The sequence below is a fragment of the Protopterus annectens genome, chromosome 13.part0 (genome assembly GCF_019279795.1).
Source record: "Protopterus annectens isolate FY-2018-M chromosome 13.part0, PAN1.0, whole genome shotgun sequence".
Classification (NCBI taxonomy): Eukaryota; Metazoa; Chordata; order Ceratodontiformes; family Protopteridae; genus Protopterus; species Protopterus annectens.
The window spans coordinates 199,804,731-199,876,819 of NC_056747.1; positions in this window are offsets into that span (position 1 = coordinate 199,804,731).

Here is a 72,089-nt window from a genome sequence, read left to right on the forward strand (position 1 = left end):
CAGGCAAATATGAAGATGTCCAAGTGGCAGTCAATGTGGGTATGAATGTCTTTACATGCTCAACTCTGAGGGACATGAATACATACATACTTGGATCTCCTTTGTTCAGTGTAGACAAGACTATGGTCCCATGGGGAATCCAGCCTTCACCAGAGTAATGCATAAATGCAAACATAACATGATTAGCTTTAACACTAGCCTGAATAGTTGATGTCATTTTAGGGAGGGGTCCAGTACGTGTCAGCCTGGGATGAGTTGGAAACAGGTCAACTTGTTTCACAGGAGATAGACTGTACCTCCCTTTCCATGGTTTTCACATACTGGCTGATATCTTTGCTGACCTCCATCCATTCATCTATCCATCCACAACCCATTTTCCAATTTTTGCACATGGGGTTGGGTGTCACTTCAATGGTAATAATCATCTAGAGCCAAGGTTTGCACTGCTGGGTGGCTATCCCTGCCACAGTATTTCTTCCACACTGTGCACTCACTTGCACACTGACACCTATGGCAAATCTAGAGTGTATAATCCACCTACTGCATGCCTTTGAAATGTGGGAAGAAGCTGGAGCACCCACAGGAAACAAATACAAACACAGGGACAATATGCAGACTCCACACAGAAGGCACCCCAGCTGAGAATCAAACTGGGTATCCTCTTGCTGTGAGGTGACAATGTTACTGACTGTACCGTTGTGCCCCCTCCCCTCTTTTTGCTGACCTATTGTCTTTTTGGGGGCCAAGTCCAGCTGTTTGACATTCTAACATAGCAGACACAATTGAAGCAAATTTTAATTCTGACCACATCAAATCTGCTCTTCCCAATGTCAAAAACCTTAATAATAAAGTATCTGCTCTTGAGGCTCTACTACAACTTGAACAGGCCAATGTCTTCATCATGAATGGGACGTGGGTCCATGGTAAGATAGCATTCCTTTATTACCTGGTAAAGTGTTCACCATTCATTCAGACCTATGGACAACTACTGGAGCATTTCTACATTTGCCTGAGATTGTATCACCTGTAGGCATATTCTCCAAGGTCCATAAACTGAAATTATTGAACTCCAACTTAGTCTTAAGAATAAATTATTATTAATTTATACCCAGGTTTAGTTCTTTGATGTCTTTTGGGTTTCTAATACTACGACAGGAATGGGCCCATTCCTAATTCAGGGTATGATTAAAGTTCATGAAATTAGTTTTGGTTTAGTCTTTGATGTTAGCCAAAAGTACCCTTCTCAGCACCCACATTGTACCCAGAAATGACTCCTTCTGTAATTCTTATGGAGTTACATTTATTGTTAGAATATCTAAGTCATCATCATCATCATCTTCTTCTTTCGGCTGTTCCCGTTAGGGGTCACCACAGTGGATCACCTGTTTCCATTTCTTCCTGTCCTCTGCATCTTTCTCTGTCACACCAACCACCTGCATGTCCTCTCTTACCACATCTATAAACCTTATCTTAGGCCTTCCTCTTTTCCTGTTACCTGGTAGCTTCATCCTTAGAATCTTTTTCCCAATATACTCAACATCCCTCCTCAGCACATGTCCAAACCAACGTAATCTTGCCTCTCTGACTTTGTCTCCAAACCTGCCAACCTGGGCTGACCCTCTAATATACTTATTCCTAATCCTGTCCAACCTCATCACACCCAGTGCAAATCTTAACATCTTCAACTCTGCCACATCCAGCTCAAACTCCTGCCTTTTTGTCAATGCCACTATCTCCAACCCATATAACATAGCTGGTCTCACTACCCTCTTGTAGACCTTCCCGTTCACTCTTACAGGTACTCGTCTGTCACAAATCACTCCTGACACTCTTCTCCACCCACTCCATCCTGCCTGTACTCTCTTCTTCATCTTTCTTCCACACTCACCGTTACTCTGAACTATTGACCCCAAGTATTTAAGCTCATCCACCTTCGCCACCTCTACTCCCTGCATCCTCACCATTCCTCTATCCTCCCTCTCATTCACACACATATATTCTGTCTTAGTCCTGCTGACCTTCATTCCTCTTCTCTCTAGAGCATATCTCCATCTCTCCAGGGTCTCCTCCACCTGTTCCCTACTCTCACTACAGGTCGCAATGTCATCTGCAAACATCATAGCCCATGGCGACTCCTGTCTGATCTCATCTGTCAACCTGTCCTTCACCATTGCAAATAAGAAAGGGCTCAGAGCTGATCCTTGATGTGACCCCACCTCCACCTTAAACACATCCATCACTCCCACCGCAGACCTCACCGCTGTCACACTACCCTCGTACATATCCTGTACCACTCTTACATACTTCTCTGACACTCCTAACGTCCTCATACAATACCACAATTCCTCTCTAGGCACCCTGTCATATGCTTTCTCTAAGTCTACAAAAACACAATGCAACTCCTTCTGACATTCTCTGTACTTCTCCATCAACACTCTCAGAGCAAACTTGGCATCTGCAGTGCTCTTTCCTGGTATGAAACCATACTGGTGATCACTAATCATCACGTCCCTTCTTAACCTAGCTTCCACTACTCTTTCCCATAACTTCATGCTGTGACTAATCAATTTAATCCCTCTGTAGTTACTACAGCTCTACACATCACCCTTATTCTTAAAAATCAGTACCAAAACACATTTTCTCCATTCCTCAGGCATCCTCTCACTTTCTAAGATTTCATTAAACAATCTGGCTAAAAAATCTACTGCCATTTCACCTAAACGCCTCCATGCTTCCACAAGTATGTCATCTGGGCCAACAGCCTTTCCATTCTTCATTCTCTTCATAGCGATCCTTACTTCCTCCTTGCTAATCCATTGTACTTCATGATTCACTATCCCTACATCATCCAACCATCTCTCCCTCTCATTCTCTTCATTCATCAACCCCTCAAAGTACTCTTTCCATCTCCTCAACACACTCTCCTCACTTGTGAGTATGTTTCCCTCATTATCCTTTATCACCTTTACCTGCTGCACATCTTTCCTAGCTCGGTCCCTCTGTCTAGCCAATCAGTACAGGTCCTTTTCTCCCTCCTTAGTGTCCAACCTTTCATTCAATTCTTCATATGCCTTATCCTTAGCCTTCGCCACCTCTGTCTTTGCCATGCACCTCATCTCCTTATAGTCCTGTCTACTTTCTTCATCTCTCTGACAATCCCACTTCTTCTTTGCCAACCACTTTGCCTGTATACTCTTCTGTACTTCCTCATTCCACCACTATGTCTCCATGTCAACCTTCCTCTGTCCTGATGTGATACCAAGCACTTTTCTAGCCGTCTACCTTACTAACTCTGCTGTAGTTACCCAGCTATTTGGTAACTCTTCATTGCCACCCAGTGCCTGTCTTAACTCATTCCTGAACTCCACCTCACAATTACCCTTTTTCAGTTTCCATCATTTGATCCTTAGTGCTGCCCTCACACTACTCCTCTTCTTCTTGATCACCAACGTCATCCTACAAACCACCATCCTATGCTGCCTAACTACACTTTCTCCGGTCACCACTTTACAGTCTCCAATCTCCTTCAGACTGGCCCTCCTACATAAGATATAATCCACCTGTGTGCATCTTCCTCCACTCTTGTATGTCATCCTTTGCTCCTCCTTCTTGTTAAAATACGTATTCACCACAGCCATGCCCATCCTTTTCACAAAATCCACTATCATCTGACCTTCTGCATTCCTTTGTTTAACACCATACCTACCCATCACTTCCTCATCCCCTCTGTTCCCTTCACCAACATGCCCATTGAAATCTGCTCCAATCACCACTCTCTCACCCTTGGGTATAGTCATCACCAATTAATCCATTTCACTCCAAAATTTTTCTTTCTCATCTATTGCACACCCAACTTGTGGAGTATATGCACTAACAACATTCATCATTGCACCATCAATTTCTAGCTTCATAAACATCACTCTATCCGACACTCTTTTCACCTCCAAAACACTCTTCGCATACTGTTCCTTCAGAATAGCTTCTATGCCATTTCTCCTCCCATCCACACCATGATAAAACTATTTGAACCCACCTCCGATGCACCTAGCCTTACTCCCCTTCCATCTGGTCTCTTGCACACACAATATACCAACCTTCCTTCTGTCCATCATATCAGCTAGCTCTCTCCCAATACCAGTCATACTGCCAACATTCAAAGTTCCGACCCTCACTATCACAGTCCTAGCCTTTCTCCTCTCTTCTTCCCTTCGGCCATGACTTCTGCCTATTCTCCTCCTTCAGCCAACAGTTGCCCAATTTCCACCAGCACCCTGTGGGCTAACAGTACTGGTGGCAGTCGTTGTTAACCCGGGCCTCGACCGATCCAGTATGGAAATATTTACTGGTGACTGCATGAAATGATTTGGCAAAGTTTTACACCGGATGCCCTTCCTGATGCAACCCTCCCCATTTATCCGGGCTTGGGACGGGCACAAAGAAATGCACTGGCTTATGCATCCCCAGTGGCTGGGTTATCTAAGTATGAACATAAAATCTTTTTTTTATTAGACCGATTGTCTTACAACTGTTGGGCTGCTCTGTGTATAATTCTTCTTGTTTTTGCCTGCAAATCTTGATATTTTATGACTGTATCTCCTTATATTTAAGACACTTTAATCACTGGTTACAGCAATTTAAATGATCAATGCTACTTTTGTCTTTTTTTTTCCTACTATAAGTGGTTTTCTCACATCTATTTTTTGGACAATTGGTAGTGGGTGATCCCATGTGATATGCACTTCATCATTTTCTATAATGCTTTGTGGTTCATTTTACTAAAGCTTCTCAGTTAGTTCTATATTGTGGTGTTTGCACAATCCCCCTATGCACGCATCTCGCCACATTATCGTGCCTTCCAGTAAACAGGCTTGCTGCCATGAGCATGTTGCACCCAGCTTATAAGATGTGTAAGTGTTTCCGTTTTTTTTTTTTTTTTACATAACCTGCTTTTATCTGTTTCTCCTATGTTTTCTATCCATTTTGTAAACCAGCATGTACATAGTAATCTATCCTGGGCAGCCGTTATTAACCTTTCATCTTCTGATTTCAGTTCACCTCTCCTTAACCATTCTTGAGTCAAATATACACTACAAATACTTTTACTAACTTAATATAGTTGCAATGTACACTGCCTGTCTTCGTATACAGTCTCCCTTGCTTTCTTTATTTCTGTGGCTGAATAAACAGAATTGATTAAACAGTCTCCTTACTTATGAGAATAAACAAACAGAGTTACTAAAAATCTAACACACTGTGTTTATTTTCTTGTATTGTATACCTCTATAATATGTATTTGTCTTGTATATCTACTTCAGTTTGTATTGTGTAAAAACTTTCTTGACTTTCAAAGTTACGCTGATGTTATGTAAACATTTCTGTGATTGTTTGGAGCTTTTCTCCCCGGGCCTCTACTGAAAATGGATCATTGGCCCAGTGGACTTTCCAGATCAACAAATGTCAAAAAATAAATAAATAAATAATAATAATAAATACATTTTGGTCAGCATGAGGTCCTTCCAGGAGATCTTTGTACTTGTCTCTATATTTCTGAATTCTCCACATTTATTTCCTTTTCATCTGATCCTTCACCTTATATATATATATATATATATATATATATATATATATATATATATATATTTTTTTTTTTTAGCACAGTCAATTGCCGTCTGATTTTTGTTTACTTCTGGTTTGATTTCCATTCTGACTTGACACCAAAATGCTTCTGATAATCTAGGTAAAGGTGTCATCTTACACTTCTCATGTTTGAAATTTGGATCTGATGAGGTCTGCAGATACGTATGCAGTCCCATGAAGGCATATCTATACATAGATTCAGTTTTGAGGATGCCCATACCTCCTTCAAAATAAGGAATATACAATCTTGGTATTCACTGATTTTTTCATATATCATTTGATTAGCATGAAACATTTTTCTTGTTTCTGTGTCTAATCACTACAATAATTTCTGGGGCCAGTCGATCACCTCAAAATTGTACGACAGAGCAGGAAGAGTAAATTGCTTTACAGCTTGGACACTGCAACAGATACATAGAGGCACTCACTTTACTACACAGAAAAGAAAATTATCTTTATTTTAGTAGATTTCAGTTATTCTTCAGTTAACTGAAAAGCTGAGTATTGCCAAAGATTCTTGGACCTAATAAATGACAATTTGCCTAAAACAAATAATAAGTCATTCCCTAGCAGTCAGAGAATTCTGGGCCTAGTTTCTTATCAACTTTCCCACAGGTGCACCACATCTAAAGTATGACTACTAGTCAAGTCAGAGTGCAAATAAGCAACCTTCTATTTTAAATTTGCAAACTTCACTATTGTAAACAATTCTGAATTTACAGACATTAAACATACAAACTTAATTAAATTCTGTGATTTGCTAAGTTTAACTGCAGTTTTGCCAGCTCCTACTGCTACCTACATAAGTCTGTAGATCAAGCAGGTCTTACTAAAACCAAAACTAGTGGGAAGTGTAAAACTTAACCACCACTGTGGTGCACCACTATAAATAAATTAAGAAAACTCTCAAGCCCAATAGTGAATTAAATGTTACCCACATTAAATGTCAAAAATGTCAGCAAGAAATTACAAATGATCATCTAGAAGGCAAAAGCATAACATGAATGTAAACTAGCAGCAAAAGCCAAGGATAACTACAAATCTTTTTTTAGATACTTCAGAAATTTGAGAAGTGACACACAACAATGTTTTGAAGTAATCCTAACTAGAGATAGCTTAATTTAACTTATTGATAGCTTAACCCCAGAAGTACTCATTCAAATTCTGCAAATCCCTAAGTTCAATGAACCCCCTAAGTTTATCATGGAGCAGGTATAGGTCCTGACAATGCTTTTAAAAACTAAAACACCTCGTCCATGGGCCCAGACAATTTACCTCTATGCCTAATAAACTGAATCAAACATGCCCTCACTGGATCCATCCTGCACATGTTAAACTTATGCCTAGCCACAGTGTAAGCCCCTGACTTATGGAAAACATGTAGTGCCCCTTTATAAAGGTAGGCCTTACCACAGATCTTGGAACTATTGACCTATTAGACTACTAGCCTAATTTGCAATGTCACAGAATCAATTATCTCTGACTTAAACTATAGTAGCAAATACAGTTGGACCCATAATGGTTTGTTTTTTGTCAATGACAGGTTTGGTCTACTCACAGAAATTGCAGTCATTCAGTCAATAAGGGATATCTCCATCTGGTCAATGCTTTTAACACTATATCCCACATTGCCATTATAAATAAGCTAAAACCTCATGAAACACAGAGATAAACCCTGGTCTCAATACCAAGCAAGCAAGAACCAAATCTCTATGTTAAATTACCAGCAGCTAAGAAACACAGTCAAAAAACAAATCAAAAATGACAAAAAAACTAATACACAATAATCCAACAAAACACAATAACAAACCCCAAAAATTCTGGAGATCCACAAAACAACTTTTAAATCCCAGGCAATCTACCACCCCAACTTAACTGATAACATAGCCACCCAATTTAACCATTGTTTCATAAATTCAATATGATCCCTACAAAAAACAACACTCCATTAACCATTCTTCCTACCACACATTCCCTACTAACTCTTTAACTATTAATCCTATCCAGACTAGCTACATAAAAATACTCATCAACAAACTAAACCCATCATTACTTACAGCTGACCTCCAACCCAACGAATTTCTCAAAACAGCAGTCAACATCATAGCTTGCCCTGTCTCTATAGTAATACACTTTTCCATCTCTGAACAATACATCTACAAACTTTGAAAAATCTCTCTCATTATACCCTTACACAAAGGCGGAACTTCTAGTCACTTATCTAACTATAGACCCATCACTATGTCTCACCTCTGGCCAAAATCCTCAAAAAATGCATCGCTACTAAATAATAACCTTCTGCCTAATGCACAACATGGTTTTAGACATAAAAACAAATCACAACTGTTCTTATGAGCTTCACAAACACATTCAATCAATTCAGAAATGAGGGCTAAATTGTAACATTCATCTTCCTTGACACAGTTTTCCATCAAAAATTTCTCAGTGTACTTGTCTCCCCCAACCTGTCCCTAACAGCCATCTCATGGTTCCAAAGTTATTTGTCTGAAAGACCCGAAGCAATCAGATGGCGACCCAAATCTCATCCCTCCTGCCAGTCTCAGTCGGAGTACCACAATGCTCTGTTCTTGGACCACTTATTTTCACCATCATTACTAATAACTGCATTAAAGCTACAAACTCAGCAACTGCTACACAACATGCAGATGACTCATCACTCATCTGTGAGGTCACTTCCTTCCCCAAGCTCTTACAAACTACACAACATGCAGATGACTCATCACTCATCTGTGAGGTCACTTCCTTCCCCAAACTCTTACAAACTACACAACATGCAGATGACTCATCACTCAACTGTGAGGTCACTTCCTTCCCCAAACTCTTACAAACTACACAACATGCAGATGACTCATCATTCATCTGTGAGGTCACTTCCTTCCCCAAACTCTTACAAACTGCACAACATGCAGATGACTCATCACTCATCTGTGACGTCACTTCCTTCCCCAAACTCTTACAAACTACACAACATGCAGATGACTCATCACTCATCTGTGAGGTCACTTCCTTCCCCAAACTCTTACAAACTACACAACATGCAGATGACTCATCATTCATCTGTGAGGTCACTTCCTTCCCCAAACTCTTACAAACTACACAACATGCAGATGACTCATCACTCATCTGTGAGGTCACTTCCTTCCCCAAACTCTTACAAACTACACAACATGCAGATGACACAACACTCATCTGTGAGGTCACTTCCTTCCCCGAGTTCTTACAAACTACTCAAAAATCTCTCACCGACATAGAACAATAACTATCAACCAATCAACTAATACTTAATCCCAACAAGACCAATTTAATGCTATTTACAAACCACAAAACAGCTCATCCGTCCACCCTGTTCATTATCTGTTCCCACAACAACACCGTAATCGAACCAGTAGACCACATAAAACTACTCGGAGTAACAATTGATAAAGCACTCAAATTTGCCAAAGACATAACCCCAATCAATCAAAAAGTTCACATCAAACTTGGGTCACTCTACAGAGCCAACTCATACCTTACCCAAACCTCCAAACATGCCATAGCTAAAAACACATCTATTATCTACCCTGTTATATGCTTCCCCATTTCTTATAAAAATAAGAAAAACTGACATGCAGAAATGACAGCCCTGTTACAATAAAATAGCCAGATTTGCCACAAACCACACAAACACATCACACCACTGCATAGGTCTCCAGCAACTAAACTGTCTCATACTCCCTAACCTCTTAACTCTTAACCAGCTTACCATCACCCACACCATCATACACCAACCCAACAATTGTCCTGCCTTCAAAAACTTAGTACAACAGCAGATCCTTCTGATCATTAGATAAACTTTTACTTGAGCTTACTAGAGCAAACAATAGGTTCATAGGTGTTTAATAGGCTAAGCACCACAAGGGTATTTTTAAGCCTAGCCATGCATCCCCAAATCTCTGACAAGTTCTGATACCCTTGATAAGTGTAAGCAGGGGCCTGGGAGATGAACCATTTATAGTTTACCTGTGTCCATTAGAGACATAGGTGCCAAGCCAGGAATGAATTTCTTGTTCCCCATCCAATTGTCCAAGTTGCACTTGAATTGGGTTAGGGAGGAACTCTGCTTCACATGGATGGGGGAGCCTGTTCCATAGACAAGGTAGTCTCTGGGATACACACCTATCTCTCCAGCAGGTCCTATTTATATCACAGGCAAGGTTTAAGTCTTTACTGTAAACAGAACCAAACTCTCTTATAGACTAGTATGTCTGGTATTGCTGACTATCTCATTTGCTAGAGTTACAAAAATAGTATCTGTAAACCTACCAGCTAACCAAAGATTGCAGAGTTCAGAGTATGTGAAATGAGTCTAATTTTGAACATGTTCCAGTCACAGAGCTCTAACTAGACAGAAGACTAACCTTTTGCATTTCATGTTATTCCATTTTTCTGAGAAAAGTTTCAGGTGTTTAAAATAAAACATAAAAAGGGTGAAAAGAAACAACTGTGACTGTTATGCCCTTTTCAACAAGGAGATAAAGTTCTTTCTGTAAAAGAAATATCAGTCAGGGCAATAGTTGAACAAACCTTAATAAATGAGGTGCAGCTTGTGGCAATAAATGGCACTGTGGAAGTGCGGTTCCACTCAATAAACAGGAAGGTATAACTAAGCAGACAGTAACTTTAGCGATTTTACATTCCACTGAGAAAACTGTCAAGCTATATTCAAAGCTGAAAAACAAAACTGCAAAGCTGAACCCTAAACCATAGAATGGAGTATGGAGCAACATGATATTTAATCCTCAGTTTATTCTAGAACAGTCATAGGATCATAGGAAGTTAATAGGCATAAATGATATCTGTGTCACAAAAGCTAGAGAAATGTCTGAGGAAGTGAAGAATTATAATTTAAGGCATGGCACAGATAGTGGTCTTTATAACCAAGAAAAATCAAATCCAGAAGATTCTGAGCTTTACATGATGAAGTAAAATGTGTAATAGCAGGTTAATAAAGGTAAAACCCAGATTAACAACATTGTGAATGAGCTACTCCAAGTTAAACTTCCTCAAAGAGAATCACTTTTTAGACAATGTTCAAGGGATGTTAGAGCATGTCAATCTTAAGTTAATTGAGCAGAAAATATATTGCAACCAGACAAAGACACAGTCTGTAAATACATATATCAGCCATATCATTGATGCAAACTTTGTTATGTTTTAGAATGAAAACTTATCACTGCTCAGCGTACTGGGAAAATTCAGGATGAATGAGTTATGAAAAGGCAAACCAGAACAGTGAGGTTACTAAAGAATTTTCTGATGATGTAGAGACATTCTTAATGTCTGAAACTTCACTGGACGTGGTCATAAAGAATCATAAGAACCTAATGGAACAAAGTACACACCTGCTATTAAAAAGAAATGCAACTGAAGAATCAACAGTCTGACAAAAGTTAAAGAATATGACAAGAAGCTGTTACTTATTCTCAGGAAATAATACCTTAAGACAGATAAAGAACAATTAATGAATCTTATGAAAAGGAAAGAAGTTGAAATCAACCGGAAAGTTGAGTAAAGTTATCACTTGCAGACTGTGAAAAGATCACAAACATGAACGTTATTATTGTGAAGCTCTCTGGAGAGTACAGTGGAGACAAAGAAAATTAGTTTCAAGTATTTAATGAACATCAGAGTCAGAAAGAAAATGAGTTCCAAATATGAAGTAAACAAATCAAGAATCATTAAATAAAACATGCTCCACTGAGTGTCATTTTCCAACCCAATGGAGAAGGAGAAGAAATCTTTCTTATCATGGCAAGTTCATGCCTGGACATCTTGAGTTTGAGGGAGCCTACGCAGAAGTTAAGGTGAACTGGTTTAGTTTCAAGGAAATAAAATACACAGGAAACAGCATGTGGCATATTACTATTAATCAAGAAAATTACAGTTTTATTACAAATGCACATAATTTGGCTTCTAGATGCACATTGCATGGCTTAATGAACATGTGTTCAAACAGGCATGTTGTGGTAGTTTTTACTTTAGGGTGCTTCCCCGTTTGTTATCCTAATGGCATGCTACTATATAAAAATTAAATGTTCAGGACTACTAAAAGCAGAGTCTTTTAACCCTTTTGAAACAGATTGTTAATATGAAAATGGTGGGGATTTTGTAGTTGCGTTCCTGCTGCAAGCCGTGTCTCCTCTTGAAGCATTACATCCACATAAACTCAACAGTATCCATTAAGCAATGATTTCCAAGTTCCCTTATTATCAGTAAATCATATTAATCTTTCATTGAGTTGCATAATGACCTGTCACTGCTACTGTATGCGTAAACTGGTGTGCTAGACTTGCATATGCTTGCAAGTCAACATAAAAAAAATCAGATCTACTCTTACCCTTAGTCTGTGTCAGACACACAGATATTTTAACTTCCCTGTGCACGATATTGCCTTGTAAAAAAATTAAAGACTGCTTGTACCTTGCAACCCTCAGGTTATAAAATATGTTCTTCAGTAAAGATGAGAAGAAAACTGTGATCTAGAAATACAGTCCTGGTTAGGCTATCTTACAGGTGATTGCAGCATTACTGATTGAGTGGCATCTGTTCGAAAATGTAATATCTCAGTGAGTTTCACCAACATATGTTGTACTATGTGATCAGCTAATGAAGAAGGTACGTGGAGAAGGTATGTATATGTAAAAAAAAAAAACAAAAAAAAAATGTATGTATATATATATATAAATATATATATATATATATATATATATATATATATATATATATATATATATATATATATTATATATATGGAATCCGGGCACATGCTCGACTAGCATATGTCTGAATCAAAAAACACCGAACGCACATACATGAAAGCGCTTAACATCGACAAGCACTTCCGTGTATGTGTGCCTGTCAGACTACAGTGCAGGTAAGGGAAAATTCCCTTTTCCCCACTGTGGTGCGATCTCGGAGTGAGAATATTAAAGTAGGGGGGTGTGGGGGGTGCAGGGGCCCCCCTGCAGAAAAGTAGCTTTTTTTTTTTTTGAACTACATATACACGGAAGAGCTTTTCAATGTTAAGCGCTTTCGTGTACGTGTGTTAGATGTTTTGTGATTCGGACAAATGCTAGTCGAGCATGTGTCCTAGACCCATATATATATCTATCTATGTACATATATATATATATATATATATATATATATATATATATATCTAGGTTCATAGGTGATTACCCGGATAATGGCACAAGAGCCTTTGCAAGCCTAGCCAATAATATCCAGGATATGGCAATATTATAATTATTATAACATTAATTCCCCAGACATTGGACGAAGTAGCATCAGGGTAGTGGGTCTTTGGGTGTTGGAGCCCTGAGTCATAAGAGACATGGGCAGTACCCCAGAAGTGAACTTATGGTTCCCTATTTATTCCAAATTCATTTTGAAGATAGTGAGGGACAGACTTTGTTTTATGAAGATGGGAAGTGTATTCCCTACATGAGGTAGCCTTGTGGATATGGATCTGTCTCTCCAGCAAGTTCTGTTAGGGTCACAGATAAGGTTCAGATCCACTGAATTCATAACCCTTGTATAATTTTCTTGTGAATATACAGCATTTTCATAGTAATCAAACAAGTTTTATAGATTTTCAAAAAAGACATTTTAATTTCTAAGCAAGTTATAACTGCTTAATTACTCTGAAGTCTCATCTGAGCTTGTCTACAGTTCATGGTTCTTTTTTCCTGATTTTTTAGTATTCTCAGGCACTAGCTTTGTTGTTTACATGTACCAGTTTTCCATATGGTCTATTGCTCTTCCTTATGGGAGGGAGACATTTTACCCCACTACGGCTGGAAAAAATGCTATGCCTCACTTGGGCATTGTTGACAAACTCATGAGGTTAGGTACAAGCCTGTATGTCACAAGGCGGATAGCCAGCTGGCTCACAGACAAGACCCAGGAAGTTAGAATTGGGGAATTCACTTCTACAAAGATGCCAGCCACAAGTGAGGTCCTCAGGGTTCAGCCCTTGGAATGCTCCTTTTTGACATTTCCTTCTCTAAGGTCAATGCCAATGCGAATGGTCACAGGCTCAATAAACTTGCAGATGAATGCAAATTAGTAGCTGTCATTGAATCCCACACTGACACAAATGTTCTACAGGAAGGGATGACACAGACAAACAACTGGTGTCAGAGCCATAGACTAAAATTAAATACCAAGAAATGCATAGTAGTATGCTTCAGGATGTCATCCACCCCTGGTAACTATCATATGGAAAATACAACCCTTAGAGCTGACCCAGTAGTCAGGGACTTAGGGAAACACGTAGACAGTACTATAGCCATTGACCATAATGTGTCTACAGTAATGAGGACATCATTCTATGTTGTTCAACTTATAAACAAAGGTATGGCATCTAGGTGCAAGAAAGTAATTGTTCCACTGTATTCAGCATTCATTAAACCTATCATTGAGTACAATGCCCCTTTGGTATGTACTCAAAAGGCATATCCAACAAATGGAATATCCACAGAGGTTTCTCATTAAAAGAATATAGGGTGTAACTTAAATGTCCTGTGCAGATTGCCTCAAGGCTCTATCACTGTATTCTATCTCCTACAGGCTGTTGAGGGGATGATCTATGCCTGGCATACAGTGCATTGACAGGCCCAAATTTGATGGACCTCCTGCATATCCATGGGAAATGGGCGGCACAGTGGTGCAGCGGTTAACTTGTTGCCTCACAGCAAGAGGTTCTCCGGTTCGATTCTCGGCTGGGGTGCCTTCTGTGTGGAGTTTGCATGTTCTCCCTGTGTTTGCATGGGTTTCCTCCGGGTACTCCGGTTTCCTCCCACATTCCAAAGACATGCATCTGGAGCATTTCTCCCCGGGCCTCCGCTGAAAACAGGCTCTGTGGAACCTAGTCGGACATTCCCGGTCAACAAATGTTAAATAAAAATAAAATAAAAATAAAATAAAAATATCTACAAAACAAATAGCACCAGAATTACCCATTCTAAAGACTTAAATCTTGCCTGCGATATAAATAGGACCTGCTGGAGAGACAGGTATGTATCCAAGAGATTACCCCATCTATGGAACAGGTTCCCCATCCACGTGAAGGAAAGCTCCTCTCTAACCCAATTCAAATGTAATTTGGACAACTGGATGGGGAACAGGAAATTCATGGACACAGTCAACCTGTAAATGGTTCATCTCCCAGGACACAGCCTGTAAATGGTTCATCTCCCAGGACACAGCCTGTAAATGTTTCATCTCCCAAGCCCCTGCTTACACTTAACAAGAGTACCAGAACTTGTCAGAGACTTGGGATGCATGACTAGGGTTAAAAAGGCCCTTGTGATCATTAGCCTAGTAAATACTTAGGGTCTATATTAGAACACCGAATATTTGAAATGTCGTGTGTTCTAATATTGACCTGTTTTCAGTGAATGCTGAAAATATTGAAGTAACAGGAAACAGAATTCTTTCCTAGGGAAAGAATTTTGTTGTCCTTTTCTGTTGCTTCGGTAGTTTCAGCGCTCTAGTGGAAAGTTACGGGTCGGGTTCAGGTAAGTGTGTGATTGTGTTGACATGTGGGTTAGGGTGGGTTAGGTGAGTTAGGGTTAGGATGTGGGTCAGGTAAGTGTGCGATTGTGTGGACGTGTGGGTTAGGGCAGGTTAGGTGAGTTAGGGTTAGGGCATGGGTGAGGTGACTGTGCGATAGTGACAAACCTTAGGGTTAGGGTTTGGGTTAAGGTAAGGGGATAGCTAGTGGTGTATGCATAGTTAAGTGTAGGGTTAGATGTACACATTTAGGTGCATGTGTGTGGATTGCTGTATGTTTGGTGTGCTTGTGTTGTGTGTATGTTTTGGAACAGCAAATTTTTTCCCTAGGAAAAAGTTCGCTGTTCCGAATATTCGATATTTTTTTTTTTGATTGCTAGGGTTCAATATTAGAACACTCGACATTTTGAATGTTCGGTGTTCTAATATAGACCCAATACTTATGAACCTATAAACTTATAAAAGGATCTGTGCTGTGTATTTATATATATCTATCCGTATCTATGTAACATATATATATATATATATATATATATATATATATATATATATATATATATATATATATATGTCCACTTTTAAATACTGAAATACCAAAATCTTGAGTTTGAGATACTGAACTCGTAACATCGAGATTTTGGTATCTCGAAATTTAAAAGTGGGAAAAAAAAACATTAACTAAAATAAAGTGCACCCCCCCCCCCACTTAAATATACCAACTCCAAGATGGAGCTACTGTGAAGAGAACGGTAAGTGCAATCTTGGAGTTGGTATATTTAAATAGGGTGGTGTGGGGGGTGCAGGGGGGCTTGCCCCCCCACAAACACATTATTTTAGCTGTGTTTATTTATTTTTTTTTGTCCACTTTTAAATTTCGAGATACCAAAATCTTGATGTTTTGGGTTCGGTATTTCAAAACCCCCACTTAATTTCATATTATATTGTTTGGCTGTGGCCCCCACAACCCCTCTAACTATATATTCTAACTTCAGGGTCGCACTACTGTGGGGAAGGGGACATATTCTATTTACTTGCCTTACAGTGCTCTGGAGACTGCCAATAATACTTGTCAGCCAAATGGGGTCAGTCAAATGGGTGTCAGTCAATTGGAAGTTAGGGCAAATGAAGTAGACCCATAGATATATATATATGTATATATATATATATATATATATATATATATATATATATATATATATATGATAATAGGGGTGGGAACCCCCCCTCATGGAGGTGCAGGGTGGATGGCCCCTACAGCAAAAGTTATTGTGTGTTTTATTTTCAATATTCATCTTCTGGAAAGCAGGGAGTCAGACAAGAGTGCTTTATTGCTCATAGGTAAACCTTCTGATAATGTGTGGTTTACGTGCCATGCATTTCTTTCCTTGTTATTTATTACTAAGAACTGCAAACTAAGGTGGTATTAGCATAATGGTTAGAATCTTTATTTCCTAGAGGCAAGATACAGGGTTTGATTCTGACCGCTGGTTATTGGCTTGGTTTGTAATAGTCTGCAAACTGATAGCCTAGTATTTACCTCACATCATGGTACAGTTTCTTTCTGGCATCTACTCTATTATATCCCACATAGAATTTCACAGCATTCTGAAATGGGAATTAGATTGATTTAGCAAAGGTAAGTATGCTGAATCTGTAAAAAAACAAAAAAAGCCCTATAAACCAGATGATATCTCTCACTAAAGTTATTGCATCTCCTTGACCAATTTCAAAATATGTGCTATTTGTTAGGAAACGTTCCAGCAAAAACAGAAATTTTGCACAACCACGTCAGGCCTTGATTTCTCAGAGGATCTACACTTTGAATTTCTTATCTCTTAGCCAAATGCACAACTGTATACACTTGGATGGTCAGCATTTATAAGCTTATCAGCATTGTTTTCTTGATTTATTTTTTATAATCCTGTTCCTTTTGTAAATCTTGTTTGGCAGTAAATGCATTTTAGTTACATTTTCATCTGATCTTGTCATTTACTTGTGTAAAAATCATTAAAATATCTTATTTTAAAATATATAAAACATTCCCAACATTCTGGCTTTCAAGCAGGACTTAAGTACATCAAATAATACTTATAAAGGCAGCACAGTGGCTTAGTGGTTACGTTTTCTATCATACAGCTCCAAGGTGGAAGGATTCTACAATTGTCCACATGGAGTTTTCATCATCTTTCCAAGTCTTTGTTGGTTTCCTTCTGGTTGGCTAGAGTCTCCCACCTTCCAGATATATGCAGATCAAATTGTTGTTGTTAGCTACACACACACACACACACACACACACACACATATATATATATATATATATATATATATATACACACACACACGCAGACACGCACACACGCAGACACGCACACACACACACACACACACACACACACACACACACACACACACACACACACACACACACACACACACACACAACACACACTTTAATTTAGGGTTTGATTCCCTTAACCTCCTTTACCAGCACTTATATTATATATATGTTTACTACTGAAACCTGGAAACATGGTCGACTTGAAATCCTGAATCCAGAACCATGAAGTTCTGGCCAGGTCAAAACTGAAGACACCGACATCCATAGTTTGATGTATTTGACATAGCAGGAGGTGACATCAGTCACCCATACTACGCATCTTCACGTAGTCTGAAATTCCATAGTCAAATGTACATATATTTTACTATTTTGTAGGGGGGGGAAGCCCCTTGCACCCCCCACACCTCCTGAAACTTATATATACCAACTCCAAAATTGCACTATAATAAGTAAATGGGACAATTCCCTGTTCCTCAATGAACCTCGATCTTGGTGCACAATGCCAAACTCAGATAATTGAACTACACTAGCCATTCACTGTAGTGTAGTTGATGTATTTTGAGTCGGCATGCTGCCCATTGGAAAACTGCTTTTGACCACATGCCGGTTAACAGCAGTGACTTTGAGTATTCAATAGTAAACCCATATATATATATATATATATATATATATATATATATATATATATATATATATATATATATATATATATATATATATATATATATATATATATATATATATATATAGGTGTACCTGAAAACACTGAACGCTGACAACGCCGACAATGAGATAACTGAACTGGAAGATCGACAACGGAGATGACCGACGATTGAAATCCCGACACTGAGAGGTCGTGGGTTAGGTGAGTGTGTGATAGTGACGGACCTTACGGTTAGGGTTTGGGTTAAGGTTAGTGCATAGATAGTTGTGTATGTAAGGTTTAGTGTATGTTTGTAAGATTTTTGGTGTGCTTGTGCTGTGTGTGTGGTTTACAGAAAAGGTATTTGCTTTGTTTTGTTGATTGTCGGGATTGTGGTTTGTCGGGCATGTGAAGTTTCGTGTTTGTGAACTTTCTGTTTTGTGGTGTTGGTTAGTGTCGGTTATCTCGTTGTCGGTGTTTTTGCGTGTCGGTGTTTTCAGGTAGACCCATATATATATATATATATATATATATATATATATATATATATATATATATATATATATCTATACATATTTTTTTTCGTTTTAACCTTGCTCATCTGGCCTTGCTCATAGTTAAAAATAGCTTGTGATTGACTAATGAGAAAACAAAATCGCCTACCGTTTTATGGTAGCTTTGTTCTGCCATTGCTACATTTTATTTTGCTGGCCATTTGCAAGAGTAGAAGGCAGAGAATGGGATTTCTGTATTACACTGCTAGCATGACAGATAACTGAAAAAGTAATGATTTTAAAATGAATCAAAAACCCAGGAAGATGACAAAAGGAAAGGAAACAAAAGTGCAGAAGCTGCAAATTATATATTGTCAGGATCAGCAGTATTTTGAAGGAGAGCAGTTTCTAGCTCTGTGCAACAACAGGCCTTTTAAAGAAAACATTATAACCAATGCTTAGGCAGATGTTCCAGCTCTAAGCAAAACATAATTGCAAATGGCACCTACAGAAATGAGTCGTATACCATTACATAAAATTTGTTTCAGTTAAAGTTTCAGGGCTTTTGTGTTTGCTGTGCTAAAGTTAGCAATATGGCAAAAGTACAGTAAAATCATCCACAGCATAGGTTTTGTAAAGATGATTGAAAAGACATACTAGCATCGTTTAACTTATAGTGTCTATGTTCACAGTGTTTAATACATTTTATAACTATTTCCCAAGTTAAAAAAGTGAGAGACACGGAATACGATGGAGAGAGAGATAGACTGACAGACAGACAGACAGAGAGAGAGCGAGAGAGAGAGATGATGATGATCTAAGCACTGAATTTGGAAACCTCATTTTTGTTTTGTAAGAATAAAATGTTAGGCCGTACAATGGAAAGAGACACTGAAAAGTAAACATGACAGCCATACTAAAGCATATTATAACTGCTGAAGGAGCTATGATGAAAACAACAGGCTTGCAACTTTGGATGAAACTTTGTCAGTAAGAAATGATCTTCCTCTCTTAGACATTGTCTGTTTTTGTGCCTTATTCTAGGCACAAAGAAATTTAGCCTTTTGTTCAAGACATAATATTAGTTTTTAGTCAGAAAAATATAGTTTTCTAAACTGTGAATCACAATGCAGCTTAGTGAATCTTAGCAATAAAGAATGTATACCCGCAATTAGTCACTAACAGCACAATGTCAAATATAATATACATTTAAGAAATGATATAAGGTCTTAGTAATGATAATTTATGCAAATTGCTTCCATTCAGTTACCAAAAATTAGAAAAAAAAATGATACCTCTCAGCTGTCCAAAATGTCTGCGTTTTTGCCTCATATTTTTTGTGTCAGTCATAAACATTGTAGTTTTCTGGTAAATCATTAACAATCAAAGTCAGTAGATAAAGGCAGACATTTGAATTTCAAACTTCATATCCTTCTGAAAATGCATACCAAGCCTGTTAATCTAGCAGTGTTCTAGTTTTATAAGAGCAACCTAATGTAAACCTGCTTCTTTATTATAAATGTATTATAAATTTATAATAACTGTATAACATTCTACATTATAGAAATGACTTAATAACAGAACATTCTAAAGTTTTGCACTGATTTCAACCCAACAATCTATCATAATTGAAGTATATAGCTGAAGTTTGCCTGCACTGTTTAATGTCTCTGTGTTTGGGTCATGGCTGCAAATGGTCTCCGGACTAGTCCACCTACCCAGCTGCTAAATAGTAACTAAATAAAAATAAATATTTAAAATCTGTTTCTGATTTTGGACTTTTGTCTCCCTATTATTTTGGTCATTTCTAGAATTCTTGCACTAAGGAATTGAGAGCAATGGCCACAGTGAAAGAAGAAGTCTCAAACAACTGTGGCTAAGACTGATGCGATGTTGTTGGTTCAAGCCTAGATGTTTGCACATGCATTGCATTGTAATACTACAGGAAAGGTAACAAGTCACACTAAAGGCTTTGCAGCGACATGTCAGTCTGATTATTGGTGGATATGGGTATATCAAACAGTAAGAAAAGGGGGCCTGGAGGCAAAGGAACACATTCAAGAGACACCGAAGTTAAAAATGGGAAGAATGAAGAAGGGTAGGGGAAAACGGGTACATTTTATTTTGTAGGAACAGGCCCTTTTGAAAAGACAAGGGGATGGAATGTGGAGTGAGGTCTGAAAGCAAGGGTACACAAACATAAAACAGAGACAAAGGCTGACAGCGGAGATGCTGACATAATTTGGCATGGGAGGGCAGTGGAATTCTAGTCAGGCAAAGAAAGGCACCAGTGATGGCTACAACTGGACAACAAATAGTGGATGATGGTGATACACAAGGAAGGGGAGCAACTGAATGAGGGATGGGTGTGTGTGCCCTTCTGTATCACACTGCCTGTACAACACTCAGTAATTCAGTACCCTGACCGATCTACCCACTGTCCCCATTCTAGGGTGGTGTTGATGATATGGACAGGCAGCATTATGACCGATAACTGCAACAGGACCTTTTTAGGTGGTGGCTTTTGGCTTCCAGCTACTGTTCTACAACTCCTACACCAGTTATTTGCAGATGATATATTGTGAGCCTCAGGCAGTACTGTTAGAAGGAACAATGGCATTTACTGTTGGTGAGGAACCACAAGAAGCTACAGGGGGGCCAGTTATCTGCTTTCTGCTTCACCCAATGGGGAGTCAGCCCTGGAGTCACATGGAGTAGATACAGGAAAAGGCTGAAACTGGTGGGGCAAGTATCCTGTGCCAAGCCTCTCTACTGGCATAGACAGGGCAGATGGTGAAAATGCAGACATGAATAAAGAAAAATAAAACAGGAAAAGGAGATAAAAAATTAAGTTAAACAAATAAATAAGACTCCAAGAGAACAAGAAATGCAGCCCAAGACAGGACCTCAAAAGGAAGCAGTTCTCTTTATTGGATAGAACCACAAGAAACGTTAAGTGCTTTCATCCCCCATAAAATTACATGGGACTTCTTCAGAACAAAAAACATCTGGATAAGCCAGGTTTACATATTACTATTCAGACACATGCTCAACCAATCAAAGTTAGAAAAACAATAAACCAATTAAAAAGGATAATTAACCCTCAAAGTGTTTGAGTTTTAGCAAACAGTTTATGCTAGTATATTCATTCAGGCCAGGATTCTCAAATGTAGGTCAGGATATTCAGATCCTTCCTGATCTACCATCAACTCAAGCAGACAGGACCTTAGTTTCATGTCTAATTTATAAAATAAATAAAAATGAATAAATAGATTTCAGTGGTGTTGTACTCAGGAATTCAGCATCCCCTACTGCTACAGTGCAGTGTCATTAATCCAATCACCTGGAGTGAGAAAGGAACCCACAGAATGCCAATTTTCCAACACCAAAGACAAGTGTGCTTCCTGTTGTGCCACTGACATTAGCGATGATCAGACCATCTCTGTGCCACAGTTTCTTCATGCTCAGCCACTACTGGGGCAATCCACCAGAGGTGATGATCTTGGCCATAGACCACTTGTGTTCCCCCTGCAGTTTTTACATAGCAGCCAAAACCTAAACTACTTCAAAATCCTTCCACACCCTGCTTTTATTGTGTTATAAATGCATCTCTTTGTAAAAAAAAAAATATATATATATATATATATATATATATATATATATATATATATATATATATATATTATTGCATTGCAGCTTTGTCATACATGTTTAGAAGGCATCTAAATGAAATGGTTTATCACCAATGCATGAAAGAGGAGAGGGATTTTTTTTTATGCAGAAGACAGAATTTGACACCCGTTAAATACTCTCCTTATCAACCCTGTTAGAATGCTTGCAGTTTTTTTTTGATTAAACGCTAAAAGACAAACCTTGTTCATCAGTACTCCAAGAAACAACAGTGTGACCGTGATACATGTACAAAGAATGGACATCAATGCAAATGGAAAACTTCTCACTTAATAAGACCAGGATACTGTTAAAAAGTACAAACCAGCAGAATCTATGCTTGCAATTTTCAGACAACTATACATTTGAATAATAATAATAATAATCATACAAAAACATCAGTTGTAAATGTCAAGACAGCTTTTTTCATGAAGCACATTTATCATTTTGTCACACGGATGATGCTGTTATCCCCCAGGCAGATGGCTTCAGGTTTTGGTTCTTTGAGCTTTATTAAAATGATCATGTTTAGAAAATACTGTTTTAAATTTGGTGAATTGTTCCATGTACAAATTAAACTGGCTGATGAATCAGTATACATTTTTGGAGCATTTATTTTCAAATGTCTTTTCCTGAGGTATATAGATATCTGAAATCTTCATTCTTTGTTAGGTGGTTTGAGTGATCACTAAAGGAAATTGATATGTATTTATTTATTCATTTTTATTGTATATTTATTTGATTGATTGCAAAATGAAGCTGTTTTTCTTTTGCAAATTGTTCATTGTGGGGTGTGGATGGTATGTGATACTTTGGGTGTTATGAGGTTCAGGGATTTTTTTTTTTTATTTTATTAGGGAAGGTTTCAGTAGGTGTTTAATGGGCTGTCAATGTTGCAAAAGCAGTTATGTATTTGTGGTGTGTGTGTGTGTGTGTGTGTGTGTGTGTGTGTGTGCATGTCTGTGTGCGTGTGTGTGTGTGTGTGTGTGTGTGTGTGTGTATCTATAGACAAATAAATATAAAATGCAAATAATACATTATTCATATCAATATTTGTATAGAAATGCATAACAAAGCTAAACTGCAGAACTGAAAAAATTTTGCAAATTACAGTAACAATTGGTACTTTTCAAAACCAGAAAAAAATCATCATATTTTAATAAGCATACCCTATTTATTAAAGCTTTGTTAACATAGTAAATGCAGTTATCCATTTTAAAATATTTTAGCCACAAAAGGCATTTGAACCTTCATGATTTGGTAAAGTGGCATCAGAACAGAGTAGCTGAAAGAATGTGTAGAAGCAAAAACAACTTGTAGTCTGCTCGCGGGCATGAAGCAGAGGCCAGAACCATTCCCAAGAATTGTGAGACAAAAGTCTTAAACACATAGTCACTGTGTGCCCACCCTTTGAAGGACAATAAAGAAGGCTGGGGGCACTTGTGAAAGAAAATAAAAAGCATCTAAATAATTCAAAAGAATAAACACAGTACATGAGAAACACATGTTCAGTTGCCCTAGACTACAGTTAAAGTGATAAAGTAGCTACGTTTTCCTGACGAACACTCATGTAGTGGAGGATGCAAGTAATGAATAAAGCCTTTTCTTTCTTTTCCTTCTCCCACTATTATGCCAAAAGAGTTTCAGCAGATTATTTTTTTCTTGTACAGGCAACATATACTGCAGTTAATTTTATAATTTGTACGAAACAGTAGCAAACAAAATAACTTGATGGATGATAAAAAAGTTACATTTTTGTAAATGTAATAAATCTTGCCACTTAATAGACCACAGGAAAGTCAAAGCAAAGAGTCAGATGGCAGAAAATAGCCTCACTCAGACAGCACTGGCAAATTGTTATTAGTTAAAATATTAGTATTACACCAGGATTCAATAAGCTGTTTATTTCGTGCAGGAAATGTGCAGCAGCTCCTGCACGGAATATGGCTGCTGAGCAATCCAGTAAACAAGGCTGGGAGCGTGCACAAGCCTGCTAGCACCATTCTTGCATGGACACCACTGAATTATGCTAATTACCTCATTTGCTGGTGAAAACCATGCAAATGAAGTGAATTAGCAATTCAGCAAGCAGCCAGGTATCTGTGCAAGAACAGTGTTAGTTGCAAAAGTGTATTCGGTTACTAACCGAATACATTTCTGCAGAAAACAAAACAGAGGCATAACAACTCCCAAAAAAGAATGTATCATGGTCTTTAGGCATGCCAATGGCCAAATATATGGCCATTGGCATGGAAAAGTGCTTCATCTTTATAAAAATCAAAGTTATTTTTTGGCCGATCTTGGCCGTTTAAGCAAATGGGATTGTGGTGAAAATAAAAAAAAAAATGTGAAAACTCAATTTTAGGGGAAATCTGCATTTTGCCATTATAGTCTATGACATGCAGAAAGAAAACAATACCAGGGAACAGTGGTTGTCAAGGGTAAAGGCTCTGTGTTAGTACAGTAACTATGGACTAAGGTGGCAGGGTATGCAAATGAGGGGAAGTTTACTGAATCACAAAAATCTTCTAAAGTGCTAAACTGCACCTAACCATGCAGGAGCTATAAGGCAGCGGTGCAAGCAGGAAAAGCAGCTGACATGAAAAGGGGGTGTGTCATGCTTGGTGTAAGCACATTGGCACTCCATGGTTCACATTTGAGCTTAGCTAAGCACAACTAAGCAAGGGTGTGTGTCTGAGGCTGTATTGACTTATTCCATGAAATGAGGAGCATATTTACATCCAAAGGATGGCCATTTCTTTGTGTTTACATTAGCTAAATAGGTTTGCGCAGCATGCACCTGGTCTAAAAAAATAAAAAAAAAAGAATCTGTGTCAAAGGAAAAATATACTTTAAAAATGATCAATACACGGTAGGTTCAGGTTAAGGCACTTTAATTTTGCAGCAAGGAGACAAAAACATGCTAATACAGAGTTTGTCTGACTAGAATCAGGAAATGCAAGCATTTTTATACATTTTCTAATAAGACATTGCCTACCAAGCTGACGTAGTAAATCACAAGTTTTAACATCATTATTTCGTAGTGCTTGTTTATATGATTTTCTGCTTGTACTATCAATTTTTGTGAGAAACTTCCTAAGAAAAACAATGTGGCCTTGGCTACCACCGGTTAGATATATGCAATTTTACCATTCAAGGTACTAAGGCTAATTTGAGCACAGAGCAGGTATAGATTGCAGTTCATTTCTCCAACAGTCCTTTGTCTATGTTATCTCTAACTTCTGCAGCTGTGCGTGTTCTCATACTTCGAACAGAGCTAATTGTTCAAAATCATTACATTATAAAATATGACATTGTTCATTCATTGCTTCCTGACCTAGCAGATAATCACCTGCTTCTCAAGTACATTTCCAAAAGGCATAAACATGAATATTGCTGTGCTAGCAATTACTAGGTCAGAGGGCATCTTGCAAGTTTCAGAAAGCACACTGCAGTTTCAAAAACATCTTTTAGTCTCATATAAAACTAAGCTGTATATAAAATTGTGCATATAAAATAGAATGAAAAATGTGTTAACTCATTTAGTTTCTAATTAGCATTAAGCACACACATCAATACATACTTTTCTGACATTTCCCCCCCGTTAATACTTTTTAATTTTATTTTCCAAAGAATAAACAGTTTGCTTCTTTTCCTAACCTCTTCCATTCAGGATTTGCAGTTAAGAGAGTCATTCAGTTTAAACTTATGAAAGTGTTTCACTTTTCAACAATTCTTCAATTTCAGTACTTTGATACAAAGTCTCAGAAACTGATATATTTATAAATTCTTTGATTAACTTTTTCATGCAGGGAATACCACAACAAATGCATGCTCCTAATAGGAGTAATCCCACACAAATGGCAATTAGGATGTTCATTAGGATGGAACCCCACCCCTCCCCAAACAAATTCTGGAAAAGGTCTGTCAGAGGGTTTGGGCCTGGTTTGGTCATGGTCGGCACTTGCTGGATCACCTCAAGATGGTCGTTTATTTCGTGCTGGTTGTCAGGAATATACAAACAGCATTCTTCTTTGATTAAAGCACACGTACCACCTCTCGCCACTAGGGTGAAGTCGAGAGCCATGCGGTTCTGAAGCACCACAGTTCTCATAGCATTCAGTTCATCAGTCACTAATTCGAGAGCAGAAAAAGTAGCATTGCTCATAACTTCGAGAAGTTTAGACAGTTTTCTCAGCTCCCAAATCGATTTCACTGTGCCATATGCAGGGGCTATGCCTGCCCATGATATAAGGGTGTCACTCAAGTCCATGTGTATCAGTTTATCTTTGTTTTTTATGGAGTTATGGTTTCTCCATCCTGCTTCGATTTGTCCTACTGGATTCTCGGGTCTCTTAATTGGACTTCTAGGTTTACTGCTGACCTCTCTGACGTTTTGAATTTTTCCTTGAGGCAAAGCTGCAGTGTGTCGTATGGCCGGAGCCAAGTAACCCAAAAAATAACTGCCGGACCAATTCTCGGGTAGCCATTTATATGCTTTTTTCCCACAAACAAAATAACAATTTTCTACTTTAGTATTGATATAAGCTTGCACTGCATGAAACATTTTCTTATCAATAATAGAAAGCTGCTTTAAAAGAACAGGATTATGTTGTATCTCATCCACATTTCTATGCACTTTAGCGAAATATGCATTATAGTTTGTATCACAAATAGTTTTAGTCTTACTGGATTTAATATAACATTTATAAGAAACAATCACATTGCAATTGCTCCAACCCACCTGAATAGTGTTATTCTTGTAAAAACATACAATCCCTTTTTGTGTAACAGTTAGGTACAGTGCTATTTTGTCTTGTGATTTCACAGGTGAAGTATCAAAAATCAAGTTTTCCCAGGTCTCATTGACCCCTAGGGGGACAGCAGTCATTAATAATCCCCCGTATGCTGTCGGTATAGCTGTGCAAATCCAGCAGTTCGAAACATTAAAAGTCTCAGCATACACATATTTAATTGCTTGGTAAGTGTTAAAGTTTGGATGCCAGTCTATGAGTAATGCATCACGTTTGATCAGTTCAACTCTAGTGGCTGGAAAAAGGAAAGGCCACAACAAAAAGATCAATGTTATCAGCATAGCTATCAGAATAATCATGCACATTTTCTGAGGTTGTTCTGCATCTCTGTTTGCTCTATACCTGGTCATTTTGTTCTCATTGTTCAACAGTAACAAGGTTTTTGTCCAGTTCAAAGTTCTTAACCAGTTTACAGTGTGTCAGATGAATCCAGGATGCTCGCTTTGCGATCTTGACTGCAGTGGGTGTTGACAGTAGCACTTGGTACGGTCCTTTCCACTTTGGAGAACTCCAATTCTTTTTCTTCACGACCTTCACCCAGACCCACGTGCCTGGGGCTATTGCTGCCTCCAACGGTCTGGTTTGTTCATTATCTGAAACAGAATTTAACTGCAAAAGTTTGTTATTCAAAAATCGCCTCATATACTCTGCAAGTGAACTGTCAGCCTCCTGCTCTGCAGGCATGAGAGGTTTCCATTGAGGTGTATAATATGCCCTCCCAAGCAGAATTTCAAAAGGAGTTAACCCTTTTGCATTTGGAACAGTTCTCATGCTCAACAGTGCCAGAGGTAGACAGTGCACCCAGTTCTTTTGTGTCTCACTAATCAATTTCCTAAGCTTATTTTTCAAAACCCCATTATGCCTCTCTACTAATCCTGCAGATTGGGGGTGGTATACGCAATGATTTTTCAGAGAAATCCCAAAATAACGGCTGAGTTGTTGTATAGTTTGATTTACAAAGTGTGTGCCATTGTCACTATAAATCTTTTCCGGTATGCCAAATCTAGGAATAATTTCTTTAACAAGGACTTTTGCAACAGTAGCTGCATCTGGATTTTTTGTTGGAAAAGCTTCCACCCATTTGGAAAACATGTCTATAATGACAAGGCAGTACTTCTTATTTTCGCATTTGTTCAGCTCTATAAAATCCATAGGTGTAGGGAAACTTCCTTGCTTAGGTTTTAATGCCCCTTGTGCATGATGCTTGTTACAAACATGGCATGCTGCACAAAAATTTTTTGTGTAGTTTGTAAATCCATACATCGTAAACACTTGATTCACTAAATGTACCATCCCCCCTGTTGAGACATGGCACTGCCCATGGCTCAACAAAGCTGCATATCTAAACAAGTTAGATGGCAAGATCGGTTTCTTCTCTTTGGAGATGTACAGTCCCTTCTCAAGGATTGCTTCTCGTTTTATCCACTTCTGTTTTTCTACATTTGTAGTAAGTGTCTGCATTGTTTTTAACATTTTTAAGTCTAAAATCTCAGATGGTTGTAATTTCTTACTCAAAAGAAATACTTCTGTAGCTGAAGCTGCTTGTTTTACAGCTGTATCAGCCCTCGCATTACCTTTTGAAATTCTATCCTGTTGCTTGGTATGAGCTACGCATTTGCAAATAGCTACTTTCTGAGGTAACTGAATAGAGTCTAACAAGTCTAAAATAAATTGCGCATGGTTAATTGGTTTACCAGTAAATGTTATCATCCCTCTATTTTTCCACTGCTGCGCAAAAACATGTACAGTAGAAAAAGCATACTGACTGTCAGTAAAAATGTTCACTCTTTTACCTTTTGCCAAGGTACATGCCCTTGTCAAAGCAATCAATTCTGCTGCTTGTGCAGATAAGTTGTGCGGTAAAGACTTTGCTCCTAAAATCTCAGTATTAGAAACTACTGCATACCCCACTAGATTCTGTCCTGTAGGACCCCTCCTGCACTAGCCGTCCACATAGTATGTCACCTCGGCATCATCCAAGGGAACATCTGTAAGATTTTTTCTAGGTAGTGTCTTTTGCTCAATCTCCTTCAGGCAGCAGTGTGGTTTGCCATCTGCAGGGGTTGGGAGCAAGGTTGACGGATTCAAAGTTGTGCATCGTTCAATTGTCATATGAGGTTGGCTCCACAGTATAGTCATACAGGAAAGATGTCTAGCAGGAGAAAGATATGCTACTTTTGTTGCAGTAAAATAATTGCAACTACATGAGGCACTCTCAATGTGAGAGGGTGGAACAATACTACTGAGGCTGAAGCCTGCACTGCCATTGCAGCTGCGACTACTGCTTGTACACAGTGGGGCAGGGATCACGCCACTGGGTCTAGCTGTGATGAATAGTAAGCTATGGGGCGTTGTTTGTCCCCATGCTGTTGTGTTAACACTGATGTCATATAACCATGCTTACAATTTACAGTTTGGAAAAATTGTTTATGATAGTTTGGTAATCCTAAAACTAATGAAGAAGCTATCAGTTGTTTCAATTTACAGAAAGCTGATTCTGCTTCTGGTGTCCACTGTAATAAATCTTGTGCTGCCATAGGCTTTTTGAATATCAAGTTGGTCAGTGGAGCAGATTCCAAAGCATAGTTTGAAATTCGACTCCGACAAAAGTTAGTAGTACCCAGGAAGGACATCATTTCCTTCTTGGTAGTTGGTTTAGGTGCTTGTAATATTGCTGTTTTTCTGTTTTTATCTAATATTTTGCCTTTTTTGGATATTACATATCCCAGGTATTTGACCTGTTTTTTCCAAAGTTGCAGTTTGTTTTTGTTTACCTTGTGTCCTTGAGTGGCTAAAATTTGTAGTAATGCTATGGTATCCTCTCTGCATTCTTGCTGGGTGGGGGCTGCCAGCAGAATGTCATCTACATAAAGTAAAATCTGACTGCCTTTCGGTGGGATAAATCCCGCCAGGTTACTTGCCATTTCCTGTGCGAATATTGTTGGACTTTCACAATATCCCTGTGGTAGTCGCTTATATGTATACCTTTTCCCCTGAAATGTAAATGCAAACCAATGTTGGCTGTCAGGGTGTATCGGTATTGAGAAAAATGCATTGCTAATATCTACCACAGAAAAATACTTTTGTTGAGGTTTCAAATCATTTAATAAAGTGTGTGGATCTGGCACCGTAGGTGCTCTGGGTATAACTGCATCATTTACAGCTTGTAAATCTTGGACCATACGCCATTCTCCGTTTGCTTTCCTAACAGGAAATAAGTGTGTATTACATGGTGAATTGAGAGCTTCTATCAAGACTCCTTCCTTAAGTAAGGCTGCTATTATAGGTTTGATTTCTATTTCTGCATCCTTTCTCAAGGGATACTGTCTCTTTTGAGTTCTAAATGCTGATTTTGGCTTGATAGTAACTGGAAGTCCTAAATCTGATTTCCCTGTTGACCAGAGAGTCTCTGGTATGTCTCGTAAGGCTTTTTCCTCTTCCTCTAGTAAGAGTGCTACTCAGCTATCCTTACTTGCCTGTGAGTGTACAGCTGGGTGTGTCTGCGTTATCCAATTTAGTTTCTGCTTTTGTACTCCCTCTTCGGAAAGTTCTAACTCTGTCTGCTTTTCCCACCTTGTGACTTTTTCTCCTAGGTCTGCCCACTTCACATTTTTATTTTTAGTTAAACTCACATGTGGTAATCGATTAGATTTGTAAATTGCTAGGAATTCCTGAGGCAATGAACAGCTCACTACACTGTTTCCTTCTGTGTCCCAGTACAAATTTCATAATACTAATCTGTTAGCATGGTTTCTAAACAGTTCTTGCTCATATTCTTTATCAGGTCCTGGTTTACTACAGTAATATAGAGTGCAATGCAACAAATGCTGTTTATCAGTGTCAAGGGAGGGGGATTTACTGATGGCTACGTTCATCAGTTCTTCGGTTACTGCCCCTGGACCAGTCGTAGCTAAGTCCTGGCTGTACCAATAAAATGCTTCACCCTTCGGTCGCACTACAAAAGTATCCATTTGTCGCTGTGCTTCCATACCCTGCATAGTTGGAACTACGGCTATGCCAAATATCTGCATTAGGTCTCTGCCCAAGAGATTCACTGGGTATTTTGCAGAAACAACAATTTTGCTTTTCTGGGTCATCCCTGAAACTGGGTCAGTTATCACTATGTTGTGGGAGAGTGGCTCCCGATACAGCTGTCCATTAGCTGCTTTCACTAATATGTAGTCAAGTGATTCTGAATTTTCTGGTAGTTTGGAAGGATGTATCAGGGTCCGTGAAGCCCCTGAGTCACACAGGAATTTAACTTCCCTCCCCTCTACCTGAAGTGTAACTTCAGTTTTGTGTCTGCTAAGTAGAGCTCTAGGCTCAATAATGCTAAGTCCAAAATTTCATTTTCTCCATTATCTGTGATTTCATGCACATTCTCTACCTCTTCTATCACGTCCTCTACCCCTTCTACTACATTTGCACTTGTCTTTTCTTGTTTATTTCTTTCCAGTGATTTTTGACTGCCATATAGTCAGTCCTCACCCTCCTTGCCTTCTGTGGTTACCTTTTTATTTTGCCTGCAATCCCTTGCTAAATGTCCCTTTTTCCCGCATTTAAAACATTCACCCCTTTTCTTTTTCTCTTCAAAGTCTTCTGATCGTTTATCAGATTGTTTGTTTTCCTGGGTATTTTTTTTACCCTTCTTCCCAGTTTGTACTACAAAGACTTTTGAACCGTCTTCTACTGCAAATACTTGAGTTTTCTTTTTCTTTTTGCTATTAAAATGCCTTTCGGCATGTCTTGCATATTCAAGTAATGACTGTAATCTACTTGTACGATGATCTACCATGTGCTTTGTAAAAAGCTGCTAATGGGTGCAATACTGCCTTTCAAAAATGCATTCTTTAGCTGCTGCTCATATGGGGAATCATGTGTTTGGTCTTCAGGTACCTCCATTCCACAATGGTTATTAAAACATTCTAATAATCTGGCATAATATCTATCAACAGTTTCACCTTCTTGTTGTATGCATTGATTAATGCAAGTCCAATCAGCCCTAGGCTTCCATTTCTCAGAGATTCGGTCTGTCAGACCTTTTACTCTGTTGTCCAGTTCTGCGTTACTATGTGGGAGTGGTCTAAGCTCTCTGTCACGGGGATTCCAGTTGCCACTGATCATGTGCCAATTTGGACTTACGATTTGTCTGACTACTTTCTCTACTTCCTCTCCATTCAAATGGTAATTTAACCTCATGCCCTGTAAGTCTTCTTAGAATTTTCTAAAATTAAGTTTTGGATGGGGAATTCCCTCTGTGGCTTTCCAGATGTCTTCCGGTGTCCACGGTCTATATACTAGAAGAGTTGGGTCCTGTCCTGCCTGCCCTGCCTGCGGATTTGGTACTTCTATGAGTGGACATATCTCTTCTTCACTCATAGCTTGTGATTTTTTATTTATTTCATACAATCCAATATCCCCTCTTAAGTTGCATGCTTGAGACCTGGTCTCGATAGGATTTTTAACAAATGGTTTTGATTTTGCAGGAACACCTGGGTATAGCGGAGGTGGATCAACTTGTCCACTCGCTTCATATTCTGGTAAGGGAAGTGGAGGGGCTGTTGCTATTACCAAGTTATTGTCTTCTTTATCTAAAAACATTGCTTTTGAATTTTTAATCTTTTGTTCCCTGTGGTTTGCTTCCTCAAGCCACCTGTGTGCCTGAGGGACTCCTAATTGTCGTTGCTTTTTTAGCTGACCTTTCGCGTCTGTTTTAAGTTGTCTAACAAGTTTAATAAATGAAGGTTTATCTAAATTACCATCAAATTTGTACTTATTAACCCATTTTATATAATATTTAACATTATCGGCACGCTGTAATTGCATATATTTTGCATCTTCGGTTAAGGGTGGGTCTTGGGAACTTTTTGTGCACTGATTTCCCATGTTGCCTTAGCTAAGTTAGAAATTGTTACGTAAACCTTTTTATCACGTGGTACCGTGACTTACACCTTTTCACAGTTTATCTAGAATAACTGCCTACCTATTCTGTTTCCCTGATCTATGACAAGACAGCAATCTTTTTTGTCCCTGATCTGCACATGCAAATTTCCCTGACAAAAACAATAATACTGTAACAAGTCCCTGATCTAAAACAGAAAAAGGTAAATTCCTCCTTACCTGAGCCTCCGTGTGTTGATCCCACCAGAACGTTGACTCGTCCTCCAATCACAGATCAGAAACAGTGGCTGGCCTCTTTTGAATGACAATTCAGTCAGAGGTCTTTCAAAGCAGAAGAACCGATGTGGCCTCTTCTCCGTATGGGTTCATGCCACCAGGCCCAATTCTGACCTGAGCCAGAGTGAGAGGTATGTTTCCGGTCCGAAGGACCAATCTGTCAAAGGAAAAATATACTTTAAAAATGATCAATACACGGTAGGTTCAGGTTAAGGCACTTTAATTATGCAGCAAGGAGACAAAAATGTGCTAATACAGAGTTTGTCTGACTAGAATCAGGAAATGCAAGCATTTTTATACATTTTCTAATAAGACATTGCCTGCCAAGCTGACGTAGTAAATCACAAGTTTTAACATCATTATTTCGTAGTGCTTGTTTATATGATTTTCTGCTTGTACTATCAATTTTTGTGAGAAACTTCCTAAGAAAAACAACGTGGCCTTGGCTACCACCGGTTAGATATATGCAATGTTACCATTCAAGGTACTAAGGCTAATTTGAGCACAAAGCAGGTATAGATTGCAGTTCATTTCTCCAACAGTCCTTTGTCTGTGTTATCTCTAACTTCTGCAGCTGTGCATGTTCTCATACTTCGAACAGAGCTAATTGCTCAAAATCATTGCATTATAGAATATGGCATTGTTCATTCATTGCTTCCTGACCTAGCAGATAATCACCTGCTTCTCAAGTACATTTCCAAAAGGCATAAACATGAATATTGCTGTGCTAGCAATTACTAGGTCAGAGGGCATCTTGCAAGTTTCAGAAAGCACACTGCAGTTTCAAAAGCATCTTTTAGTCTCATATAAAACTAAGCTGTATATAAAATTGTGCATATAAAATAGAATGAAAAATGTGTTAACTCATTTAGTTTCTAATTAGCATTAAGCACACACATTAATACATATTTTTCTGACAATCTGGAAATAGCAGGACTGTTTACATTTGGGCACCAGGTTTGAGCGGTGTGCCTTGGGACTTAAAAGGGGAGGAAATGGAAAGGGAAAAATAGGTAAAAAAGAAAAATAGCAGAATAAAAGAAATCAAGAACAAATTGCATAACCAGAAGGTGGAATGCATCACAGTCAACCAATCATACAGGCAGCATCTGCAGCACAACAGTATAAACTATGGAAACACCTTACAGTATGTTTTATTCCCAAAACTCTGCACCATTGATGTACACATGCGGGAGAATTTTAACTGGAAAAACATTAGGGGCTGCCATTGCTTTGATCCATCAATATGTGCTAGAGACTGAGGGTAGTGAGGAGGATAATGCTGACAACCGCCACAGACCAAGGTGGAGGAGAAGAGTGTTCAGACCCAGGGTACCTTACCAGGGGCTACATGATCTGTTGATAGTAGAGTGCTACAGGGTGGGCAGAGACATACTTCAGCAACTCACCGAGCTGTGTCGTCCTCAACTCAGAGCTAGAGCCAGCAGAGGGGAACCCATCCCAGTGGATATCACAGTATGTGTAGCCTTAAGAATTATAGCTACAGGTACTTTCCAAAGACCTACTGAGGACATCATGGGGGTCTCACAGGCGTCTGCATCCAGGGTACTCCATCAGTTCCAGGATGTCGTGCTACCACATGCTGGTGAGCACATTTACTTCCCCAACATCCATGAAGAGAGGACCAGCAATATGCATCTCTTCCACCATGTAGCAAAATACCAGGAGGTACTGGGTGCCATAGACTGCATTCACATTCACCACATCAAAGCACCACCCATTGAACAGGATAGGGTCTACATAAACCACAAGGGATTCCCCTCCATCAACTCCCAGGTCATATGCAATGCCCAGGGTATTATCATGAATGTGTGTGCTGGTAGCCCTGGAAGCTATCATGACTCCCACATCTGGCATTCATCACAGCTGTACCAGGCATTTGCCAGTGGGGGCATCCCATATGGCCATCTGATGGGGGATGCTGGCTATGCACTGGAGGCATGGCTGATGACACCCATCAGAAATGCACACACACACACACACCCCCCACAAGAATGCCATAATGAGGCACACTCACAAACCAGGATCATTATAGAGCATGTGTTTGGGATGCTCAAGTCATGTTCTATTGCTTTGACATATCTGTTGGAGCCTTGCAGTACTCTCCAGCCACATGTGCACACATGTTCATAGTATGTGCCATGCTACACAATATGATCCTGTGCAAACGGCTGCAACAGGAACAGCATGGGGAAGGGCCACACAGCCTCCCACCTTTGCCAAGGTCCACACAGGCACAGAGGGACTCAAAGGAGGAGGCCACTGAGGCTGCTCCCATAGGCAGATGGAGGAGTGCCCAATATGCTCATGCTTTGGCAAAGAGGCATTGCATAGCATACTCACTGACACTGTAGGGACCCCAGGGACTGACACCCCTCTCTGACTCATGCACACAGTAAAATGGATGACACACCCATCACATCACATTACCTGTAACTTACCATGTATAGGCAGTGTACTGTGTACATCCAGCATAGGCAGCCCTCAAGTACCATCCTCACAACTGCCACAAGCACAAGATAAGTCAGCCTTCTTAACAATAAATGAATGGATTAGTATGCTTTGCTATCATATCTATGGTAATGCTGCATGCATGCAAGGGAATGGGGTGGCCTACTTGGATAGCAGCACACAACTGACAGTTATGTGGGGCACCAGAAAATGTTTGCACAATACTGGCCTCCACACACTATGCAGTAGTACCCAAGGTGGCAAATCCTACTGCAGTATATATGTGTGGGGACAACCAACTGGGGGGTCATAGGTCACAGGCATGGATGTCAGTGTGGTGGTCCCATACCCACCCCTCACACCCTCACAGCAAGTCAGTTGTAGAAAACCACAGAGAAAGGTCTGGTAAAGGCACACAAATGGCAGCAATGTTGAATTAACCCCCTACAAACTCACACAGTGATAGGAAAGCAGGATCTGCAGTTGCAGTAAGGCTATGGAGGGTAAGAAGTCTGAAACTCAAATGTATGCCAGTACAATCTGACCTGTGCTCTTTACTGATATGTCTCTAGTCCCCATGACAGGGCATGATAGTACAGTAAATGGAAGCAAAATGTAAAACAAATATCAGCACAGTCTGTGCAAATGTGTATAGTTGTGCCCCCCATATACCCAATATACCCACACAAATGCAGTAACATGTATGTTTGCAGGGAAATAGCACATAGCACACATTGGCAGGGCTGTACCAATGCACATGAAAACATGTTGCCTGTCCACAACATGCAGGGGTCAATGAGCCATGTGTATGTGTGGTTAATACTGTCTGGATATGGCCAACATGTTCTCCTGGCAGTCATCTTGTAGTGCCCAAGATATGGTGCTGTCTTTGACAGGACCATGTGCAGATAACTGCAGTGCCAACTGTTAAGCATATCAGTGACACCCACTGCTATGCTACTGACATACCTGGAAGTCACAGTACTATGTGGAATATACTACAGATATTACTGGCATCTTGAAGGATGTACAGCTGAGGTGACAAGGCTTTTGTGAATATAAATGCTTTTTGGTACTGTTGTTAGTGGTTATTCTCAATAACCTTTTTTTCTTATGCTTGGTTTTACATATAATGGACATGCCTGCACAGTAGAATGCACTCTGTACCCACACCCATAACTCCCAATCTCTGACAGCAAGATGTCTTTACAAGGGCAGAAATAAAAGTAGAACAAAGGCACAATGATAGGCATGTGTTGTACATATTGCCCTAACATACTGAGAAATTTGGAAGGGTGAGGGGTTTGCAGTAGCTGGAATTAATTGAAGGTTATGTAGTCTGAAACAGTAATGTCTGTCATTATTTTGTGACTGTGTTGTGTATATATGTCTGTGCATGCAGGCAGTTATGTACACCTCAAATGCCCCCCCCCCCACATGCATACACATCAAACAGGATTACTTTCAGCTAGCTGTAGGTGGCCCATATGTAATATATCTGCATCTGTTGAGTGAGATACACAAACACATATATGGGCAATAGATAACATATGCCAGGCATATACACACACATAGGTGTGGGGAAGTGAGAGACAGACAGTGATAGTGAGAGAAAGACACAGGGGGACACAAACAGAGTGAGTCATACACACGGATACCCTGAATTGTACACAGTGATGTCCTGCTGTGAACAGTGGTATACCATTTGTAAACAGTTGCACATGCCAGCATAAAAGGTGAGCCCCATTGTGTAACAGTACTGAGGTTGGGTTTACAATATCACATCACCTGCATATATGTGTGTGTGTGTGTGTGTGTGTGTGTGTGTGTGTGTGTGTGTGTGTGTGTGTGTGTGTGTGTGTGTGTGTGTCCATAGGTCTAAGTATTAGGAGACTGTTCCCATTCAGTACACTTCACATTGCCCTACTTCACAAGATCAGCTGTTGTTATTCACCTTAAAAGTACCATTGGACATTGATCACCCCTATAAGCTCTGTAGCGCATGCGATAAATGCGTAACACTGAAGTACAAATAACTAGATAAGTAGGGGTTCTAATCTCAATACTGGCAACTGTGTGTGTGTGTGAGATAGTTGTATATGTGAGAGTGAGGGATGTGTGTTTGTTTGTAGGTGAAACTATTTTATGCCATTCCTACCCACAACACTTCCCAGTGCCCCAATTTATCAGTCCTGCTGATGTCTTTCCCCTTATCAACACCGTGAGCCAGTTGTTAGCCCAGTAAGTTCTGTAGCACGTGTGATAACTGCATAATACAACAGTACAAATCACTAGCTAGGCAGGAGTTTAAATCTCAGATCCAGCAAATGTGTGTGTGGGAGTATATTTGTAAGAAGTATTTTGATAAGTCTCCCACCCACTGCCCTACTTTATCAGTCTTGCTAATGTCATTCCCCTTATCAGCACCTTTGGCCAGTTGTCAGCCCAGTAAGCTCTGTAGCTCATGCGATAAGTGTGTAACACTATAGTACAAATAACTAGATAGGCAGGGGTTCTACTCTCAGATTTGGCACATATATGTGTGTGTGTGTGTGTGTGTGTGTGTGTGTGTGTGTGTGTGTGTGTGTGTGTGTGTGTGTGTGTGTGTGTGTGTGTGTTTAAGTATGTATGTTTGTAGGAAGAAATATTTTGATAAGTTTCTCACCCACTGCCCTACTTTATCAGTCATGCTGATGTCATTCCCCTTATAGGTTAATAGGTGTGTACTAGGCTAATGGCCCTGGGCCCTTTACAAGCCTGGCTCATAGAAGTGCCCTGCTATAGTTACACCCAATGTTAGTTTCCAGTCCCTCTAGCAAATAGAGCCACCAGAGTGATCCCTGGGGTAAACTTTCTATTATCCATCCACTCATTAAGATTCTCTGGAATAGGATAATCTATGTTCTCTGCTTGACATGTATAGGAAGTCTATTCCAAGGCATGTGCAGTCTGAGTGAGGAACCTCTCCCTCCAGCATGTTGTGTTGATTGTGGCAATGAGGTTGAGGTTTCTGCAGTATGTGGTGCGGAGGGCTTGGGATGCATTTAGATGTACCATTTTTAAAAGAGCTGGGTCAGACAATGCTTTGTAAGTCAAGCAGAGATTGCCTCTAAGTAGGTGATATGAGACAGAGAATAGCTGGAGTCTTTTGAGTCTGTCTGTGTAGGGCATGTGTTTAATGCCTAGGATGCTCTTTGTGAGGTACTTCTGTTGCATCTCCAGCTGTTGCAGGTGTCTAGGGAGGTGCATGCCAAATAGGCAATTATACTTGATTGTTCAAATGAGTGAAGAGTAGACAGAGATGATGACCTCTTTCTTCCTGGATGCAAAACCCTTGGTAACGAGATGTGCCACATAGAAGAACTTCCTGACCACAGTGGCAATGTGGTGGTTGAAGGAGAGGTTGCTGTCAACCTCTGTCACCAGATCTCTTATAATGCCTACAGTGTTCAGTGGGCTCCCAGTGATGTGCTACTTAGTTGGAACTGTGTTTTTACTAAAGGGGATGATGATGCATTTTGTGGTGTTAAGCTTCAGGCAATGGTTTCCACACCAGTCATTGGTCTTAGTGAGGCCTTTCTGTAGGATGTCTGCATCACTTGTGGAGTTAATGATGGCACCCAACTTGCAATTGTCTGTGAACTTGGTCAGCCAGAGTTTCTTTGTGTAGGCCTGGACTCCTGAGAAGTAGATGCTGAACAGGAAAGCACCCAGGAGTGATCCCCGAGGGACTCCACTTGTGACTGCATGACAGTCTGACTTGGAGTTCACTACTTTCACACTGTGTGTTTTATCTGTGTGCCAATCTGCAACCCACCTAGTGATACATGGGTTAATGCCTAGTTTGGTGGATTCATCAATACTTCTTGACTGAGGAATGGTATCAAAAGCCTCAGCCAGATCAATGTAGGCTGTATGCAGTGCCTTACCATCATGCACAGCCCTGGTGACTGACTCAAAGAAACCAACCAGGTTGAGCAGGCATGATTTCCCTTTCACAAAGCCAAAATATGTGGGATCCAGAGTTAGGAGTTTACCTATATCTTTGTTGATCAGCTGCCTGATGATGAGCTCCATAGCTGTATATATTAGACTTGTCAGGCTAATGGCCTGATAATTCCCATGGTCTGTAGTCGCTACCCCTTTATGGAGAGGGTTGACTGTAGTAGTGCACCATTTGGGGGTTACAAAGCCTGAGGTGATGCTGTAACTGAAAAGGCCACACAGATGTGGTGGCAGGTCTCTTTATAGTTCATGTAGAACACAGTCAGGGATATTTTTGTGTCCCATGGAAGCTGTATTCTTGCCAGTGGACAATGCAGGTTTAACCTGGGCTGCATTAATGCTGGGTGTCTGGTATTCTTCTGGCATTGTGACTGCTCCCTTATTGGGTTAGAGAGGGGTGAAGCTGGCACTGAATGTGTTGGTAAGAATGTTGGCAACATCTGTTGGCTCAGTATAGGAGGTAGCATTGTGCAGTAACTCAGAGCACTTCTGGGTAATGCCGTAGAGGTTCTTGATATAACTATCAAAGGCTTTCTGATTGTTGTCAGTGTCTGCTGCAATTCTGCCATCATAGCTGGTTTTAGATGATTTCATGAGGGATCTCAAGTTGTTGTTGAGACTAATAAGGGAGTTTTACCACTCTTGGGACTCCACCTTTTTCTGCAACATTTTCTTCCTTCTGTTGTACAGTTCATTAATGCAGGGGATCACCACATTGGCCTCCAGTGTTTGGAGGAGAGCATCTTGGTTCTGTTGGGTATGGGTAGTTCTATACATTGATGCACATATTTGTACAGTGCATTTGTGTATGATTCAGCAGTCATGCAGCTAGTTTCCATTGGCATGGGAGCTGTGAAGTTAGCCACCTCTGGTTTTAGGAGTCCAAAGTCAGCTTTGGAGATGTTTTTCAAGGTAGGTACCTTTGTGGGGGGTGTAGATGATATGTGGATTTCCATGGTGATTACTTTATGGTTGGATCTAACCGGGTAGGGAATGACTACTGTTGATGAGCAATTGTCCCATATGTTCGTAATCAACACAGGTCAAGGATGTTGCTTCCTCTACTGGGGGCCAGAATGAGCTGTTCCAGGACATTGGAACTGATGAATTCCAGGGAGCGTTGGGCCAGTGTATGTGTATTGGTGCTTGAGTACTTTTCCCAGTTGATGGAGGGGTAGTTGAAGTCTCCTAGTATGAGACTGTTGGGTTGAACCTTGATGGATTCCAGGGTGTTAAGGAATGTGGATTGAGAGTCTAGGGACATGGATGAGGACCTATAGCAGGCTATGACCTGGATTGCACTATTACCCAATGTCAATTGTACCTGAAGCATGTCAGATGCATTATGCTGGGATACTAGTCTGGAGGTGTGCATATCCTTTATGAATATGGAGACACCACCACCTTTGGAGCTGTAGTCCATGTTTTGGGGCTGACAGGTGTGGAATGAGTTATAATGTGGTAGTGCAGGGGTGCTGTCTGCTGCTGTAAACCGGGTCTCTGTTACAGCACAAATGTCAATGTTCTCCATTTTGAGGAGTGCTTTGAGTGACTGCATCTTCAGATTTAGACGTCTAGTGTTGAGCAGTATGACCCTCAGATTCCATTTATTTATAGTTGTTATGGTGGTAATTTGATTTGGAACACCACCTAAAAGGCACTATAGGGTGGCAAGAGACTTAGCCAGTACACAGAAACCCAGGGGTGACAGATGCAGGCCATCTCTGGCAAGCCATCACGGTATGTCAGTCATGTCATCCCAAGCAGACAGATACTGGATCCCCTGAGAATGACACCAGACACTTAAGCCAATTGTTGTAGTCAATCATTTGCTGTTTGTACTGCGGTATCATTCTGAGTGACAGTAGTATACTGCTCAGGGCTACTGTCATACCTGCCTGGCCCACCATGTCTCTTTTCATGTAGTCCAGGAAGGTGCATCGCAGATCATTCACACACACATGGACAATGACAGAATGATACTTGTAGATGTTGTGGAATGACCTGACTGGATGTGTTATGTGTTGGATTCTGGCACCTGAAAGACAGCTGATTGTTACCTCCTCCATATTCAACCTAGTGAGTGGGACATCTGTGCGCCTCACTATTGAGTCACCTATGATTACTGTATTAGGCAAGGTGATTAACCTTAGGGGCTTAGGTTGAGGGCCACACTGTGTAGGTGAGATATGTCTTCTGTAGTTTGTGCTGTGTTGTGGTGGTTGAGTGTGTGTCTGTCTTGGTGGTCTCTGCTGTTTGGGTAAATATCTATTGAGTGCCTCTGTGAAGGTGGGTGTGTGGCTTTTGTTTGTATGTCAGAGCTGTGATAGTGGGTATTCTGGATGGCTATGTATTCCATGTGGTGTGGTGCAGGTGTTGACCATCTCCTCTTGACCAGCTAGTTCAGTCTTCGCTGGAGAGTGCATATCTTCTAATTTGGTGAAATAGGGATATCTCTCACAAGTCTGAGTTCTAGGAGTTTAGAGGAGAGGGTTGTCTGTGTACATGAGGCAGTTACAACAGTGCCTCAGAATGCCTTCATGCACCAGGTTAATGGGTTAAAGCACAGAAAATTGCACCTTAATCATGCTAGCATGGGTGGTCATAACTACTAAGTACTGCAGCTAATTCCACAAGGAACAACTACTGTTGATGGGTCTCAGGTGTGCTAGAATAATTGATACAAAAACTTGCTGAAGTACAAAGCTATTAGGCTATTTGAAGTGCAAGAGAGAAAGAACTAGCAAGATCTAAGGGAAAAATGGAAGGCATACTTTCTGGAACCTGTAATAGTTTACATCAGCTGTGCAGTTATCTGCACCTTTGGCCAGTTTTCAGCCCAGTAAGCTCTGTAGCATGTGCGGTAACTGTGTAATACTATAGTACAAATAACTAGATAGGTTGGGGTACTACTCTCAGATCCAGCATATGTGTGTGTGGGTGGGTGTGTAAGTGTGTATGTAAGAAAAAGTATTTTGATATGTTTCCCACCCACTGCCCTACTTTATCAGACCTGCTCATGTCATTCCCCTTATCAGCACCTTTGGCCAGTTATCAGCCCAGTAAATTCTGTAGCACACGTGATAACTGCGTAACACTGCCATACAAATAATTAGATAGGCAGGGGGTCTAATCTCAATACTGGCAAGTTTGGGTGAGGATCATATCCTGTTTGGCTTATACCATTTTGATGTGTGTACCATCCACGCCTGTTTACCACCTCCCGATGACATTACTTTATATAGAGTGGTAACAGCATCTGCCTCACATGCAGCATGTTAAACCATTGTACAGGCCATACCAGTCCTCTCTACAGATGTCTATGGAATATCCAGATGTTTGCAACCTATATGTTGTCTGTATCCCTTAACAATGCCCATGTATGTGATATTGTTGCCAAATCAGCCACAGTGAGTGTAGTGACACACATGTCAGCATCAGGTATCATATATGACTGAAACATCATGCTGATATGCCTGCTACCCTATCACTTTTCCAGGTTTATAACAGCAATACATGACTCCAGATGCTATTTCTGGTGGGTTATCCCACCATCCATGAAGGCATTCACAACACTAGATGTTGTAGAGGTAGTGGGTTATGTCCTATGCATATAATCTATGTGGAGCATGTCATATGTATGTAGTACTACAGTACATCAAAGTGGATATGTAGGTTTACTAATCTGTCTATTGCCAACTATGTTTGTGTTACTGTGCTATTCTGTCTCCCTGTTCCAACCAGTGAACTCAGGAATACATATCATAAACCTGTCACACACAGTATCATGTATACCCTCACCAACTGCATCAAGGTTGAGTGTATGGGAAAGAAATGTCAGGGCCAACAGGTGTTTACAGGTGAATCTGTTGCAGTTAATGTAATGGCTACCCTTGTGATGGACCTGCTGACAGTACTGCAGTAACCTGTTCTGTATGCATGAGCCTGTGGTACTACACAACACTGAAGGCTACCTGTCTGTGACAAGGGGTATGTATGCAAGGTCACACAGTCTGACAACAGTGTCCATCACACAATGTTGCATGCATACACACCTGGTACATGTACATGTAAAGCTGTACCTAGTCTGTGACATAGTTGGTGTATTCCCACTTTGCCATACTCCCTCTTGATAATGTCTGTAGGGCCACAGCCTGCAGACACACAGACACCTAGAACACAAACAGAATACAGCATGTCATACTGCATTCAGTCAGTGGTAATAACAGCAGTAATGCATCCTGGCTAATAAGGTACATACACAAGCAGACAGCACCTTACACAGTATTACATAGCTACACTGTATTATATTCACCCTGTGCATCAGACCCATATTAGCATGTCCCTGGATCGATGGTATGGATGACAGGGATGTAGCACAGGTATAATCATATCCACATGGTGTGGTGTGGGTTTGCCGGAGGCCTAGACTGCGCCATATGGCTGACATCATGTGTGTGTGTGTGTGTGTGTGTGTGTGTGTGTGTGTGTGTGTGTGTGTGTGTGTGATTGGAGGGGTATCCAATAGATGGGCTGTGCAGAGGTGGTGCATGTGTCTGGAGGTAACCTGCCTGTGATACAGATGTGTGTGTGTATGTATGCACACAGTCACACCATGTGGCTGCCCTGCACAAGTTTATGTTGGACAGCTGTGGACCGCTCATGGCAGGGTGTCCAGTTCACCATCTCTGGTGACGGATATGGGAACTGGTCCTGCCCTGGGTCTCTCTGGCACCACCAGGCCCAAGGCCATATGCAGTACTGCTTCCTGATTGTGACTGCTGTCTGCTGGATCCATGTCTCTGATGGGACAGGCCAGGACCACATGCCCAAGGCCTGCTCTGGTGTGATGTGGACAGCAACCCCCTTTCAGTAGTGCTGGTGTCACTGCCACTACAGGAGTGTGAAGGCGCATGGCCCTGTAGGCTCTCAGCTGTTGTTGGTGCTGACCTATGTCCATGTGGCCGATGCCCATCTCCCACCACCCGCTCTAGCACAGATATGCCATGGTTGAGGATTGCTAAGGTCTCACCCCACTGTCCATTCATGACCTCAGTATTTTGATGTGTGGCTTCAACAAGGTCATGTATGTTGCCACGTAATTCAGGTAGAGTTGCATCCAACACCCTGAGTATTTGTCTGGTGTTGCATTCACTATGTGCCAGTGCATCCATGACAGCCAGAAACATGCATCTGGTGACACCTGCTGTGGCACTTGTGACAGCAGCTTGATAAGCAGCAGCCCTCCTGTGAGCACCCCTGTCCATCCATCTGTGTGGGCCCTCATCTGCACTCTGGCTATGGCCAGTGTCTACACTCACACCTGCCCTAGTCACCACACTAGCCTGTTCCATGCCACCACCTGCCAACTGTCCATCATCTGTAGCCACCTGTGATGGGGTATGTGTGGACATTGTCACTGTGTGCGGGGATGGTGTGGACAAGAGTGGGATGACAACCAAAGGTACAGATTCAGCCCTTGACAACCCCACCGGTACCTCACTATTCCTATCATCATTGGCAGAGTGTGTAGAGACACTGGCATCAGTTTCCAAGCAGGAAGGACCCTGAACCTCATCGCCACCTGTGAGGGGAAGACAACATATGTACATTAATACCTGCACTTTAAGGCTGGCTGGTACAATTGCGTACACATGCACACACACACACACACACACACACACACACACACACACACACACACACACACACACACACACACACACACACAGAGAAACTTACACGTGAGGTGGTGCAAATCTGTTACACAGACCTCATATTACCCAAATGGTGACATGCATGACATACAGCCCTGAACATCATGCAATGCAGCTGGTTTCCCTCCATGTAACTAACAATATAGAGCTCTGGGATACGTGATTAGCGTTAGTAGTGATGGCCCTTCCCCAGCACAGACTGCACCCATGTACACATCATTGCTGTTCACCTGTTTAGCACAGTGGCAAGTACTACAGAACATACCTCAACTGTACAGATCCTTGCAGAATGTGCACATGTCTGGTTCATATGTTTGCTCTGTTTCTCATAACCCCTGTGTTTGTCTGATACATAACTGGGATGATCTGAGCATGGTGGTTGCATAATTGTGCACACCCTTAAAATGATGCCTTGTTGAAGCCCCTTATAAGTGACTTACAGCATTCATTCTTCTTGGGAAGGTATCTATCAGCATGGCACATCTTGACTTGGCCCCCAACTCTGTCAGATTCCAAGGTCAGCTCATGTGCACAGCTCTCATTAGGTCACACTAGGGTTTTTCTGTCGGCTTTAGGTCTAGGCTCTGGCTGGGCCAATCCATAACCATGAGTGTGTTCAGTTGGAGCCATTCTTAGGTAGCTTTGGATGTATGCTTTCGGTCTTTGTCATGTTGAAGGCTGACATCCCTCCCCATCCTCAGCATTCTTGCAGACGCCTGATGGATTTGGGCCAGACATGAGAGTTATTTGGAACTGTTCAGAATTCCCACCACTAAGACTATAGTACCATTTATGGCTTTGGAACAGCATCACCACAGCAGGACAATGCCACCAGCATGATTCACCACGGGGATGGTGGTCTTCATTTTAAAAGAGGTGTTGCTTGTGCACCACGCGTGCCATTTAGTATTGTGGCTGTGAGGTCGATTCATAGTCTCATTACACCATAACACATTTTCATACATGCCTTTGGAAGACTTGATGTGCTGTATTGCAAACTGTACCCACCCCAGATGTTTTTTTGGTGTGTGGAAATGTTTCCATCTTCTGACCATACCCCGTAGGCCAGACTTATGCAGAATACGGGAGAGTGTTCTCACATGTAGTACACAACACCAGTACTTGCAAGAGATTCCTGCAACTCCCTCAGTGTTGCTGTATGTCTCCTGGCAGCCTCCCTGACCAGATTTTAACATGTCTTTTCATCAGTTTTGGAGAGACGTCAGGTTATTTTCAACAGCACTGTTGTCCCATATTCAATCCACCTTTTGATGACTGTCTGCACTGTGTTTCATGGTGTATGCAATGCTGTGGTAATGTTGTTGTACCCTACTCCTGACTGATACCTTTCAAATATGAGATGTCTTTGCTGCTTTGTAAGCTGTCTCTAAGCCATTGCTGTTGCTGTTGCAGGCAACTGAGCAAATGTCTTAAATATCCTACTTGGACAGCAGACTGTTATTTGGTGTTACTCAGAGTGCCTTTACATGATGGCAGGTGTGTACCCAAGCAGACTGAATTCTGTCAGTAAATAACAAGCTGCTGCAATAAAATATTATTTGAAGGGGGAGCACATGTATGCATCCAGCTTATTGTAAGGTTTGTATACTCCATATTTGGTGCCCAACAGATTGGTTGGTTTTACAAATGAATTGTTCATGTTATGGGTCACATCAAATGTTAGAAAAGGTGTGGACTGACATATTGTGGTCTCAGTTTGTATATATCACAAACACCCGGCATCTTAACAGGGGTGTGTACACTGTTTATATCCACTCTATAAGAGTAATGTTTCACACATGTCCCTACCTTAGGCAATTTGTCCCCCCATTTTGCTGGTCTCTGTCCAGAAGTCTTACACTGACAGGTTGTGAGGTATGCTACAGGAATGTTACAATTTCTTCAGATAGGCCCCTGTGGTGACCACTGTGATGCAATGCAGTTAACCCCACCACAAGTGAACATGCATATAAAGCAATATGGTTATGAGTGACAGTTGTGTGCATGGTAAATTGCATGCCCTTCACATGCCTGGGGTATTGGCAAACCAAAACAGAACAATTCCATACTCACCAGCTTTGGGCTGTTGTCCCACATTCAGACAAGAGGGACCTAGATAGTTGTGGGAGAGAGGTATTGTCTGCAAACTCACATGTGGCATTGGTACAGTATAGATGCAGCATGTCTGCACATTTACAGTACAACCCCCAGTACTACACAATTTTCTGTCCTTCACCATAGATGTGCACTTTTGTGCATTAGAAAACCCCATCCACAACTGCAATATGACCTGACACATGCATATGGATACTCTACAGATACAAGTATGTGTGCTACACAAGTCTAGTAATCTCCACTGGTGCCTTACCTGCATGCTCCTCATCCATTGTCTGGGTGCCACCCACCTCCAGCATGTGGGGGTCTGTACCCTGATGTTGTACTGGGATGGATGCCCCAAGGTTGGCGAGGAGCTCCTTGGTGAGTGTCAGTGGGGGCTGCATGGCTGGGTCCCCACCTGTGGCTGTGCAATCCCTGGCCACAGCAGCAGCCCTTTGCTGGGCATGGCGTAAGAGGTCGGTTGCACGATGCCAGACCTGCTCATGTGTACGTGCGTGAAGGCCATCATTTACCCTGCGGACAAGGTCATCCCACAGGGTGGTCCTCTCCCGTAGATGTGGCTGGCTCCAGCCAAACATTATGGCATGGTTCTGTAGTATGGCTTCTATGATTATATTTATCTCAGCCACTGAGAAACTTGACCTTCTCTGATGCGACATTGCACCTGGAAGACATAAACAGGGAACACATCACAGGAGGACCTCATGCATTGGGCAACAGTATATACAGAACCTGCACATCTACATTGAATACCAGTAGCCACCACTCATAACCACACCATACCCCTGTAATCTATCAGCAAAGTATCAGCTTGCATTGCACTCCTGGTTCTGATGTGTCATATTCCCCCCATTGATGGCCAGTTAATTGCATAATCCTCCATTCCTCATTCATGTCTGTGTAGAGGGTTGACACTGGCCATCTTCCATGCGGATGGTGCCGAGGCTTGGTGTGACTACAGTGTGTAATAGAACTGGGAACACATGCCAGAGTTCATGTAGGATGTGGACAGGGATGTTATCAGGTCCCATGGATACTTACATTTGTTGCCTTTCAGTAGGCAACATGTACCTGCTCACTGGTGATGAGGGGAGGGGTGTGGGTGCTGCACATATTCACCTATATTGATGCTGAGCCAGGGGGGTGATGTTTGCCCTAAACCAATCGGCAGCAGGTTGGCTATAGCTATGTTGTGTGTGTATGTGGTCTGATTGACCACCATTACTGGGTGGGTTGGTTTGTTGCCTCTGAGATTGCAGACATATGTGAAGATGGCCTTTTGATTGCCCTTGGTGGATGTGTCCAATTTGTATTCATAGTTAGCCTTGTAGTAATCCACCTGTGACCTTATATGCTTGTTCAGACAATGACTGACTTGATGCCAAGTTGGTGCCTGCTCCTACTTTGCCCTGTACAGCCAATATAGGGACCATTTCTGTGGTTTGTGTTTAGGTGCTGTCCCACAAAGGGGATTACTCTACTTTGGTGGAGGCAGGTTTTACAAGTAATGTATTTCTAAGTCCATACAGCTATGTAGGTGTTCATATAACTATTTGTAGTAGGCATGGACACAAAGTCATAACACAATTGGACACCTCTCCAGTTCCAAACTGATAATCATGCTTATTGTAATACCCATGTCTGTGTCAGGGAAATGCAACAACCAGTAGCTGTAGAAATGTCACTCTGTTGGATGCACAGTAACTAAGATTACACATGTGGACAACATGTACAGCTTATGTAACTGACATTTTGCATCCCATGTCTGTTGTTGTGAGGTGGCCAGATACACCTTCTCATACTGACATGTGCACAGGTAATACCTGATGTACATTTCTGTTCTATGTCAGTATGGCACATTGTTTACACACTCTTGCTGCCCATTTATCCCTCTCAACCCATTACAGCAGGACATCTGTAGGATGCCACACATACATGGGGGGCAACGGGACAAAATTAGTGACACTGAGTTAATATTGCTGTAACACACTTGAGTCATTCGATAGCACAGTAGCTTTTGCATTGACAGACATACCCTGGAGGATGTCCAACACTCCTATGGCAGGAAGACAGGTGAAAGGTTAGGAGTGTGGTAGTGAGGGTAAGAACTTTTAATGTCAGTAGTATGAAGTATGACTGGTATAGGGACAGAGCTAATTGATATGATGGCCAGAGGAAGGCTGATATATTGTATGTGCAAGAGTCCAGATGGAAGGGGAGTACAGCTAGGTGTATCGGTGGCAGGTCACAACTGTGCTATCATGGTGTGGATGGGAGGAGAAAAGGGGTAAGGGTTAGGGTTAGGGTTAGGGTTAGGGTTAGGGTTAGGGTTAGGGTTAGGGTTAGGGTAGGGTTAGGGTTAGGGTTAGGGTTAGGGTTAGGGTTAGGGTTAAGGGTTAGGGTTAGGGTTAGGGTTAGGGTTAGGGTTAGGGTTATACTGAAGGAATTGTATGCCAAGAGTGTTTCTGGGGGATGGAATGAGTGTCGGATAGAGTGATGTTTATGATGCTGGAAACTGATGGTGTAATGATGAATGTTGTTAGTGCATATGCTACGCAGGTTGGTTGTGCGATGGATAAGAAAGAGAAATGTGAAGTCAGTTGGATGACATAGTGATGACTGTACCCAAGCATGAGAGAGTGGTGATTGCAGCAGATTTCAATGGGCATGTTGGTGAGGGGAACAGAGGGGATGGGTATGTATGGTGTTAAGCAAAAGAATGCAGACAGTGAGATGGTAGTGAATTTTGCAAAAAGGATGGACATGGCTGTGGTGAGTACATACTATAACAAGAGAGAGGTGCATAGGATGACATACAAAAGTGGAGGGAGATGCACACAGGTGGAATATATCCACTGTAGGAGGTCCAGTTTGAAGGAGATTGGAGACTGTAAAATGGTGACAGGGGAAAGTGTAGTTAGACAGCATAGAATATTGGTCTGTAAGATGATGTTGGTGATCAAGAAGAGGAGGAGTGTGAGGGCAGCACCAAGAAGCAAATGGTGGGAACAGGAAAAGGGTGATTGTGAGATGGAGTATAGGGAAGACTTAAGACAGACATTGAGTGGCAGTGAAGATTTACCAAATATCTGGGTAAAGTACAACAGAGCTAGTAAGGGAGATGGCTAGAAAGGTGCTTGGTGTGACATGTGGATGTAGGAAGGAGACCTTGTGGTGGACTGAGGAAGCACGGGAGAGTATACAGAGAAAGAGGTGCTGGAAGAAGGAGTGGGATTGTTGGAGAGAAGAGGAAAGTAGACAGGAGTATAAGGCAATGAGGTACATGCCAAAGAGAGATGTAGCAAAGGCAAAGGATGAGGCATATGAAGAGTTGTATGACAGGTTGGACACTAAGGAAGGATGAAAGGACTTGTACCAATTGGCTAGACAGAGGGACTGAGCTAGTAAAGATGTGCAGCAGGTAAAGGTGATAAAGGATAATGAGGGAAACAAACTCACAAGTGAGGGGAGTGTGTTGAGCACATGGACAGAGTACTTTGAGGGGCTGATGAATGAAGAGAATGAGAGAGAGAGAAAGTTGGATGATGTGGGGCTAGTGAATCAGGAAGTGAAGCAGATTAGCAAGGAGGAAGTAAGGACATCTATGAAGAGGATGAAGAATGGAAAGCCTGTTGATCCACATGACATACCTGTGGAAGCATGGAGGTGTTATGGGGAAATGGCAGTGGTGTTTTTAACCAGATTGTTTAATGATATCTTGGAAAATGAGAAGTTGCATGAGGAGTGGACAGAAAGTGTTTGGGTACTATTTTAAGAATAAAGTTGATGTGCAGAGCTGTAGTAACTACAGAGGAATAACACTGATCAGTCACAACATGAAATTATGGGAAAGAGTAGTGGAAGCTAGATTAAGCAGGGCAGTAACGAGTAGTGGTCAGCAGTATGTTTTCATGCCAGGTAAGAGCACTACAGATGTGATGTTTGCGCTGAGAGTGTTGATGGAGAAGTACAGAGAAGGTCAGGAGTTGCTTTGTGTCTTTCTGGACTTAAAGGAAGCATATGACAGGTTACCTAGGGAGGAGTTGTGGTATTGTATGAGGAAGTCATGAGTGGCAGAGATATATATAAGAGTGGTACAGAATATGTACAAGGGTAGTATGACAGCGCTGAGGTCTGTGGTGGGAGTGAAGGATGCATTTAAGGTGAAGGTGGGATGACATCAGAGATCAGCTGTGAGCTCTTTCTTATTTGCAATGGTGATGGACAGGCTGAAGGCAAGATCATACAGGAGTTCCCGTTGACTATGATGTTTGCAGATGACATTGTGATCTGTATTGACAGTAGGGAACAGATTTAGGAGACCCTGGACAGGTAGAGATAGCTCTAGAGAGGAGAGGAATGAAGATAAGCAGGTCTATGACAGAATATCTGTGTGTGAATGAGAGGGAGGATAGAGAAATTTTGAGGATGCAGGGAGTAGAGTTGGCAAGGGTGGATGAGTTTAAATAATTGGAATCCACATTTCAGAGTAATGATGACTGTGGAGGACAGTTGAAGAAGAGAATACAGGCAGGATGGTGAGTGTGGAGAAGAGTGTCAGGAATGATTTGTGATAGACGAGTACTAGTTAAAGTGAAAGGGAATGTCTACAATAGGGCAATGAGACCAACCTTGTTATATAGGTTGGAGACAGTGGCATTGACAAAAAGGCAGGAGTCTGAGCTGGACGTGGCAGAGTTACAGATGTTAAGATTTGCACTGGATGTGATAAGGGTGGACAGCAATATGGATATGAGAGGGTCAGCCCATGATGGACAGTTTTGAGACAAAGCCAGAGAGACAATATTACATTGGTTTGGACATGTGCTGCAGGGGGATGCTGAGTATATTGGGAAGAGGATGGTAAGGATGAAGCTGCCAGGTAAGAGGAATAGACGAAGGCCTCAGATAAGGTTTCTGTATGTGGTGAGAGAGGACATGCAGGTGGTTGGTGTGACAGAGCAAGATGCAGAGAACAGGCAGAAATGGCAACATATGATCCACTGTGGCGACCCCTAATGAGAACATCCAGAAGAAAAAGAAGGAGATGTTGTATTGTCAGTCTTCACACATTTGCCAATGATTTGTCAGACATAACACAACTCTATGAGTAAATGATTACAGATATGAGGCACACATATGGTCACTGTGCATAACACTGGACAGTTAAATGGTATGATCTCAGTATATCACATGCAGTTCAATACACACATCTGCAACAGTACTTTACTATGCAAATACCATGTATAGGTCTCTCACATCTATGAGACAAACAAGTATATCATAGTTGTATTCACAAGTAAGATATAGATATCTATGACATCCCAGTAGCTGGCCTAGCATTGTCACAGTCAGTATTGTTCAACACACACTCCAGTAGGAGTCATATGTGAGCCATCCTTTCCTGGGGTGACTCAGGGCCTGGACCTATGATCTATGTCATTGCAGACAGACCTAGATGCTATGGCCATAGCTTCTGATCAGCAATATATCAGTACAGCAAGTCTTGTTGAGACATATATGTTAAAGTTCCTATTTCCCATTCTTACATACCCCATACTGCAGTCCATTACATGCTTACTTGTTTGACATACCTGTTTTTTTTCCAAGTGTAGGTGGTTATACCCTGCTTGTTTTTTTTTTCTTTTCACTGTTTCTCTGTCTCTCTGTCTCTCTCTCAAGGATGTAGGGTGTACATCTGTTTTCCATAGGCAGCAGCTTGCCTTTTGTAGGTAATGCTCATGAGCAGCTGATGGCCTGTGCATCATTTGCTGGCCCCACTTGCTAATTGCTGGAGAACAGCTGTATTGTTATTCATATAGCCAATGGCATAACAACACACTCCTATAATTGAGTACTTCGTGTGGGCATTGGCCCTTTTCCTTGCCAGTGAGGAGGATTTCATAGAGATGTATGAACAACAGCATCACAGAGGGTATTTGGAAATACCTCTTACAACCAAAACTGTGGAGACACTCCAACAAAATGGGGGAGAATGTTCCAGACATAGAGATAGAATGTAGGTATTGCTGTTATACATTTGGATTGATGCTAGTCTAATAGGGTTTGTGTGGACATGGAATTTCCGCGTGATTTTAACTCTGACAGTGTTATGTGTTTGACATAACTCTCAACTGTAGGGCTATCTGCTGAATGACCAGAGTTTGGACTCCTATGTTTGGTCTGTTCTTCAGACATTTTTTGTCTTTGGAAAATCAGTAGCATACTCTGGGAATTGCAGTCAGCAACTGCTAACATCCATTTGTGTTTCTGACCTCATACCACTGATGTTCCACTCACCAGGCTAAACAAGGAGAAAGTTACTCTCAGCTGCCTGTCAGGTGCCAGGATCCACCACATAATGCATGCACTCAAGTCACTCCACAACAAGTACAAATATGACTCTGTCATTGTCTATGTTGGTGTGAATGACCTGAGATGTACCTCCCTGGACTACATGAAGAGAGACATGGAGGAGCTGTCCGATCTTGTAGCCCATGCAGGTATGATCCTAGCCTTGAGTAGCATCCTGCCATCATCCAAAATGATACCACAGTACAAGGAGAAAATGATTGACTTCAACAATTGGCTAAGCTTCTGGTGTCATTCTAAGGGGATCCAGTATCTGGCTGCCTCGGATGACATGATCGACAAACCATGATGCTTTGCAGAGATGGCTTGCACCTGTTGCCCTTGGGATTCTGAATACTGGCTAAGGCTCTTGCCACCCCTATAGTGCCTTTTTTAGGCAAGGTTCAAATGACAAATTCACCATCATAACAGGTACAAGCAAGCAAAATTTGAGGGTAATGTGCAATGCTAGAAGACTAAACCTCAAAATGTACTCACTTGAGGCACTCCTTAAAATGGAGAACATTGACATCTGTGCAGTGACAGAGACCTGGTTCAAGGCTCCAGAGAGCACCCCTGCATCACCAAGCTATAATTCATACCACACCTTTCGGCCACCTAACCTGGACCAAAACACTAAAGGTGGAGGCATGTTCATATTCATTAAGTATATCCACACTTCCAGGCTAGTTGCTCAGCATAATGCATCTGAGATTATCCAAGTGCAACTAACTCTGGGCAAGACCACAATCCAAATTGTAGCTTGCTACAGATCCCCCACCATGCCCCAGGACTTCCACTCCTCATTTCTTGATACACTGGAAAATATTAGGGTACAACCTAATATCCAAATAATGGACAATTTCAACTACCCCACCATTAGCTTGGAAAACTACTCATGTACCACCTCTTGTGCTCAATGTTTTCTGGAATTCATAAATTCCAATGCCTTGGATCAAAGTATCCACACCCCCACTAGGGGCAGCGATATCCTAGACCTGGTCATTACCAACATGGGCAACCAGAGGTCAATTCCTCGTTGGTCAGATCCAACCACAAGCTAATCATCCCGCCCCCACACCCCATTAGGGAAACCACCGTAAAAAAATTCTCCAAAGTCAACTTCATGCTTCTTAAGGCAGAAGTGGCAAACTTCATGACACCCATGCTGATGGACAATAGAGGTATGACTGCTGAATCCTATACAAATGCACTTTATAAGCACTTACACGAGTGCATGAATCAGAACCAAGATGCTATCCTCCAAAAAAAGGAAGCCAATCTGGTAGTCCCCTGCCATAAACAAACTCTACAACAGAAGAAAGAAACTGTTGCAAAAACAGAGTAAAATCCCATGACTGGAGAAACTCCCTGGTCAGCCTCAGTAAGAAGCTGGGATTCCTCAAATAATCCTCCAAAGCTAGTTATGAAAACAAAATCATTACTGATTCTAAAGACAACCACAAAGCATTCTATAGCTATGTCAAGAATCTCAATGGCAACACTCAGATCTGCTCTGAGTTACAGCACAATGGCACTAAATATATAGAACAAACTGATACTGCCAACATCCTGGCAGATAGATTCAGTGCTAACTTTACCCCACTCTCACCCCCTAATGGGACCATCTCTATACAGGAAGAATGCAAAGTTCCTGTAATCACGGCTGCACAGGTAAAAAAACACACCCTCCAAAGCCAAAAACACAGCATCCATGGGACTTGACAACATCCCAGGCTGCATTCTATATGAACTACAGAATGAACTGGCACCCCACCTAAGTACCATGTTCAATCATAGCCTCACCTCAGATCTGTGCCCACTGAATGGCACACAGCAACAGTTATCCCACTCCACAAAGAGGGAGCCACCATGGACCCAGGGAACTACTGCCCTGTTAGCCTGATGAGCCTGGTCTGCAAGGCTATGGAATGTATCATCATGGAACTTATAAACAATGACATTGGTAATCTCCAAACTCTGGACCCTACCCAGTTCAGGTTTGTAAAAGGCAGATCATGGCTTCTAAATCTGATAGACTTCTTTGAAGCGGTCACCAAAGCCATAGATGAGGGTGAGGTGGTTCACACAGCCTATCTAGATCTTGCCAAGGCGTTTGACACCATCCCCCACACTAGAATTATAGATAAATGCACTAAACTATGTATAAATCCCTATGTCACATGATGGGTTGCCAACTGGCTCACTGACAGAATGCACACTGTGAAAGTAGCAGACTCTAAATCCAACTTCAGACCAGTGACAAGTCTGCTATAGGTCCCCAACCATGTCCCAAGACTCACACTTTATGTTCCTAAGCACCCTGGAGAATATTAGGATCCAACCTACCACTCTCATACTGGGAGACACAATGGCCCAACGCTTCCTGGAATTCATTAATTCCAATGCCCTGGACCAGCTCAATCTTACCCCTACTAGAGGTAGCAACATCCTTGACCTGGTCATTACTAACATGGGCAACCATTGCTCTACACCAATAGTCAACTCCTCCCTGGTTAGATCTGACCACAAACTAATCACCTTGGAAGTCCACATCCCTCCCACCCCCGCTCACAAAGGTAACCACCATGAAAAATTTCTCCAAAGCTAACTTTGGCCTCCTAAAAACAGAGGTGGCTAACTTCAAAGCACCCATGCAAATGGAGAATAGTTGAATGACCGCTGAATCATACACCAGTGCACTGTATGAACATGTACACAAAAGCATGGATTTCACCATACACAATAGAACCAAGAAATTCTCCTCCAAAGAAAAGAAGCCAATCTGGTGGTTCCCTGCCATAAACAAACTCTACAACAGAAGGAGGAAAATTATGCGGAATAAGGTGAAGTCCCAAGACTGGAAAAACTCCCTTATCAGCCTCAACAAAAAGTTGAGATCCCTCATCAAATCCTCTAAAGCTAGCTAGGAAAACAGAATTACAGCAGATAGTAAAGACAACCACAAGGCCTTCTGTAGTTATGTAAAGAATCTCCACAGCAATACCCAGATTTGCTCTTAGCTACTGCATAATGGTATCTCCTATACTGAGCCAACAGATATTGCCAATATACTGGCTGACAGATTCAGTGCCAACTTTACCCCTCTCTCCCCCACCAAAGGACCAATCACAATATCAGTAGATTGCCAGGCACCCAATATTACTGCTGCTCAGGTTAAAACAATATCCCTGGCTGTGTTCTACATGACCTACAGAGTGAAATGGCACCAAACCTATGTGCCCTCTTCAATCACAACCTCACCTCAGGCTTTGTCCCTACCGAATGGCACACTGCTACAGTCATCCCTCTCCACAAAGGAAAAGTGACTACAGACCCTGGTAACTATCTCCCCATTAACCTGATGAATCTGATATGCAAAGCTATGGAACACATCATCGTGGACCTATTAAACAAGGACACAGGGAATCTCCAAACTCTGGATCTCATACAGTTTGGTTTTGTGAAGAGTAAATCATGCCTGCTCAACCTGGTTGACTTCTTTGAGTCAGTCACCAGAGCTGTGGATGAAGGCATGGTGATTCATACAGTCTACCTTGATCTGGCCAAGTCCTTTGATACCATTCCCCACTCAGGAATCATAGAAAAACATACTAAGCTAGACATCAACCCCTATATCACTAGGTGGGTTGCAAACTGCCTCACAGATAGAACCCACAGTGTGAACGTAGCTGACATCAAGTCAGACTGTCAACCTGTCACGAGTGGAGTGCCACAGGGTTCAGTCCTGGGTCGTCTCCTGTTTGGTATCTATTTCTCTGAAGTCCAGGCCAACACAAAGGCGCTGTGGCTGGCAAAGTTTACAGATGATTGCAAGCTGAGAGCTATTATTAACTCCCCAAGTGATGTTGACATCCTACAGAAAGGCATAAAAATCCACAAAGAAATGGTGAAGCAACCAAGGCACAGAATGTCCTAGTTTAAACACAGTCCAAGAATAAATAAAAGGTAGGTAAAATCCAAGGTAAATTTATTCACTCAGGTAAGCGCTTTCATGATACACATATCACTTCTTCAGACTTCAAACAAACACTTCCTACTCAACTCTATTTAAACAGTATTCAAACCAATGAAATCAAACCAATTAATGCTTGAAGTAATTAGCACTTAAAGTAAAACCAGTCATTCTACAATATGTACAAAGTCATACTGGAAAACATTTCAAGTATAGATACGTAATAAATATTGTAACATAAAATGCATTAGTTAAAAATGAATTAGTTAAAAATGATTAAAATATATATTTAATATGTTTATCTGTCTTTCATTAAAATAATTTAATTTCATTTGAACAACCTCCTATTCTTCAAAACTGGTTTCAAGGGTATTCTATCATTAAGAACATAGTTTTCTGTTTTTTGCAATGGATCATGTTCCCCACAACACTAGAGGTGGCCCGGTTTCCATCTTGTTGGAAACCAAAGAATTGGAATGGCAACTAAAACTAAATGCATTCCAATTACCAGGGTTAAACGAGAACTGTAATATTTCTTGTTTACTCAAACTTAAGAGCTATTTAAGATAGTTTCAAAACTATTATGAACTTTTTGGCCATTTATCATTTCAGGGCTCGGTAAGAACTCCTTCCTTTTTTCTTTGCCCTGTATTATCAATTTGGTCATGACTGGATACATCCAAGTACATACACAAACGTTTTGTCTTTCTTCTTATACCATATTCATGGATATAGCTTATAACTAGAAGAATTAACTAGTAACATTTTTTCTAGTTAGGTCATCATTGTCTTGTCTAGTCCACTATGTATTTCATACTCAGGGTTGGGAGGAAGACACATTAGATGTTATTATTTTTACATTTTCCACATATTTATTGCTCAGTACAATTTCTGTACTTGTTCCCCCATCACTATACTATCTTTCTGTAGTAGTACATTTTTTCATATATCTTGGATGAACAAGGTTCTGCCCACATGGACGAGTTTTGTTTCCCATACTGTGTTTTCCTAACAAATAAACTTTTTTGACCACCCGGTCCTCAACTTTGATACACTTCCATTAACATGAGCATATTTTTATTTGCTTATATAAGGTCATTGACGATTTCCATCAGAGTTTTTTGTTGTCTAATCTAGAGAATCAACTTTATTAAAGTTTGAAACCTTTGAATCAATCATTGACTTCTAATTTTACACTTATACACTTTTTAAATAATTTACTCAACTTAATTTTTTGTCCCCTCTTTAGCTTATTTTTGTAGATTCAAGTTTCAACTTAACACCTTGGTATAAACACAAGTTGATGAGCATTTTTAACTCCTTTTCACAAGCGGAATCAACTTTTTTGTTCCGTGGTACGGAACTTGACAACATAGAAAACTACTACTTAAAATAATTTAAATGTTTTAATTAACGGATGTAATGTTTGCATAATGCTGACACTTGTTTATTTGTTATAATATTTTAGATTTTAAGGATGGAATTCTACACCCTTTGTATTCAAATGGGAGTACATATTTCAATCTATTTGTACTATATAATTTTATATGTACTACACCTTTTAGAAAACCTAAGCGCTTCAAGTTTTGGCGCTCTTTTTTGTTTTTAAAAATCAATTCTACATTGTTTTAACATTCTCTGAGGAAGCTACAACTGAGTTTGCAGCGAAAACGTTTCTTGTTTATTAAATAAAAAGTGCGTTAAGGACACAACAACTTCGTAAAGTGGATTTGTACTTTCCGTCAACCTTGCTGTTTTTTCTTTTATTGATTCTTTCATTAAAATAATTTAATTTCATTTGAACAAACTCCTATTCTTCAAAACTGGTTTCAAGGGTATTCTATCATTAAGGCCCTTTCCTTTATTAGCTCTTAATCTGATAATCCACCTAGTTTCAGACCAGTTACGTCCTGACACTATAGGTCTTAAAGGAGGTTGATATACATCCTTATGGATTTTCGGCAGACCATGTATGCTAGGCACTAGAGGTTCTTTTACCTTAAAGTAATTGTATCACTCATTTGAGATGGTATTATCTAATAATTAATCATATAGTATCCCATCCAGTCATGATAACATCCCCTCCATATCAGCTTGGCTCATATTTTCATACACAGAGGTATCCTGTAGCATTTCATACATCGCTGTGTCATAATACATTTTATCCATTAAAACTACAGGGCCACCTTTATCTGCTTGCTTAATGATAACATTTTTGTCAGACTGTAATTGTTTTAAAGCATTCCATTCATCCCTGCTAAAACTGGGGAAAGTTTTAGTTCTGTTTTTACCATTCACATTTTCAAATATTTCGTTTTCACAAATGTTAATAAAAACATCAATAACTGGATGGCTGGGTGGAATAAATAAACTAGGTTTCTTATATACATTAACATCTTTAGGCTCACCACCCTGATTTTTAAAAAGCATTTTTAGCAAAACATTCCTACCAAACATGTGCAAATCTAAAATTGTATCAGTTACCTCAGTCCGTTGTGATGGAATAAAAGAAAGTCCCCTTTCCAATACATTTCTTTCATGTTCAGTCAGATTCCTTGAGGAAATATTTAAAACTATACAAGCTGATATGGAGGGGATGTTATCACGACTGGATGGGATACTATATGATTGATTATTAGATAATACCATCTCAAATGAGCGATACGATTACTTTAAGGTAAAGGAACCTCTAGTGCCTAGCATACATGGTCTGCCGAAAATCCTTAAGGATGTATATCAACCTCCTTTAAGACCTATAGTGTCAGGACGTAACTGGTCTACAGAGTCTATCTCCATATATGTTGAGAAGAATTTAAGAATGTTAGTAAATAAGAACAGGAATATTCTAAGAGACTCTAAGCAATTCTTGCAGGACCTATATGTGTTTAATAATGCATATGAAAGACAAGATGGAGATCTTCTATTAGTGACACTAGATGTATGCTCGTTGTTTACTTGTATTCTGAATACAACCGGATTAGAATTGTTAAGACAATATTTGCTGGAAGAAGGGACATGTGATGGAAAGAAAATAGATTCAATATCCTTATTAATGGAGTTAGTTTTAACCAATAATGTGTTGAGTTTTGATGGTACGTTATATAAGCAAAAAGATGGTGTGGCCATCTGGACGGCAAGCACAAATAGCTATGCCAATCTCATCATGGCCACATGGGAAAACAGGAATGTGCTTACTAATGAAAGATGGCCCCAGATCCAATTTTATAAACGGTTTGTTGACGACCTCTTCCTGTTATGGAGTGGTGATGATGCAACGTTAAAAGAATTTACTACAGAAATTAATAACAGCACTGACTTTCTAAAATTTGAGATGAAATACTCTAGACAGGAAATAGAATTTCTTGATGTAATGATTAGTATGGATGATGTGAATGGGATAACCACCAAGTTGTTTAGGAAGAAATGCCATAGAAATACTTTACTCCATAGAAGCAGTATGCATCCAGGACATATCTTTAAGAATGTAGTAAAAGGGCAAACCCTTAGGACTTCAAGGCTAACAGCCAGGGATGATGAATTTAAGGAAGAACTAACTAGTCTGAAACGCAGATTTAATAAAAGGGGTTACACTGATAGTATGACCTCAGGTATCCTGGATGCATCTACTTCATGGAGAGATAGTATAGGCAAGCCATATTTTTCAATGCCCAATAATGATAGAACAGGTTATGTTCAACATAAAAATGAATCTGTTAGATTCTCTACTTATTTTACCAGCGATGTGAATATAGTAACCAGTGTGATAAAAAAGAACTGGAATATATTAACACAGAATCCAGAAATCAAACAAGTTGTAGGGGAAAATCCAAATTTTATATTTAAGAACAGGAAATCTTTGAAAAGGATGTTATGCTATCCACATCATAATAAGGGACAAGATATGGCAGGAGTAAAAGGGACGGTTCCTTGTGGTAGATGCAATCAATGCATATACATAAATCATGAGAATGTATTTACACATCCAGACACTAAGCGACTATATGATTTTAGTGTAGCAGCCAACTGTACCACAAACCATCTGGTCTACTTGGCTGTCTGTCAGAAATGTTCTGCATTTTATGTGGGCAAGACTGACAGACAGCTAAGATTTAGAATCAGGGAACACTTATTAAATATTAGGAATGGTGTTGCCACTAATGCGTTAGCCAAACATGTGTCCTCTGAAGGCAATGACCATAATTTTATGTTCTCAGTTATTGAGAGAATTATTCCTAATGAGAGAGGTGGTGATATAAGGAGCCATACAGAGACCTCTGAAACTAGGTGGATTATCAGATTAAGAGCTAATAAAGGAAAGGGCCTTAATGATAGAATACCCTTGAAACCAGTTTTGAAGAATAGGAGGTTGTTCAAATGAAATTAAATTATTTTAATGAAAGAGATAAACATATTAAATATATATTTTAATCATTTTTAACTAATTCATTTTTAACTAATGCATTTTATGTTACAATATTTATTACATATCTATACTTGAAATGTTTTCCAGTATGACTTTGTACATATTGTAGAATGACTGGTTTTACTTTAAGTGCTAATTACTTCAAGCATTAATTGGTTTGATTTGATTGGTTTGAATACTGTTTAAATATAGTTGAGTAGGAAGTGTTTGTTTGAAGGTCTGAAGAAGTGATATGTGTATCATGAAAGTGCTTACATGAGTGAATAAATTTACCTTGGATTTTACCTACCTTTTATTTATCCTTGGACTGTGTTTAAACTAGGACATTCTGTGCCTTGGTTGCTTTACCATTTCTTTGTGGATTTTTATGACTTTATTGTACCCTGGTGGAGTACTTATCCTAGCTGTTTCCTGTCTAGCATTTTCTTGGATCCTACAGAAAGGCTTCACTTGGAAATCCACATCCCTCCCAGAACCATGACCTTAAGTTCAATGTCAAAAAATATGTCATCATCCCCTTTGGGAAATAACCTGGTTCCCATGAATTACCACATCAATGGTAGTCCACTGAACACAGAAGGAGTTATAAGAGATCTGGAAACACAGGATGACAGCATCCTCTCCTTTGACCACCACATTGTCACTGTGCTCAGAAAGTCCTTCTATGTGGTACATCACATTATTAATGGTATTGCATCCAGGAAGAAAACGGTCATTGTCTCCCTCTACTCTTCCCTCATTAGGCCAGTCATCGAGTACAATGCACCATTTGGTATGTACCTCACAAGACACCTGCAACAATTGGAGAGGCTGTAAAAGTACCTCACAAAGAGGATCCTAGCCCTTAAACACTTGTCCTGTATGGACAGACTCAAAAAATTCCAACTATTCTCTGTCTTATATCGCCTACTTAGAGTCGATCTCTGCTTGACTTACAAATCCATGTCTGACCCAGCTCTGTTAGAAATGCTACATCTAAAGAAATCCCAATCCTTCCACACCACATGCTCCAGAGACCTTAACCTCATTACCACAATCAACAGAACATGCTGGAGGGATAGGTCCCTCACTCAGCGACTGCCCATGCTCTGGAATAGACTTCCCATACATGTCAAGCAGAGCACCTGTAACTTCTATAAGAAAGCTACTTAAGAAATGGGAAGAAAGTTTAAATCTAATTGATGCATTTAGTTATAAGGAGAGCAATTCATTATTATTTCACACCAAGACCACAGATTTAGGACACATACAAGAATTGATAAAATCTTCATATCTCAAAAGCTAAATTCAAAAATAATAACATTTTCCACAATCCCTTATCCCTTTTCAGACCATAATTCATTAATTCTCAAAATGCATACAGATTATAAGAAATTAATTTTTATGTCAAGAATTCCAGCTTATATTACAAAATTAAAGCAATTTAAACCTTGAAAGCCTATCTAAATGGAAAAATTATTTCATGGAATAAAAACAAGCTAAAAGATTGTGAATCAGAATTATGCAACATCCAAAAACAAATTACAGATCTCCCTATTACTTCATCTACTTACACACAAAATAATCATAAAAAAGCATTGGAAGACTTAAACAAAAGATATAATGAAATCCTAACTCACAAAACTAATATAGCTGTAGAAAGGTTAAAACTTTGTTCCTATGCAGTATCTCCCAAACATATGCATAATTTAGCAATAAAATAAAAAAAAAAATTGATTGCAAATACTATTACAAGTATTATACATGAAGGAAGGAAAAAAAAACAAAAAGGTTTCGGATATAAATTATATACTAGATGTATTTAAACATTATTTCTCTAACCATTATAATGATACTTCACATATGACTAATACATCAAAAATAGACCTGAAATTAGTAAAGGTAAAGGCGATACCAGAAAAGTTAAAGTTAGACATTCAAAAACAAATATCTATAAAATAAATAACTCAAAAAAATCAAGGAAAGCAAAAGTAATAAAACACCAGGAATTGATGGAATAATTAATGAATTGTATAAGATATTTCCATCTTCAGTAATATCATTGTTTCACAATACTTTGAATGAAATTCTAGCACAAAACACAACTCCAATTTCATGGAGATACTCCTTAATTACACCCATTATAAAAGAAAACAAAGACCCTTTACAGTGCAAATCTTATAGGCCAATATCTTTACTTAACAATGATTATAAAATCTTCATGTCAATATTAGTAGAATTAAAAAATCATTAATACACTTAATAAATGAGGATCAAACAGGATTCATTAATAAAAGACACACACATGACAATATACAAAGATTTCTAACACTCATAGATTTTCTAAACAGAAACAATCAAGAAGCTCTAATAGTAGCTTTGGATATAGAAAAAGCCTTTGATTCATTGAGCTGGGAATTTATTTTTAAGGCTTTAGAATTGTTTGAATTTCCTACTAATTTTATTATGCTAATAAAGAATATTTATAAAAACAATTTGGCTTATGTAAAACTTGGGCCATTTACCTCGAAGGCTATTGAAATAACCAAAGGTACAAAGCGGGTATGTCCGATGTCTCCCATCCTGTTTGCCTTAGGAATTGAATTATTTGCCTCATTAGTACGCCACAACTCTAATATATCAGGCACAGATGTATATGGTCAACTCATTTCAAAAATTATGTTATTTGCTGATGATGTTTTACTCACGTTATCTGTCTCAGAGAAATCAGTACAAAAACTAGATGAAATAGTGGAAAGATTTTATCATATTTCTAGCCTTAGATTTAACAAGGGAAAATCTAATTATATACATTTGAATAAAAAGAGAGAATTTACCTTAACTGCAAATTCTGTGATAAGAAAACAAGTTCCCATGATAAAATATTTAGGAATAACACTATGTGATAATTTGGAATATACGTTAGCCACAAATTATTGCAACATAATAAAATAAAAATGTTAATAGTAAGCTGGAATAAAATGTTCTTGAGATTTGACAGATTACAAATAATAAAAATGACAATACTTCCAAAAATTAATTACATTGCACAAGCTATTCCTATAGTACCTAACAAGAAAATCTTGAAATAAATAAATAAAATTCTATTAAACTTTTTTTGGTATCCAAAATGAAAAAGAATAGCCTATACACATCATATTAGATCTTGGAAAATGGATTGAATTAAACTTCCAGCTCTAGAATCATACATACAAGCTTCCATATTAAAAACTATCATTAATTGGATAGATCCTAATTATTCTTCAACATGGAAAACATTGCACACTATTATTTTTCTAAATGAAAATAAAATAATTAAAAATTGTATAGTAAGTGAACAAAATAATAGGATGCAGCACATATTGACTGTAAATATTCAATATAATATAACAAAACCAACAAACTTAAATTATATAAATAATATTTACAATTTATTCAGAAGATTTATATATAATAACACGGATATTAAGATTTGGCTAGACGTGATAATACCCTTTAGCTTTACAAAGAATTTCTTCAATAAAATAAATAAATTCAATAAATATGTTGTAAGTAATTTCTGTGTTAAATTGTTAATCACTATGTAATCCAATGTAACTACTGTCTGTTTATTTTACTGTGGAGCTTTTCTCCCCGGGCCTCCGCTGAAAATGGACCCACGTCCAGTCGGACACTCCCGGTCAACAAATTTAAATAAATAAAAAAAAAATAAATAAATAAATAAAAATTCATAATGTTATCTTAACTAGATGGGAGGGGAAAAACTTCACTTGTTGGCAACATTGTATAGAGAATCAAGTAGCATTAGATATTCAACAACTTCAGAATAAATATGACATTCCATCAGCAGATTGGTTGATACTACAAAGCATATTATCATATGTTAAGGATCTTAATAGTAAAATTATTAATTCTCCTTATAAAACTAGTCCAAATTTGGCAAGTCTAATATCTGAAGTTATTTACGACAATTATAATTGGACAAATCTAATTTCAAAATTATACAAATTACTGATAACATATAAAACTAACCCTAATGCAAGATATTGGAATTTCATAGCAAAAGGATGTCACACTAATCTAGCAATTGAGTGTAAAACATATATTTTATGTTCTGTTAACTTATTTAATTTACAAGTATGTAAAATATTTACATGGAAATATATTCACAGGGTATTTATTACACCTGATAAACTAGCCAAATTCAATTCACTTGATAAATCCATTTGTTGGAGATGTTCTTTAAACTGTAAAGCTGATTGGTCTCATATATTTTTGATTGTATTAATATAAACACATTCTGGGAAGAAATTACTATTTTTCTCCAAGCTATATTCACAGATACCTTTATTTTAACCAAATCTTTAGTCCTCTTAAATGTTAATGATACTATTGGAATGAATAAAAAGGATCTATACCTACATTGGTCCATACTAGCTGTGGCAAGGAAATGTATAACTAGAAAGTGGAAGTCTTCACAAGAACCTACTCTGGAAGAATTCTTGAGATTGATGGAAGAAACAGCGACATTAGAAATTACGGTGAAGCAATCAAGAATTTCACCTAAAACATGGACAAACAATCCTCGGGGAAAAAATGTAACTCTTATTGAGACATTAAAAATTAACCCTTAATAATTAATGTGTAACTTTATAATTTATTAATTTAATATTATACATTTTTGTTACTAATTTCATATATTTTATTAATTTTTTCCCCTCCTTGGTTTAGGTCAATTGTACATAGTGTATATAAAGGTTTATAATACTTGTTTATTGATGATTGTATTGTTAAACATTATATTATTTAGAAAATAAAAAAATATTTGAAAAAAAAAAAAACAGAGCAAGCTGGAGGGACAGGGTTATAACCAGAGACTGCCTGCTATGGAATAGACTTCCTATACATGTCAAACAGAGCATCTCACTGGCCCTCTTCAAGAGAAATCTTGATGAGTGGATGGGAAACAGAAAACTCATCCTAGGGATCACTCCAGTGGCTCTACTCGACAGATGCACTGGGAAGTAAAGTCAGGTGGCATTATGCCAGCATTATCCTAAGGGCTAGGCTTGTAAAGGCTCCAGAGCCATTAGCCTAATACACACTTATGAATCTATGAACCTTTATTATGCTAGATCAATTTAGAAAGTGCTGTATAGCACTTTCTGAGTGCAGAGGGCGTGTTCAGTGTCCATACACTACTTGGACATGCCCTCTGCATTCGTCCATGGTTCATGTCTGTATAGGTAGTACAGCAGCATGCCTTCATGAATATGCAAAGCGAGCTGCTGTGTTATACGGATATGAACCATTCCATGCAAGAATAGTTTTATTCTTGCACGGAATTTATTGAATCCTGGGGTTAGTTAAAGCATCAGTGTTAGTATTAGTGTTAGTTGAAATCATTCTACTTGGCTTCAGAATCATCAGACTCTCAACTATGTTTAGTTTTCCAGAGATTTTAATTTGCACAAAACAGGCATAAATTTATTACCAAAATTAGCTCTTGTAAATTCTAGTGATGGTGCAAAGGCCAAGTATCTGTCTTCAATGCAAATAACCTTGATCTGAGACTGGACTAGGGTTGCTGGTAAGGACTACCTGAAGGAAAGAGTTAGCAATCTACTCAAGTAAGTGTTTTCAAGAAATGTCTGGATGACTAACCTTATGGGTGATTATGTGTTGTTGGCAGTACACACACAACACACACGCACATGCACACACAACACACACGCATGCACACAGAACACATGTGTGCATGCACACAACACATACATGTGTGTGCGCGCATACACAACACACACACACGCACACGCAACACACACATGCTCGTGCGCACACAAAACACACACAGACACACAGACACAGACACATAGACATGCACGCACACAAACAACACACACATGCGAGTGTGCGCACACATGTGCGAGTGCACACACACAACACATACACACACACACAGACATGCACACACACACAAACACACACACACACATACACACACATGCGCACAAACGCGTTCATACACGCACATGTAGACATGCATACATGCACACACACACACACACACACACACACACACACACACACACACACACACCTGCATGAGCACACACACCACACACATGCATGCGCGCACACACACAGCATACACACATATGTGCGCACACACACAGACACACAGACACACATGCACACACATGCATGCACACAACACACACACATGTGCACATGCACACACGCACACACACATGCATACACAGACATACACACACAGCACACACACACACACACACACACACACACACACACACACACACACACACACACACACACACACACAGTTTCTTCATGCTCAGCCACTACTGGGGCAAACCACCAGAGGTGATGATCTGGCCATAGACTACTTGTGTTCCCCCTGCAGTTTTTACATAGCAGCCAGAACCTAAACTACTTCAAAATCCTTCCATACCCTGCTTTTATTGTGTTATAAATGCATCTGTTTGTAAAAAAAAAATAAAAATAAAAAGAATCGTATTGCAGCTTTGTCATACATGTTTAGAAAGCATCTAAATGAAATGGTTTATCACCAATGCATGAAAGAGGAGAGGGATTTTTTTTATGCAGAAGACAGAATTTGACACCCGTTAAATACTCTCCTTATCAACCCTGTTAGAATGCTTGCAGTTTTTTTTTGATTAACCGCTAAAAGACAGACCTTGTTCATCAGTACTCCAAGAAACAATGGTGTGACCGTGATACATGTACAAAGAATGGACATCAATGCAAATGGAAAACTTCTCACTTAATAAGGCCAGGATACTGTTAAAAAGTACAAACCAGCAGAATCTATGCTTGCAATTTTCAGACAACTATACATTTGAATAATAATAATAATAATCATACAAAAACATCAGTTGTAAATGTCAAGACAGCTTTTTTCATGAAGCACATTTATCATTTTGTCACACGGATGATGTTGTTATCCCCCAAGCAGATGATTTCAGGTTTTGGTTCTTTGAGCTTTATTAAAATGATCATGTTTAGAAAATACTGTTTTAAATTTGTGAATTGAATTAAACTGGCTGATGAATCCACACACATTTTTGGAACATTTATTTTTAAATGTCTTTTCCTGAGGTATATAGATATCTGAAATCTTCATTCTTTGTTAGGTGGTTTGACTGATCACTAAAGGAAATCTTTTTCTCTTCTTCTTTTGGCTTTTTCCCAGCTAAGGGTCACCACAGCAGATCACATGTCTGCTCATGACTGGCACTGGAGTTTTACAGTGTCGAGTTGCCAGCCCGGCACCCAACCTTCCACAGAAGGCACACACATGCACGCACTCATGCCTAGGGCCAGTTTAGAGTGTCCAATCCATCTACAGCATGTCTTTGAGATGTGGGAGGAAACCCACATGACCACAGGTAGGACATGCAGACTCCGCACAGAAGGCACCCCAGCTGAGGATCGAACTGGAGAACTTCTTGCTGTGAGGCGACAACACTAACCACTGCACCACCGTGGTCACCCTTGATCACTAAAGGAAATTGATATGTATTTAGTTATTCATTTTTATTGCACATTTGTTTGACTGATTGTAAAATGAGGCTGTTTTTCTTTTGCAAATTGTTCATTGTGGGGTGTGGATGCTATGCAATACTTTGGGTGTTATGAGGTTCAGGGATTTTTTTTTTATCAGGAAAATAAAGTTTCAGTAGGTTTTTAATGGGCTGTTAATGTTCCCAATGCAGTTGTGTATTTGTTCTAAGTGACTCCACTTTTGTGTGTGTGTTTATGGATCTGTATGTGTGTGTGTGTGTGTGTGTGTGTGTGTGTGTGTGTGTGTGTGTGTGTGTGTGTGTGTGTGTGTGTTGTGTGTATGTGTTGTGTGTGTGTGTGTGTTTGTGTATGTATCTCTATTCTCTATCTGTCTAGCTCTGTGTGTGTGTGTGTGTGTGTGTGTGTGTGTGTGTGTGTGTGTGTGTGTGTGTGTGTGTGTGTACGCAAAGGGGGGTGTGTATATAGATACCAGATACAGATAATACATTATTAATATAATTATGTGTATAGAAATGTTTACCAAAGCTAAACTGCAGAACTGCAACAACTTTTGCAAATTGCAGTAACAATTGGTACTATTCAAAACCAGAAAAAAATCATCTTATTTTATTAAGAACATCCTATTTATTAAAGCTTTGTTAACATAGTAAATGCAGTTATCCATTTTAAAATATTTTAGCCACAAAATGCATTTGAACCTTCATGATTTGGTAAAGTGGCATCAGAACAGAGTAGCTGAAAGAATGTGTAGAAGCAAAAACAACTTGTAGTCTGCTCGCGGGCATGAAGCAGAGGCCAGAACCATTCCCAAGAATTGTGAGACAAAAGTCTTAAACACATAGTCACTGTGTGCCCACCCTTTGAAAGACAATAAAGAAGGCTGGGGGCACTTGTGAAAAAAAATAAAAAGCACCTAAATAATTCAAAAGAATAAACACAGTACATGAGAAACACATGTTCAGTTGCCCTAGACTACAGTTAAAGTGATAAAGTAGCTACGTTTTCCTGACGAACACTCATGTAGTGGAGGATACAAGTAATGAATAAAGCCTTTTTTTCTTTTCCTTCTACCACTATTATGCCAAAAGGGTTTCAGCAGATTATTTTTTTATTGTATAGGCAACATATACAGCAGTTAATTTTATAACTTGTATAAAAAAAAAATTACATTTTCGTAAAAGTAATAAATGTTGCCACTTAATTGTTCTATCCAGGACTGAGAAATGTAACACTTTGCAAGACATCAGGAAAGTCAGATAATAGCCTCACTCAGACAGCCTTGGCAAATTAGTATTAGTTAAAGTATTAGTATTAGAATTAATACTAGTTAAAGTAGTTCTCCTCAGCTTCAGAATCATCAGACCTTCAACTACATTTTGTTTTCCAGAGATTTTAACTTTCTCAAAACAGGCATAATTTTTTTACCAAAATTAGCTTTTGTAAATTCTACTGGTAGTGCAAAGGTTAAGTATCCGCCTTCAATACAAATAACTTTGATATGAGTCTGGACTACGGTTGCTGGTAAGGACTGCCCGAAGGAAAGAGTTAGCAATCTACTTAAGTAATTTTGTCAAGAAAACTCTTGATGACTAACCTTATGGTTGATCATAAGTTGTTAGCAGTTCATGCACACACACACACACACACACACACACACACACACACACACACACACACACACACACACACACACATTCACACATGCACATATGCGCAAAAGCACACTCACATATGTACACACGGTTCCCTATCAGAAGCGTGAAACACTATAAGCCTGAAAATCAAAATCCTGAAACCAAAAGCCTGAAAATTCAGAATCCTGAAAACTCAAAATCCTGAAAGCCCAAAATCCTGAAACTCAAAATCCTGAAAACACAAATAATGCTAATATGCCAATACAAAGACCCTAACCCTAACCCTAAGGTCCGTCACTATCGCACACTCACCTGACCCGCGCCCTAACCCTAACTCACTTAAACTGCCCCTAACCCTAATTTCTGTCACTATTGCATACATGCCTAACCTGCGCCCTAAACCTAACTCTCTTAAACCGCCCCTAACCCTAACATAAAACCAACCGCACACTTACCTGAACTCAACGCATGACCTAACACCACAGGGCTAACAATAGCAA